Source organism: Zingiber officinale, chromosome 3A, assembly GCF_018446385.1.
Source record: "Zingiber officinale cultivar Zhangliang chromosome 3A, Zo_v1.1, whole genome shotgun sequence".
NCBI classification, from domain to species: domain Eukaryota; kingdom Viridiplantae; phylum Streptophyta; class Magnoliopsida; order Zingiberales; family Zingiberaceae; genus Zingiber; species Zingiber officinale.
Genome location: NC_055990.1, coordinates 104,943,481 through 105,015,569, shown reverse-complemented (window position 1 = coordinate 105,015,569; position 72,089 = coordinate 104,943,481). Strand labels below are relative to the sequence as shown.

Below are 72,089 nucleotides of genomic sequence, written 5' to 3'. Positions count from 1 at the left end.
GTAGATAATGTATTTGAATTTTGAAATTAAAATAACTAATACTTTGATTGAAATTAATTAGTCTTTAGAAAACAAAGATTTTTCAAATAATTTTGAAATTAAGTTTTAAAATATTTTTACAATGATTTTTAAAAGATTTTTGAAATAATTTTGAAATTAAGTTTTAAAAGATTTTTTAAATGTTTTTTTTAATATTTTTCAAATAATTTTGAAATTAAGTTTTAAAAGATTTTTAAAATGTTTTTTTTGAAAGATTTTTCAAATAGTTTTGAAATTAAGTTTTAAAAGATTTTTAAAATGTTTTTAAAAGATTTTTCAAATAGTTTTGAAATTAAGTTTTAAAAGATTTTTAAAATAATTTTTGAAATTAAGTTTAAAAGATTTAAAATGTTTTTTAAAAGATTTTTCAAATAATTTTTGAAATTAAGTTTAAAAGATTTACAATGTTTTTTAAAAGATTTTTTAAATAATTTTGAAATTAAGTTTTAAAATGATTTTTAAAAGATTTTTCAAATAATTTTGAAATTAAGTTTTAAAAAAATTTTAAATGATTTTTAAAAGATTTTTCAAATAATTTTGAAATTAAGTTTTAAAAGATTTTTAAAATGATTTTTAAAATATTTTTCAAATAATTTTTGAAATTAAGTTTTAAAAGATTTTTAAAATGATTTTTAAAAGATTTTTCAAATAATTTTGAAATTAAGTTTTAAAATGATTTTTAAAAGATTTTTCAAATAATTTTGAAATTAAGTTTTAAAAGATTTTTAATTATTAATTTAATATGATTTTTAATCATTAATTTAATTTAAATTATTAATTTGATTTGAATTATTAATTAGTCATTTGATTTGATTAATTTAATTTAATCCTTAGTAATCTCACCCGATCTAAATTTCAAATCAGGGAATCCTATAATTTTGTGAGATGAATTAGGTTCAATTATAGGGTTTGATTTAACTTTGTGTTAGATTCAGGTTTAATTTTGGGCTCAACAAATAGGCATTCTTTGGATAAACTTCTGGGCTATGGTGAGTCACTTGGACATCATTAAAGTAACCTTGCTTTCGAGGTTTTCCAAATAGTTCTATCCATTAGACTTAGTATAAAACCTTGGTCTAACTAGTTATGATCCATAAAGGGTAGCTTCGGTTAGTTCCACTTAGCTAAACGCACCAGGTCGAAGTCATATCTTCATAGACATACGATGACTAAGCTTCCCCAACGTACTATCATCCAATATTTCACCAGTACCGTGAGTCAAGTTAAACCTAGCCCTTTTTTATTCTATCCTTAATTACCCTACCGAGTAGTCTACTCTTGGTTACCCTTGTCGGGTAGATTAAGTTTTGGATGTACCAGCTATTCTGGAGCCTACCCTTGGATTTTTAAGATTTTGTAAGAATATAATTTATAAATTTGATTTAAGTTTTGAATTAATCTAAATTTTGTTTAATTTAATTTAATTTAATTTTTAATTAATTTTAATTATATTCTTTTAATGGTTCATCTTTTTATTAAGACAGTTTTTCTTCTGACTCCCCCTGGATCATAGCCTCGATATGGTCTATCAAGGTAATAGACTTGATCCTTGGGGACCCAATATTGACCAAGTCCAACTTGATTGATCAGGTTGGACTTAGGTACCCATGCTTGGACTATCTTTCTATTTGATCTATTAACGAGTGATAAATATGAGTGATATTTCCTTTTAGTCTTGAATCCAAGTCCGGATCTGTTGTAAACGGCTTTTTGTTTTCCGAGAATCAAATCAAGATTCTTGGAACCCAATGTAAACCGTTCCAACATGTTCTTGAGTTCTTTAACTTGAGTTTTCAAATTGGAATTTTCTTCCTCAAGTTGTTGGACTTGGGTTAATTTCCAATTTGAGCTGGCTCAGTTAAAGGACTCGAGTTAGTCACTTCCTTAAGGGATGTTACCTCCTTTTGGAGTGACTTGACTCGGACGTTGGATTTAGCCAATTTCTTAAGCAAGTAAGGAATTAAGTTTTCCGAATCATTTAGGTTAATACTAGACATTATAGAACTTACAGTGGGTTTGAGACCTTCGGAGACGGATACGGATCCGTGGCTTCGCTCGGACTCAATGTCTGATTCGTTCTCGATTTTGGATTCAAACTCGGACTCAATTTTGGCAACATATGCTAGTACTGGTAGAGCGAGGAGGCTTGCTTGTTCTTCTTCATCGGATTCAGATTCGTCTGATGACTCGAACCATGTTGCCTTTAACACTTTCTTCATCTTGCTTGTACCTGCAAATGACACTACACCTTTCTCGGCTGAAGTAGTATTAGTCTGCTCAAATAATCCGTTAATTAAAACATGCTTACCTATTTTCGTATCAGAAATATCTTCGTGAAGCTCAATCAACTTCTCCCATAACTCCTTCGCACTTGAGAACTTTCCAACTCGATCAAGCTCTGAATTTGTTAGTCTGCACTGTAGGGTGTAGGTTGCTTTGGCGTTGGCCTCTACTTTCTTGATTAGGATAGGATCCCAGTTCTCGCATGGTGTTGGTTTGCCGGTTTCGTCAGTTGGTAGTTCGAATCCAGTCTTGACCATCATCCATATGTCGAACTGGGCCTGGAGAAAAGACTCCATTCGGCACTTCCAATAGCCTCTACTTTCTTGATTAGGATAGGATCCCAGTTCTCGCATGGTGTTGGTTTGCCGGTTCTATCAGTTGGTAGTTCGAATCCAGTCTTGACCATCATCTATATGTCGAACTGGGCCTGGAGAAAAGACTCCATTCGGCACTTCCAATAGCCGAAGTCTTCGCCGGAGAAGAGCGGGGGACGAGCAGTGTTGTAGCCTTCTTGATGGGCCATTTGAAAAATGGATCTTGCACACAAAGAAACAAGAAAGCTTGTTCCAAGACTTGGTCTTGGATTAGTAGTGCAGAATAAAGATAGAAATAACAATTTACAAATTTTGAGAGAAAAAATAATAAAATAATAAAAAATATTATTAAAATAATAAAAAAATTATTATTTCAAAATTTGCTAAATGTGATATTTCGTCAATCCCAATCAATTGTGAAAAGATGAAAATGAATTTTTTGAAAACAGTTTTAGAGGGAAAAATGAAAGACGTAAGGTTTTATTTTTAGCCTAAACAGACGAAAAAGTCACAAAAAATGCTCGAACAGTGGTTTCACCTATTCGAAGCGACCCCGCTCTGATACCAATTGTTGGATCGAAAGCGCTAGAGGGGGGGTTAATAGCGCTCGTGGCTATTTCGTTCATTTCGGAATCGTAAAACAATCGAGTAAATAAACGCAGCGGAATAAAATAAAAGAGCACACGCTAACACAAGTTGGTTACTTGGTTCAGAGCCTGTAGTGACTCTTACTCCAAGGCCCACGATCGTTGATCGCTTTCGGTGGGCAACAACTATAAGCTCGAAAGTTGTTATTACAAACTAAGTACAATGTAAAAGCAGTAAACAAACTTTATTCTGACAACGAAATACTAAAAGCTGAAGCTCCGGGTCGTCGGGATCTCGTTGCAGCACTTCGGGGTCATCTCGTGAGCAGCTTGTAGCAGAAAGATCGCTTGGAAGAAGTTATACTGAGCTGTTGTTCAAAGTCCCCTTATAAACAGTGCTGGAGGCGCCTCCAAGGTTGTCCGAGGCGCCTCCAACGAGCTGATTCAGCCGCGTAGATCAGCGCAGACTCCTTCTGCGCTTATCCTCCTCAAGGCGCCTTAAAGGCCAGTCCAAGGTGCCTTGAACCCCAGCTCCAAGGTGCCTTCAAGTCCATATAGGGCGTCTCTAGCGTTTCTAGACAGCTGGCTTTGGCTAGCACCCGAGGCGCCTCCAAGCCACATGGAGGCGCCTTAGATACTGTTCATCCGAGGTCTAAGTTGCTTCTTTGTTCCTGCAAATTGTGTTAGTCCAAAACACAAACCCTGCAAAACAAAGTTAGCACAGAAACAGATATGATGGATATAGCTGACAGTCATCGGACTGTCCGGGTCTGACTTCAGATTTCCAACCGAAAACCCTAGGTCGACCCGACGCCTACTGTTCCCTCTACGGGGAACGCGTCCTCACCTACTCCACTTAGGAGATTTACCTGTTGCCAGTGCGATCCTTCAGATCGACTGGACTTTTGCTCAGCGTTCGAAGCTTCCGAACTTTCTGCTGGACTTCCGCTTCCCGGCTGGTCCAGTCTTTCACCTGGTTCGCGACACCAGGACTTTCCACCTAGGGTTACCCCCCTAGGACTTTTGCCTGAAGCTCTCCGCCCGCCAAGACTTTCCGCATAGGGTTACCACCCCCTATGACCTAGGGTTACCACCCTCTAGGGTTTTCCACCTGTCTAACCGCAGCTAGGACTTTTGCCTAAGTATCACTTAGGACTTTCCTACAAGCTCCATGAACCTTATTAGATAACACCACAGCTTAACTTTGAACCCTTTGCTATAATCAAAACTCAGGTTCGATCATCTGGTGCTCACTGCACCAACAGGATCTTGATCAACGGTCCACATTAATTCAGTTTGATCTTCCTCATTTGGCCTCCAAATCAAAGCCAAATTCGATCCAGTTCGATCATAATCCATGGCTCTTTGAATTTTCTACAAAATCACATAAAATATGAAATTAAATTCCATAATTTTAGAAAATTTATATTTAAGTCCAAAATAAGTTCTACTCACAAAACATCACATAAACACAATATTAAGCATGTGAGAAGGCAAAAAATGCTAAGTCTAAGAACCAAAATAATCGATAAAAATGCTAATTATCAATGCTCTAGAAGGCCTTCTTTAAGTCTCCTACCTTCATGGCCTCCATGTCTGGTTTCGTTATCAACAACATTGATTTCATACTCAAGGAGGGGGTGGATCAACTAAAAGACTTGAAGTTGGAGGTTACTGATCCTCCTCCCAGCTTTCCTGATCATAGAAGAATATTGAAAAACCGCCCCCCTAACTTCTTTCCTCAATTTTTGTAATTCTGGAAGTGCTATGTCTTTTATAATGGTCTTATGGTGATTTTAAAACTTGGTTGGATGTCTTTTGCTTATTCTTTGGTTGGTTTCATTCTCCGGATAATGTTCCCTTCGCTCGGCCCTTCTTTTTGAGAACATTGATCGAATAATTGTATGTGTAAGTTAGGCATCCGCTCGGTCCTTCTATCGAGGTAGGGCGGACTTATTCACCCAACCCCCCCTCTTAAAGGACAGGGCGAACCTATAAGTTCATTTCTTCTCGTTCGTTCTATATACCCGGACGGAACTTTCCCATCCACTCGAGTTGTCTCACACCTCTCCTTGATTTTCCCAATCGTGCGGATATCCGTTCCTTCCATACTGACTGGATATCTTGATACACCTTTTTATTGCATTGACCTGGCTAATCTTAAGCATTCGCTCGAGCTTACCTCCAGAAGCCTGTTAAAAGGCATGCCTTCATCATCTTCGGGATCTGATATTTATTTGGGATTATTGTCCTTGGAAATGGCGCAACATAATTGCACTTCCTTTTATGTACCCTCTGCTCTACCTACACTTCCATTGGTCCTCCTTCCGTCTTAGTGCTTTCATCTTGATCTGTGAATCATCTTTCCAAGTCGTTGTTTCAGGGGTTTTAGGAGAAAAGGACAGAAAAGAGATTAAGGGTTTTTCTCTTCGTCTTCCTCCTCACGCCATTTCCCCTATCTCCATTCAATTAACAACTACACCCCTTTTCTTCGGTCCTTCGCTGACGATGGCTTCTTCTTCCTCGGCTACTGAATGATTCGCTAGCTGCTCTTCTGACGTTAGTGAGGCGGAGGTTTGTGTGCTTGGCCTGGATTATGGTTTTCCTTCGTATGTAGCCCTTTCTACTCCCGAGGATTGCCCCCCACCTTCCTCCTACAGGTAGCATCGCCATCTTTTGGGAGCAGGTTTTGGCAGGCTTTCGACTTCCCCTAGACCCTTTCTTTGTGGATGTAAGCTCCTACTTCAATGTACCCTTGAATCAACTTATTCCTCAATCCTTTTTCATCCTATCGGGCTTCATTGCTGCCTCCCAAATACTAGATTTTCCTCCCACTCCTCGCTTGTTCAGTCAATTTTTCGTTCTTCGTCAAGTAGAGAATAGTCTTTTTAAATTTCAAAGTCGTCCTAAGACCAGTTTATTCTGCCACATTCCCCCTCAAGCAGAATGGAGACAAAAGTTTTTCTTTTTACAACTTCCTTCTCCTCCCCCATACCCCATAGTCTGGCGACGGGTTCTTCCTCCTTCTCCCCCTCTGGAGACAAGGTCCATTGATCTGACATTCAACCCTTCTATGTCAAAGCTACGAGGGGTCAAGTTTAGCTTGCCTCCATTGATCGTTGAAGGCTTGTTATTTATTTTTGGAATAAGCTCCGTGGACATAGAATTGGAGGCTTCTTTCGGTCAGTTCGATACTTCTACCCATGTTGATTAATCTCTTATTATCTTTACCTTATCTTCTTAATTCTTGTTTCTCTCAGTTGATCTTATTCTTCCCGCCTTCATGTACAAACATCCGGGGCTAACTAACTGAGTTATATCCAAATTGGGCGAAGAGCTACTACGGCGGCGGCGGCTTAATCCCCGTTCTTCTTCTCTTGGACTACTTCCTTTTCATGAGACTCCTATTGAGGCTGATGAATCTTCTGAAGAAGAGAGTCCCTTTATTGTCCGACGCACGCAACATCTTACCGCGAAAAACAATCGACCTCCGATTATTATATCTGAGTTTACACAAGCCCCGATTACACATGCCGAGATTTCCTACGAGAAAGGTAAGGGACCAGCGCCCCCCAGTCGCTTTCGTCGTAACTTGGCCCCTAACATGATGCAATCCGGTTTACTGATTTCTACAGTTCCCCCAGTTGTCTCCACTCCTGAGGTAACACTGACGACATTGGAATCTCCTCAGCTTCCACTTACCCTCTCTCCTTTTCGATAGACGGTGAGGGCCAGAAGAACCCCCTATAAAAGGTCTTCTCATCTTATTTCGCAAGACACTACCGCCGAACCACCTTCTGGATCCCTTCCTCTAACCTTACCTTCCAACGTTCCTAACCCAAGCAGCTCTGTGACTCTCAACGTTGAGCCCCCACCTTCTTCTCCTGAGCCCTTACCTCCTTCCCCTGCTGGTCCCCTTTCTTCTACTCCTCCCAAACTATTGTTCCGGTAAGCCCAATGTGTGCCCTCTATGATGAGAAAAAATGTGCCCCCCCTCTGCTTACGGGATCCTTCAATTACATGACTCGATAGCTGGAGCTTGGCTGCGCGGCCAAGACTTTCTAAGAAGCAAGAGCGTTTCCAAACAGGCAGACCTTCATAATCGTCAAGCTTCTACTGTAAGTATTTTGGATATGCCTCCTTATTTTGTAACTACAGTTCTGTAATTGTGTTACTGCTTTTATTTAATTCATGGCCTTGAGTTTCCACATGGGTATCCTGGCTGCTAAGTTAGATGAAGAGAATAAAATTTTAAGGGATCAAATAAGGGCTTTGGAAGCAGCCCCTCCTTTTATTAGTGGAGAAATCAACCGATTGAAGGAAAAGATAGACTCCCAAGCTCAACAAACAATCCTTTTAGAGCAAGATTTGCAAAATCATCAACGACTGCTGAAGACTAAAGATGAGGAGAAAATGACTTTGGAGTTACAAATATAGAGCCTCTCCTCTCAATTGAGTGTTGAGGTGACCCTGAAAGATAAAGTCATTTCAGATGCCACCCTCAGGTCTACCCTTTTGACTCGATTTGAAACTTCACGTCCTCGATCTCCTGATTCAGCTCAAGAATTGACCTCTCAAAATTTTGGGATGCTGCAACTACAAGAGCAGTTGAAAGCTCAAGCCTCAGAGGCGGATTTTTTGTCTAAAGAGTTGGATCGTGTTAAGGCAGAAAGGGATCATTTTAAAGCTAAATCAGAACACCTTACCTCAGAGCTACAAGACTATAAGATAGATAAGGAAAAGCGTTGGGAGAGTCGGCGTTTAACATATCTTGCTTCTCCTGAATTTGGAGCTGAGTTTGCCGGACGCATCATTGGGACTATGACCAACTCAGTGGAAGGTATTCTTGAACAACTGCAAGAAGGAGGTTTTTTACCCCAAGAACCTCCTCCCTACTTCATAGATCTACGGCGGCTCAAAGATGGGCTACCTAAAGACCTGATCAGCCGCTTTAGATGAGGGTTGGGTGTATATATTGATTATGGGACAAAACCACTGATGTCTGTCCCCTTTGCTCAAAAACTTTGTCAATGTATTTCAGCCCTATTTGTTTACCCACTATTTTTCTAAGGTTGTAAAGCAGATTTGCTAAGATATTTTTGTAGCAAGCAAAGTATTGCACATGAACATGTGAAACAATTGAATAACATATTTTTTAAACCAAGGCTGCGTACTCAGATATTAGTGTTCACCTGTTTGATGCATCCCAATGCCTCTTTATTTTGTGTCTTCAGAACCACCCTCGTCTGAATTCCTTTCCTTGTCTTTGTTTTTCTTCATGGAGATCTAGTTGACTACTTTACTAGGTCTTTAATTGGTCATAACAAAGCATAGGATGCAGGCTCGCCCTTTTCTTTGAAGATTTAAAATTCCCGGCTCTTCATAAGAAAACCCGATCAACTATGATAGAGCGTAGGAAGCACGCTCGAATTTTTTAAAGGTTTAAAGTCTCCGGTTCTCCCTAAGGAGACTCGACCAGTCACTCCATAGGGTCCCCGATCGACTATGACAGAGCGGAGGATGCATGCTCGAATTGTTTAAAGGTTTAAAGTCTCCGGTTCCCCCTAAGAAAGTCCGATCGGTCACTCCATAGGGTCCCCGATCGACTATGATAGAGCGGAGGATGCACGCTCGAATCGTTTAAAGGTTTAAAGCCTCCGATTCCCCCTAAGAAAGCCCGACCGGTCACTCCATAGGGTCCCCGATTGACTATGACAGAGCAAAGGATGCACGCTCGAATTGTTTAAAGGTTTAAAGTCTCCGGTTCCCCCTAAAAAAGCCCGACCGGTCACTCCATAGGGTCCCCGATCGACTATGACAGAGCGGAGGATTCAAGCTCGAATTGTTTAAAGGTTTAAAGTCTCCGGTTCCCCCTAAGAAAGCCCGACAGGTCACTCCATAGGGTCCCCGATTGACTATGACAGAGCGGAGGATGCACACTCGAATTGTTTAAAGGTTTAAAGTCTTTGGTTCCCCCTGAGAAAGCCCGACCGATCACTCCATAGGATCCCCGATTGACTATGACAGAGTGGAGGATGCACACTTGAATTGTTTAAAGATTTAAAGTCTTCGGTTCCCCCTAAGAAAGTCCGACCGGTCACTGCATAGGGTCCCCGATCGACTATGATAGAGCACAGGATGCACGCTCGAATTGTTTAAAGGTTTAAAGTCTCCGGTTCCCCCTAAGAAAGCCCGATCGGTCACTCCATAGGGTCCCCGATCGACTATGATAGAGCAGAGGATGCACGCTCGAATTGTTTAAAGGTTTAAAGTCTCCGGTTCCCCCTAAGAAAGCCCGACCAGTCACTCCATAGGGTCCCCGATCGACTATGACAGAGCAGAGGATGCACGCTCGAATTGTTTAAAGGTGTAAAGTCTCCGGTTCTCCCTAAGAAAGTCTGACCGGTCACTCCATAGGGTCCCCGATCGACTATGACAGAGCGGAGGATGCACGCTCGAATTGTTTAAAGGTTTAAAGTCTCTGGTTCCCCCTAAGAAAGTCCGACCGGTCACTCTATAGGGTCCCCAATCGACTATGACAGAGCGGAGGATGCACGCTCGAATTGTTTAAAGATTTAAAGTCTCTGGTTCCCCCTAAGAAAGCCTGACCGGTCACTCCATAGGGTCCTCGATCAACTATGATAGAGCAGAGGAAGCACGCTCGATGGTGAAAGCCATGTATACTCATTAGTGTGGGCATAACTTGCTTATAGAACCAATGTCTGCAGTTTTTCATTGCTTTTAAATCAGATGAAATGCATTGTATGAATTACAAGCACACTTGTTACACTCTGTACGATTGTAAGTAATTAGCACTTCAAGGTCTATCTAGATTTCTCTCTTCTGCATCTTGGAGATAACAAAAACCTGAGGTAAGTCTCTGTATAACCTTGTATGGTCCTCCCCATTAAGGGGCCAATTTACTGACATCTCCCACAGGTTTGATGCGTTTCCATACTAAGTCCCCTACTTGAAAAAATTGAGGGATGATCCTTTTGTTATAATTTTGCCTCATGCGTTGTCTGTATGATATAAGACGAGTAGGTGTTTTGTCTCTAGCTTCTTCTATCAAATCTAGTTCCATAAGACGTCAATCAGTATTATCTTCTTCATTGTATAACCTTCTTCTATCTAATTCTACTCCTATTTCAATGGGAACTATTGCTTCCCCACCATATACTAACTGAAAGGGAGTAATCCCTGTAGCTTCTCGAGGAGTGGTGCGGTACGCCCATAGAACACTGGGTAACTCATCCACCTAATTACCACCAACATGATCTAACTTGGTTTTGAGGCCTCTGATGATCTCCTTGTTAGTTACCTCTGCTTGACCATTACTCTGTGGATATGTCACAAAGGTGAAAGCCTGTGTAATGTCGTATCCTGCACACTATTCTTCAATCTTTTTCCCCTGAAATTATCTACCATTATCAGAGATCAATTTACGAGGGATACCAAATCTGCAGATAATACTTTGCCATAGAAACTTGATAACCGTGTTTTCAGTAATTCTCGCTAGTGGTTCTGCCTCTACCCATTTGGAGAAGTAATCCACAGCTACTAATAAGAACTTTCTCTATGTGGTTGCTAGAGGGAAGGGTCCTACAATGTCCATGCCCCACTGATCAAAGGGGCCAGAAACCATAGAGGTTCTCAACAGTTGAGTAGGATGATGTGGAATATTTTGATGCTTCTGACAAGATATGCAGGTTCGCACGAGTTGAGCTGCATCTTCCTGTAAGGTGGGCCAAAAATATCCGACTAGTAATATTCTGCGAGCTAGAGATCTTCCCCCAGCATGACTACCACATGAACCCTGATGAACTTCTTGTAGAATGTAGGGTATATCTTCTGTTCCAATACTTTTAAGCAAGGGATTAGAAAAGACCCTCTTGTACAGATGGTCTCCTATCAGAGTGTAATGAGTAAGCCTTCTTTTTAAAGACCCTGGCTTGCTCTACATCTGCAGGAAGGATGCCTTGTTGCAAGAATAATATGATGGGTGCGCACCAATCTCCTTGTATCTCCGCATTGGCTACTCTCTCAATACAAGATACTAAAATTGTCTGTTCTACTGGTTTATCTAGATTCCAAGGTATCACAGCTGATGCGAGTTTTGCCAATTCATCAGCTACTTGATTTTCTGATCGGGGTATCTTTTGTATATTAACTTCTTGGAATGAAGCTATTAGCTTATCAAAGGCTTCTTCATATAACTTGAGTCGATCATTATTAATTTCAAACTTGCCCATCAACTGTTGTGCTGCTAATTGAGAATCAGAGTAAATATGTACCCATGAAGCCCCTACATGCCGAGCAGCTTGCAACCTATCTATTAATGCTTCATATTCGGCTTCATTATTAGTGGCTCTATAATTTAGGCGAACGGAAAGTTGGATTCGATCCTCCTTAGGAGATATGAGAAGAATTCCAATCCCACTACCCTGCCTGGTGGAGGATCCATCCACATAAGTCTTCCAAATCCCTTCCTCCTTCGGACCTTGTACTTCTGCCATAAAATCTACCAATGCTTGTGCTTTGATGGCTGATCGAGGCTGATATTGTATGTCATATTCACTGAGTTCAGTTGTCCATTTGATCAAACGACCCGATGCCTCAAGATTAAGAAGCACGCGACCAAGAGTACTGTTGGTCAATACTATGATGGTGTGTGATAGGAAGTAAGGGCATAATCTTCTAGCTGTTAACACTAATGCATAAGCTAACTTCTCAAGCGTAGTATATCTACACTCGGCTCCTTTTAATAAGTGGCTTGAAAAATATATAAGTTGTTGTTCCTTGCCCTCCTGCCTTACCAATATTGAGCCTACAGCATGCTCATTCGCAGAGAGATAGACCCACAAAGTCTCTCCTACCACAGGCTTAGCTAGGACAGGCAAGGTAGACAAGTAGTCCTTCAATTCTTGAAAAGTCTTATTACATTCTTCATCCCATTGAAACTTATTGGCCTTCCGGAGTATCTTGAAGAAGTGAAAACTCTGGTCTACCGAGCGAGAGATGAAACGGGATAAGGTCGTAATTCTGCTGGTCAACCTTTGGGCTTCTTTTATGTTGCGCAGTGGCCCCATGTCCTGGATCACCTTGACTTTACCGGGATTGGCCTCTATTCCCCACTCTGTGACCATATAGCCCCAAAACTTGCCACTTTTGGCTCCAAACAAGCATTTGCAAGGGTTCAGCTTGAGGCCATATTGTCTCAGTGTTCTGCAAGTCTCTTCTATATCCCTGCATAAATTATTAGACTAAAGAGATTTAATCAATATGTCATCCACATAAATTTTCATATTTCTTCCAATATGCTTTCTGAAGACCTTATTCATGAGTCTTTGATATGTTGTCCCTGCATTTTTTAGTCCGAAAGGCATAACATTATAACAATAGGTACCTTCAGAGGTTATGAAACTAACATTTTCCTAATCCTCTTTAGCGAGGGGGACTTGATGATAGCCTTGATAGGCGTCCAATATACAAATATATTCACACCCGGTGGTAGAGTCCATCACTTGGTCTATGCGAGGAAGGGGATAATAATCTTTTGGACAAGCTTTGTTAAGGTCTCGGAAATCAATGCATACCCGCCACTTGTTCCCGGGTTTAGAAACTAGGACCACATTAGCCAGCCAACTAGGGAATTGCACCTCCCTAATGTAACCCGCCTCCATCAGCTTATTTATTTCTTCTTTAATAATCTGATTTTGGTCAGCTCCAAAGTCTCTTTTCTTCTGTTTCACGAGTTGAGAATCAGGGTAGACATGCAATGAATGCTCCATTACCAGAGGAGATATGCCTGTGACTTCCTTGGGCGTCCATGCAAATACATCACTATTTCGAACGATACATTGTGCCAACTCAGTTTTGAGAAGAAGATCCAGATCGGCCGCTATATAGGTTATGGCTTCTGGTCGTCCAGCTTGTATCTGTATTTCTTCCTTCTCATCATACACCAAGTCGGGCGATCTTTCTTCAACAGTATTAACTTCCATTCTCTGCATTTTATGGACTGCATTAGCTTCCGTCCGGACAATCTCTACATAACATTTTTGTACTAATAACTGATCTCCACGAACTTCTCCCACCTGATCATCAATAGGGAACTTTACCTTATGACAGAACGTAAAAATGGCTGCCCTAAATTCATTTAAGGCAGGTCGACCCAATATGACATTATACGTAGAAGGTGCATCTACTACCATAAAATAAGATCTTCTAGTTCTCATTAAAGGCTCCTCTCCCAAAGAGATGGCAAGCTTTATCTGACCAAGCGGTTGGACTTCATTACCAGTAAATCTGTAGAGAGGAGTCATCATGGGTTGAAGTTCACTGGGGTCTATTTGTAATTGATCGAAGGCTGCCTTGAATATAATGTTGACAGAACTGCCTGTATCGATGAAGGTGCGAGAAATATTGTAATTAGCTATAACAGCTTTGATTATTAGTGCGTCATCGTAAGGTACTTCCACTCCCTCTAAGTTTTTAGGACCAAAACTAATTTATGGTCCGGCCGCCTTTTCAGTACCACACCCTACAGCATGTATCTACAACCGTCAAACGTGTGACTTCCTCGCCCGGTTCGAATCGCTGTCAGTAGAACTGCCCGTGATCATATTTATATTACCTCGCGGGGCGTTGTTCCGATTTTCTTCCTGGCGGACGGTGATCATTTTCGAGCTACCTTGGTTCGAGTGTCCGAGAAGGGTCGCCCGGTATTTGCACTATACCTTACTAAGGCTCGACCACCCGATACTCAATCACGGGCGGGCTATTCCGCCTTTGGTAGGTCGGTCGATTAGGAGATCATTGGTGATATCTGCCCTCATTCATTCGCTGATTTTTCAGGGCAAAACAATTCTCAGTGGAGTGGGTACCTGACATGTGATATGTACACCATCTTCAGGGGGCTTCTTGCGGCATTTGTACGTGTTGTACTGCATGAGGTATTTGCTCAGGCTGTCGATGTGGTGGGGGAACTGCGCGTGGTCCTCGTGGGGAGTGTACAGGAACAGGGGTTCTATCATTAATTGTTAGCGGAGCAGGGGCAATAGTTTTCTTCTTTCGAGCTGCTTGTGCTTCTTCCACATTGATGAATTCCGTGGCTCGATCAATTAATAAATCAAAATTTATAAGTGGATTACGTACTAGGTTCTTGAAAAAATCATTATCATTGAGCCCCTGAGAGAAGGCACTCATCAAGATTTCCATGGTAGCATTAAGAACATCTACTGCTACTTGATTAAATTTTTTGATATAGGCCCTGATGCTTTCCTTAGGCCCTTGTTTGATGGAAAACAAACTCCACGGGGTCTTGTGATATCTCCGATTACTGAAAAAATGATGCAGAAAAGTTTTTCGAAAATCTTTAAAACGCTTGATAGAATTTTTGGGTAGTCTTTTAAACCACCTCTGGGCTGCTCCTCCAAGAGTAGTAAGAAACATACGACATTTGACCCCATCTGTAAATTGCTGCAACAAGGCTGTACTTTCAAATTTGGAAAGGTGATCTTCCGGATCAGTGGTCCCAGAATATTCCCCGATGTTCAAAGTCTGATAGCGTTTGGGTAAGGGATCTTCAAGGACTCTACGAGAAAATGGGGTAACAATTCTTTCCGAAGAACTGTCGCTAGTTATCGCTTTTCCTTTGCGCTTTTCCTTCATGGGTACATCATCTGAAGACTCCTGAAGCACAGGTTTTTGTCCTCCTTGATCCATTGGAGCATGGAAGAATGTTAGGAGATGACGAGTGGGTGAAACGGGGGATGGGGTTATATAAGCAAATTCTTCTTCCTCCACACCTTTGTTTCTCCGTCGATCTGTGGTGGAAATTGCTAGATTCATCGTTACTGGCAACGTACCCTTAGCATTCACTTGTTGCTGTTATTGTTGCAATGCTTTTTAGACGCTGGAGTTGATGAGCAACTCCAGATCTTCCCGAGTCATAGTGATGGTATTGGTTTTTCCAGCGCCCTCCATCACGAAGTCTCAGATTCAGGTGAAGATTTCCCACAGACGGCGCCAAATTTGATCCTGTCTAAGAGCTTGCGAGATGAAGCACTGGGCGGCTAGGGGTGATGGCGAATTCTGATATCGGTGAACCAGAGAAGATCTGAGAAAACCACAGCAGACCTCACTTGTGCTTGGAGATAAGATAACCTATCCGAGAAAATCAAAGTGGATCTTATGAATAATACCTCCCAAAAGAGAACGCCGGTGAGAGGACTCCCAAGATCAGCAGAAATCCGACGATTCGATGAATGAAGTGATCCCATGATCCTGCACACAATAAGACTTACCGACAAAGCGTTAGTGACCTAAGACCGGGGTAGGAATCCCTAGCTAGGCCCTCCGATGCTCAAGTTAGTTTTCGGCGAGAAGAGGAAATAATCTGGAAGAAGATGAAAATTAGGGTTTGAGTTATGTCCTGATGATCACTTACCTTGCCAGTGGAGAGGATTCCCCTTTTTATACCACCTCACTTGACCTCAACAGTCAAGAGATGGACCCCGGTTTGTTGAAGTTGGTTATGAGATGACGTAAGCACCACTTGTGAAAATAGTTTAAGGAATATTTATCGTACCCCAGATGTACCTTCTTTGTCGTTTAGCAAACCTGTATAAGCTTCTAGAAGACATTTCCCGCCAAATTAGTTAAGCCCTCATATAATGACAAAGTATTTCTGTATGATTTATATATGCCAGAGTTTGTGAGAAGTCAAATGGTGCGAGACTCGGTCGGTCTCTTTCGCTCGCTCGGTCTTCATCCTTCGAGCACACTGTGCCTTGTCTGCTATGGGGCCATATGCTTCTTCTGCTCGACCGGCTGTTCTTGCTCGGTCTGTCTCGGCTGGCCGAACTTAGATACGCCGTCGGTCTTTTTCGCTCGGTCGATCTTACCTATCGAGCATACTGTGCCTTGTCTGCTATGGGGTCATATACTTCTTCCGCTCGACCAGCTGTTCTTGCTCGGTCCGTCTCGGCCGGTCGAACTTAGATACTCGGTCGGCCTTTTCCGCTCGGTCGGTCTTACCCGTCGAGCATACTGTGCCTTGTATGTTATGGGGTCATATGCTTCTTCCGCTCGACCGGCTGTTCTTGCTCGGTCTGTCTCGGCCGACCGAACTTAGATACTCGGTCGGCCTTTTCCGCTCGGTCGGTCTTACCTGTCGAGCATATACGAGCATTGTTGTTCATCTAGTCCTCTTTCCCTCTTTACTAGAAAAATAGATCCATTCTTCATAACCTGTATCAGTGATCAAAGGGGAAGAATTAACGGTTAAGTCTAGGGGAGGGTACATTTTGATTTTTTCACATTTTTTTAATTGTAAAATTTATACTTGTTACCTTATTTATTTTTGTTTTACCCTAACAACTTGGATTGCTTACATCAAAAAGGGAAAAATTGTAAGTACCCCATGGTAGTTTTGATGTAATTAACCAAGTCAGAGTTAGGTCCTGTTGTCTTTTGATGCATTGTGTCTAAGTGTATATGAACTTAGGAGCACAGGAAGTCGAGTGAAAGATGCAACTAGTGATAAGGATGACACATGAGAGAGTTGGCGGGCTTGGTGTATCTGAGGGATGAGGTGCTGCGGAAGAGTACGCTGGGGATGAGAAGGAGAAGCGCGACATTTTCGAGGGACAAGAAGTCCGAGCGGAATGTTACTCAAGAAGGCCCGAAAATGGGTTCGGGTGAGTCCTATTCCGGATGGTCAAAATCACCCAAGTAAGTAGAGTTGGAGTAGAAGACTTGAACGAAAAGTCAACTTGAAGTTGACTGTGGTCCGAGCGCCTAGACCGGTTTGGTCCAGCCGGGGCGCCTTGGCGAGGCGCCCTTATACGAAGGCAGTCCGGGCACCCGGAACCCTTCCAGGTGCCCGAACCAGAGATTTTATCCAGATCTGTTGCGATGCAATCCGCTGCGGCTTGGATAAAGTTTTATCCATGCCCAAGCGCCCAGAATCCTTCCAAGCGCCTGGATCAGGGCTATAAATACAACCCTAATCCAAGTAGTTCAAAACAACATTTGTAAACGATCTTCTTTCTGTTTAGTTCTATAATCGAGTACTTTAACTGTTGTAAGAGGCTTCTCCACCAAAAGAAGATTTGATAGTGAGCTTTTAACGTCTTGGACTAACAACCCCACTAATTGCAAACTAAGTAAAAGATCTGTCTCTTCTTTCTCTTTTTAATTAGTTTCGTTTTGTACAAGTGTTTTAATCAAGCTATATGATTGAGAAAGGTATTTCGGATTTTTATTGTGCAAGGTAATTCAGCCCCCTCTTGTCGGCCGCAAGTGACCTACACAGTCTACTCTATGTTATTCCTGCCTCGACATCACAAACATCCCCATGTCGTTCTTGACTCGGCGTCGCTAGCTCTTGGTTCAGCTTCGCCATCAACTCCAAGTCATTAGAAAAATTGTTCTCTGACTCAATGTCGTTCCTGACCTTGGATCATCCCCAACTTGATGATGTTCCTGACTCTGGATCGCCCCCGACTCGATGATGTTCCTGACTTTGGATTGTCCCCAGCTTCGTGCAAGCTCCGTATCCATACTGTTCTTGACTCCGCAAGTAAGACATGGAACCATAGTTATTTAAGGCATAAAGCGCCCAAAAGCGCATAAGTGCTGTGGGGCTTGAGGTGTTGGGCGCAAGATGAGGTGCACACCTTATCAAAGTAAGGCATTTTAGGTATAAATTTTTACAACTCAAACATATATAGGAAATTTCTATCAAAATATTTCACTAATAAAATTCAAATATTTTATAAACTATTAAATAATAATATAAATATAAAATTTACAAATATTTAAATATTAAAAATAGTTTATCTTTATAATAAAAACAAATTCAAGTTAAAGGAAAATCAAATCCGCGGACTAAAAAATTCTAAACTAATTTACAATTTGAATTTGTAAGGAATAAAATATAGCATTATTAAAATGTAATTTATGAACTAATTTACAATTTAATTCGGTAAGAAAAAAATAAATAAAATTGATAAGAAAACTTATGAGTTTAAATTTATTAGGAAAAAACATATCGTCATATCGAAATAAAAGAAGAAAAGCAATAAAGTGTAGCAAAATTTAGAATCGATGTTAATGTTGTACCAGAGAAAAGTTCACGTTTGAGAAGAAAGTGGAGGGGAGGAGAGGAAAGATTGATGCTGATTTTTTAGGGGAGAGGAAGAATTATGCAAGAGAAAATTAGTAAAATAAATTTATCAGGGACTGAGAGCATCTCCAATGCTCTATTTTCAACAGGTTTATAAAATTAAAAAAACTTAAAAAAAAAACTTTAATCATTGTGAATTGTGAGGTTTAAGGTTTTTAGTATAAGAGCATTGCAAAAAACCAAACCTGCTTTTTCCTCGGAGCCTATCATTAATGTAAAATATTGTCGCATGTTTAACCTTTTAAAACAATTTTAAAATAAATTATTTTACCAGTAAATTATTTTAGCAATATAGTTAATTTTATAAAGTATTTTATTATAATATTTTATTTCTAGTTAGTAATAATTTCTTTCTTTTATATAAATATAAATTTTCAATCGAATTTTTAACAAATTATTATTTTAAAAATAAGTATAAAAAATATAAATGATTATAATTAAATTAAAATTCATAAGTTAATTAAATGTTAAATGAAAATTATAAATTTAATTAAATTAAAAATCATAAATTAATTAATATATTAATTAGAAATTATAAATAAATTAAATCAAAGATCATAATTAATTAAAATATTAAATGAAAATTATATAGGGATATTAAATAATAAATAAAAATATATGATTTATAATGTATGACCTAAAAAAAACTTGTATTGAGATTTTTTTTAATTGCGGTGAGTAGTAAATTTTTATATTGTTGATGTGACATATTGAGAATTACAAAAAACCTCATCTAGAAGTTTAATCCTTAGAGATGTCTTAAGGAGGTTGATGTTCATTTTCTAAGGAAGAGGAAAAATCAAGTAAGAAAAATATGTTGCATGCATTGCAAATCAATGCAACCTAATAAATTCAAAGAGGATGTAAAGGTATGAATTGAACTTGAAAAAATTTAAAACTTTAATGAAGCGAGGAAAATCATACCTTAAGCACGTCTTAACCTCTCAAAGGTGTGTGCTTCATTCAAGTACCACACTTGGGTCATTGCCTAGGCACAAATGGTGTGCTTGGTTGTGTCTTTAGCCTAGGCACATCTAGGCGCACACTTTTCACGACCATGCGTGGCACTGTTGTCCACGGAAGATATGAACAAGGTAGCAGTTTTTTTTTAGAGAATATGGGAAAATATAGCCATTTATTTCAGAAAATGAGGGTAATATAGCGGGAATCTCGGAACACGTGGTGAACATGAGGGCACAACTACAAACCTATAAAAGGTCGCCTTATCCCGCAGGCACAGATACGTGCTCACACATCTAGACTTATAGAAACTCTAAATTATAGTTCTCCTTTGTTCTCCCCTATCAGTGACTTACTTAAGCATTAAAGTGACTGTACTAAGAAACCCCCGACTGCCATTCTAGACTTCGACCAATCCCTTTACTAATCCATGTTGTTCCTTGGTGATCGACAATAAAGTCAACATCAATGACAATTCATCGATGACTCATTCACCAATGGTCTCAGGCAAAATCATCAATAAAATATCATTTTATAGTTTCTTATTTTTTTTCTTCGGATGTAAGGATATGAAGGGACTGATAAATAATTTCTTCTCTAGATGAAATAGTATTCTTTAACTTCTTTTTTATTTTCGGATAAGTAAGAGTGATTAGATATTGTTTACTCGAATGGATGAGACACATGCTTCTACTTAATTTTGATCGATTTGTTGGAATTGTTTGGTCTACCTCTTTTGATTGAATGACTTGGTTAGAGGGTAAATAGACGACCCCCAAGTTTTACAGATTCTTTCTAATAACACAAATTAAAAATGTAGGTCTTAAATTGATCATGTAGAAGTGAAGATTAAACAAATAGTTTGAATGTGAAGATGTAATTGAAAATGAAGTTCTTAAGTGGTTGAGTTTAATTAGATTGTTTTGATTTATTTGATAAATATATAATTACAATCCAAAAATATTAGGTAACATTGTCGTCCTTTATCGTTGGTTGGATCTTCTCCGTTAGATATTGTCTTCCTTAATTGTTGATAAGATTTTTTCCATTTGACATTTTCTTTGTTTGACAGGTGTAAAATCTTAAAATTGTCATATATCAAGCTCGTACAGTTTGATAACTCATCATATGTGGTTGAGTTGGTGTGTACCAAACAATTCAAATGTCTATGGCTAGTGTTCTCTTTAAGGGGTGAGGAACACTAAGCGGAAGTGAATGCAATTAGAGAAGGTGAGTCTTATGGTTTATAGGCATTGTGCAAGATGGACTAGGTCTGGAGGATCATGTGGCATATGGAGTAAGCTTAGAGAGTTCAGTGCATTCAATTAGGGTTGTAAATAAGTCAAATCGAGTTAAATTTCATGATGTTCAAGATTATTTAATAAATATCTAAACCGATCCAAGCCAATCTAAGCCTAAAATGAATCAAATTATTGAAATGATTATTCAAGTTTAACTTGATTCAAGTTTAATTTGAATTTGGTTCATTTGAATGTTACCAAGTTCTCAAATCAAATTTATTTGATTATTTGAAATTTTTACATTTTAAGTTTATTTAGTTAGTTATTGAGTTTCATAATATAAATTTATTTATTCATTTTAAAATTTTATTTGTTTGTTTAGTATGTTGATAAAAGTTTTGTTGATAATTATTGTTTATGAATATTGTTCAAGATTATTTATTTAGTTGAACGAATTATTCAAATATATTCATTTAATTAATCTTATATATATTTAATAAATATAAATAAATTATTATCAATCCGAATACTAAATTTATTCACGTTTGATTCATTTAGCTACATTCAATGAACTAACAAAAGCTTAAAGAATATTAATTTGTTTATTTTTTATGCTCAATAAATATTTTTTAATGGACAATTTAGGAGTATTATTTTTTTTTTATATCAGGAGTAAGTTTAAAATTTGTCAAATTTGAGGGAGTAGGCTGATAATTTCCCTCGATAGGCAGTCAATCGACTAGTAGTAGCAGCTCGGCGAAGCAGCTGTTCCTGTTCCCTGATCCAGTCACTTCAGCCCGCTTCCCTACCGACCCTCCTCGTGCCCATCCGCCCCGACTCCCCTTCCCACCTCGCGAGCTCCCTCGCCTCGTCGCCAGCTCGAAGACGGAGAGCTCGCCTCGTCTGCTCTGCCTCCCTTATCGTGCCCTAACCCTCGAATCCAGGCGGGGTGGTTCCTCAGAGGTGGCGTCGCGGCGATGGACATGGAGACGGAGCCGCGGGCGAAACCCTTGTCCTACAAGATCAAAGCCATGTCCCGCGAGTCGCCGTCGCAGAAAGCGTCCAACGTCCTCGACCCTGACCTCCGCACTCACTGGTCCACCGGCACCAACACAAAGGAGTGGATCCTCCTCGAGCTCGACGTACTCATCCCATACCCTTTCCTCGCCCCACTTTTTCTCGCTATTATGTGTTCTGCCATTCTATTGCAATTATCCTATATGATTGTTCCATTGTCTGCTCAGTCATATAACTCGAAATAGTTGAGACTAATGTGTCTTGTTGATGCTGTATTTATTTAATTGCCTACTTATCAATTTGGTTAAAACCCATCAAATGTTTGTTTGTTCTTCACATTTATGCACCATTTTTAATGATGTAAAGTCATGAGCCCACTTCTTAGAGAAACAAAATGGCTTTGCTGGATACTGATTACTAAGAGGAAGACTGGCTTAATAAGTATCCAACCAGATATTAAACAGGAAACCCAGCAGGAAAAAGAAAAGAGGGTAAAATGAAAGATAGCACAAATCATTCATGAGATCATAATGAAGAATTCAATCTCAATATTGGATTTCTTAACACTGTCAACATTATTACATATTATGAGGAATCTCTTCAGCATCAGCACGATCAGATCATGTTGGACAGTTATACATGCCTAAATTAATGCCTGCAGCTTGTGTCAATTTAGTACATCCGAAGATTAAATTTTATGAAACAGAAAAGAAGTAATAGAGATGCAGACTGTAAAAGTTATTCTGACTTAAGCATAGATGCCCAAAGACTTTAAACCCATTGAAGATGATCATTCAGTTAATATTATTGAAGCATGGTCAATTTAGATATATGTGCTTATCTTGTCTTTTTCTTGTTTTATCAGTTGTTCAACATATTCCTAACAATGTTTTCTAAATCAACAAAATCAATTGGGACACCAGTTTAGGGGTTTTCTGATCTTACTGGATTGATTTTGAAAATGCGAAAGACAAAAAATTTCTAAAAAAATGGGAAATCGGGTCAACTAACCAGTGTCACTTGGTTTTGGTTGGTTTTCATCTGATTAAGATAAAATTAAGTGGGAAGGAGACCTTTTCCAATTTTCATATTAATTTGGTTCATCTTGTCCAGTTTAAGACAAATACTATTTCTAAATAGTTCCAGTCTTAGTCTTTTAGATTAAATATCCTTACTTTGGATTCACCTCTCCAACCCTCCACCTCTCTGCCCATCCACCCCTCCATTAGTATTAATGGCAGAGGGGTGACAAGTGACAACACTTATGAAAGTGTGGAGTTAAAATGAACATAGTGACTAAGGGAGCATTTTGATAACACTTATGAAAGTGTGGAGGCTAAAATTAGAATAGTAAAACTACATGGTTTGAAAAAGAAAATCTAAGTCTGGGTGTAAGAATAAATTTCTCTTGGTCTAAACAAGCAACATAGACTTTTCTTTTTAATGAAATACACAAATATTCAGTTTTGCTCAACAAAAATTTATATTTTCTATTCATGTTATAGCCTTTTTTGGTTTCTATGCAGGAAGCTTGCTTACTGTCCCAGATAAGGATCTATAATAAGTCTGTGCTTGAGTGGGAGATCACTGTTGGGTTGCGCTTTAAGGTCTGAACTTATTGATGGTACCATGCACTGTTGGATTGTGAAAGTTCTTGTGTTATATCCAGGACTTTTCTCATAAATTTCCATCCTCATAGCAACTCTCAATTTTGTATATCTATTGATTCTGCTAGTAATTACTTGAAAGACAAGCTGCTGAGGTGATGGCTTCTTATTTTGTAGTTATCTACTGAAAATATAGAAGCTACACTAATGTTCTGTTTAATTTTTTATCTGATTTGATCCCTCTTTTTTTCTCCAAATAGTTAAATTATTGGTAGTGAGCTAAACTTTGTCTAAACCTATAAAGATATTCTTAACTCTATTATTCATACATTTAGATCATTAATGGTAAGTGATGTGAGGCACCTTCACCACTTAAGTGATATAGCTTTGCATAGAGTTTAATGGAGAATAAGATCCATGACCCTAGATAGCTAGGACAAACATGACTTGACGATGATGACCACAACAATAATGGCCGATGGATTAGCTTGATGTTTTTGTCCTTGTGTTTTTTTTTTCTTTCTTGATTATTAACCTAGTGTATCATAGTAGAAAAATCATTTTTTCTCTTTTTCTGGTGAACTTGGTAGCACTGAGCTATTGCCCACTTTCACTGACATGTCCTACGGTGAAATCTAACTCCAATATAAGAAGCTTCCTGGCAGGTTTTCCATCCCGAAATTGCTTCACACTGTACATGAGTTCATGTAAAGAACTGAATCAATTCAACTAAAAAACATCTTGTTATTGAGAATATATATATAATCCATTTAAAGCAAGGTTCACCTATAGCCTGCTTATATTTCCCCTAGCTTTGTGTGCATTTTGATTCACAATCTTAAAAGCTTGCCAGAAGGTGCATCTTGTCTGATCTTTCCACACAAATGATCACCCCTCACCTTCACCAGAGCTGGTTGTTACAAGCCCACCAGCTTTCGCTAATTCATCCTCAAACTGTGCATCCTCAAGCCCATCAGCTTTCCAAATACTCAACAACATGTGATATTGTTTGCTTTAGCCGACATCCCATATTATCTACTGCATGGTTTTATCCCATGGTGAAATCTAAGCCCAAGTTGAGGATATCACCTATCCTAAATTTGCTTTGTATTGAGCTGTTGGAATTACGAGGCATCACCATACTTTTAGGCGTAAGGCTACCTAGTACCTACTGCTATCTAGCGGTAGAAACATAATATATATGGGTCTATTTATAATTGTTAATATCTAGTCTTGACATTACTATAATCATTTAATAATGCTACTTATAAGATTAATATCGTCTCACATCTTGTTGAATCAATACACCACTATATGAACTTTTATTACAATTATTTAATTGAAACATGTATTAAAAGAGAAATTTCATTGATAGTGCAATTACAACTCAGATGTCCATACAATATTATATGCTCTAGGACATCCTCACCAATACGAGCATGCGTAATGTACAGAGTTCTTATGGAGAATTGGGCTATAGTTCCACGGAAAGGTGTCCTGTTATTGAGAATACGCATTTAATCTATTTAAAGCAAATTACATGCATGGCTCCAGTCATATTTTTGATATTTAGTGTGTTTTTTATGGTTCGTTCCTGCCTCCAATGTCCCAAAAATCTGCCAAGAGTCAATCCTTGTGTAATTTCTCTATTCTGACGATCACTCCCTGCTTTCCTTAGACTAGGTCATTGCAATATCTGTGCTTAATGGGTTGGCATAGTGCAAGATGCATATTATTTGGGAGCATAAATTGCATATTAGGATAGTGGATCAAATGATGACTTAATGGGTTGGCATAGTGCAAGATGCATATTATTTGGGAGCATAAATTTTATGTTAGGATAGTGGACCAGGTGATGTATTCTTTTATCAATAGTCAGAATAATTTGAGCGAAGAAAGTTTTAAATATTCTTTGAAGGTTACAAGATGTTTCAATATTAGAATGACAGATATATTGGATTTTGTACCAGACTATGGCACCTTGGCGTTCTTCGTTACTTGAATTTGCAAGCTTATTAACATGCAAATTTAATGTTTCCGACCTTGTTATTAATTAATTCCATCTACAGGCTTATTCACAAGAAAATATAACACATGTTTGTTAACTTATCTAACTCAATGCAGCTGCCTCTGGAGTTACTATATGTTTCTTAAGTTCTGTCTTATGACATACTCCACCTATCTCTTGCATGCTGCTCCTGCTTACTCCATCTATTTCTTACATGATGATCCTGCTTTCAATTTGTGAGCCTCTAATGAGCAGTACTGCATTTCAATGGGCATCTTATATGTTATAATGCTAGTACATGCCTTTAACCATGCATAAGTTGAAAATTCATTCATGTAACAAACATGTTTCTAAAAGAAGTATAGGCTCTTGCATAATATAGATGGCAATCAGTGAAGTTAACTTTGGATGGGTTAGTGCAATTTTTCTTTTGAGCTTTATGCTATTTCAGGATGGTTATGAACTTTATGCATTTCTAACTTGGTTCTAAATTGCCAATTATGCTTGTCTTAACATGCTATATAAAATTTAGTCTGATTCTTCTCAGCCTGACACATTTTTAAAAGTTCGTCCACGTTGTGAAGCTCCAAGAAGAGAGATGATATATCCGATGAACCATACACCATGTCGTTATGTGAGGATATCTTGTTTGCGAGGAAACCCAATAGCTATATTTTTTATCCAGGTATCCCCAACTCTTCAATTATCTTAGTCATTTCAGTGTAGTGTTAGCTAAATTATAGTGCTGCCTGAACAGAAAAAGGTTATTTAGGATTAAAATTGAATACCTTTCTTGGTCAAAATATCCAAATGATTAAATTACATAAGGTACATTTCCTGCTGTGCTTCCTTTGAAATCATGTCAGGACTGTGCGCATATAATTACTATTTATCAAGTCATCTATAGAATATTTTAAGTTTCCTAGCACAATATTCAGAAATTAGATTTGAATGCTTTCATCCAATTTTCATATTTTCCTTAGTCTTCTGATTATAACATATGATGTTTGACTTATTGTTCTAGCTAGTAGGAGTGACCGTCACTGGACTAGAACCAGAGTTTCAACCTATAGCTAATTACTTGCTACCAAATATTGTATCACATAAGCATGATTGTCAGGATATCCATCTTCAGGTAAATTTATGAATATTATCTTCTTTTCATTTCTGTCTATGTTTCATGCTCTTCTTTTGTGTGAAATTGTGATTCTATATGGTTGATAGCTGCTTCAAGATGTGGCAAAGCATCTGTTGTTTTTTCTTCCTCAACTTGAGGTACATTTGTGGCTCTTTCCTTGGTGTTCTACTTTGTGTGTGTTCATGCTTTCTTAGGCTTTTCATCTTTCAAGGTAATGGCTATTTCTTCTGTTACTTTTGCAGACAGATCTTACCAATTTCTCTGATGCTGCAGAGACTAGCATACGTTTTTTTGCAATGCTTGCTGGTCCATTTTATCCAATTCTCCATCTTTCTAGTGAAAGGTAAAACTTCAAGTATTACCTGCCAATTATCTATGGCGAGTAGTTCCAACAAGGCACTTTTTTTTTCTTTTTATTTGTTATTATTATTAGATGTCAACTTGAATTTGTACTTTGACTTGCAAATTGATGTCAACTTAAGATGCGTGCTGTAACACCCCAATTTAGTCTTACATGGTGATATACATTCTAATATAGGATTTGTATAAGCTTAGATAACTTAGCTATCAATAACTTGGGTTTGAGCACTTTGAATCGGTAATTAGGCCTAACAAGTAATTTGGCCAGGTCTCTTGTCTAAGGTGCATAACTATTGGCATCCAAGTGAACCTAATCCAAGGCATGGTGAGGCATTGAAAAGGGCTTCATATGTGATGGTGGGCTTCCTATGTGATGGTGGAGCTACCATCGGACCACACGTGACGATTTGGGATGATTCTGAATTGTTAGTTGAGAGTATAAGTCTTGATAGGGGCGACAACTTTCAAGTTGTAACATCCCAATTGAGTCCCAAATGGTGAGTTGTGGTCTAATAGAGGAGATTTGTAAGCTTAGTAGTACCTACTATTAAATTGAGCTTAAGCATTTTGGGCCAATGGTTGAGCCTAATAAGTTAATAAACTAGTTCTCTCATCTAAGTGGATCATCACAATTTTTATGAAATTCAACCTAATTTAAGGTATGGTGAGGCCTTGGAAAGGGCGTCCTCTATGATGGTGGAGCTACCATTAGGTCTAACATGCTAACAAATTAGGGTTGGTGTGAAGTCAAAGTTTTGACTTAACAGGGACATCAAGCTTTAAAGTGAAAATTATAACATCCAAATTTAGTTCCACATAGTGAGCTATGGGCTAACAGAGTAAATTTATAAGTTTAGATGAGGTAGCTACTATTAATTTGCACTTCAGGATTTTGCACCTGGTTGGGTTAGTGGTTGAGTTAGGTCAATATTTGTATGGGTCGTGACTAAAAGTGTCAAAATGGGCCAACTAGGTTGGGCTAGGTTGACCCTTTTTTATGATGCGCCGAGTTGTGCCCAGCTTAACCTGTGACTCAAGGCCAGTTGGCCAATTTGGGTCGGGCTCGTACTTTTTTTTAAAAAGATAAAATAATAAAAAAATTAAAATATTTTTAAAAAAAACTAAAAATAGAAAAATATATAAAAATATAAAAATCATAAAAATATTTTTTTTAAAAAAATTCAATGTTTTTTATATAATTTTTACAGATATTTCTAATTTTTTGATTTTATCTTATTTTCTTTTTATTCTTTTTATATTTTTAATTATCTGGGTCAGCTTCAACACAACCCAAGACGGGGCCACACTTGGCTTGGCCCGTGGCCTGAGTTGCTCCCTCTAGGCCCAACATGCTACATCCTAAATTGAGTTGGGCTGAGTTGCTTTGGTAGCCTGACGCGATTTTCACCACTAGTCATGACCCATTTACTTGTTACGCATTGCTTCGATAAAAGAACTAACCGAATAACTTGTGAGGCTCATCAACTAACCCATAATGCTTGAGCTCAACTTAATAATAACTAACTTATCTAAGCTTATAAAATTTCTCTATTAGCTCATAACTGACCATGTGAGACTAAATTAGAGTGGTACAATAGAGGTTCTAAATAATCATAAGATGCATCACTTTTTCCCCTTCTTTTAGCACTTAACCAAGTTTTTATCAAAACTTAGTTCCATACAAAGATAAGAATTGGGGCTTATTTAGATATAAGGGGGATCTCAGTAGAGAAATTTATGAAAAAGAGTCTTTTTGCGGCAAAAATCTAAAATAGAGGTTTTTTTAAGGGTAATTACTCTAAAATAGATATTGATTGGAAATTTTATACAAATAGGCAGGGTGACATGGATGGGGTAGCATTGTTCCACCCTTCCCTGCAAGAAGATTGTGATTTTCTTATCCATACTTGTCCCACTTTATAGATCAGGTGGGATAATGCAGGATTAAACCAGGGTGGAATTTTTTCCATCCCTACTATTTGTATGTCCAGTTAAACATGATGCACGGTGTCAATTCAAATAATTATATTGTATATGTATACTATTATAAATAGTTTTTTTTCTATTGAAGGTTGAATGATTGGGCAATAAGTGTAAATGGATCAAATTAACTAGTAGGGTGCCAACCAAGACTAAGAATTCACTTCTTATATCAGTTCTAGCAATATATCTATTCTTTTCCCAAAAACTATGATAAGAAAAAGAATATAAGTTTGACTTCAAGAATGAAAATATGCATATGAGTAGTTTGACAAATCCAAAATTGGATGAAGTATGTGTATTTTCAATAAAATCGTGTTAAACTAAAGCAAGTTACCTCAAATTTGTCCTAATTATATCCTAGAGGCTCAGGTTGAATTATGCTGAGGTAAGATTTATGGATGTTTCTAGGAAGATCAAGTTTCTTAGATGCACATGATGTTATAACTTGCTTAAGAAATAATTGCAAATACTCAACTAATTGTAGCGGCTAATATTTAGTCCTTGCTTGTTATAGTTGGCAGTTTTTTTTCACACTTGTTAGTTAATGCCATTATGTTTCTTCAATGTGTTGTTTCTTGTTTAATATCCCTTTTCCATTGAACTTTATAGGAATGCTTCAACTACATTGCTTTGTTTGTCTGATTTAGATGCATCTAAAAGTAACCCATCATCTACTTTGACAGTGTCATCGAACTTTGAGGTAGGTGCATTTATTCATTTTTTAATTCGTCTCCTTGAATGAAATTCCTGCAATGCTGACCTGGTTCTGTATTTTTTTGGTTTTCTTTTTCAATATTTGTTTTTCTTCATCAGTTGCTGTACACTTGCTATTTGATCAAATATTTCTTTCAATTATTACAAATAATATGGACTATTGGAATGCTAACACAACTTACAGTAGACATGGAAGTTGCAATGTCATAGGACATCAATCTCATGAATAATCTTGATGGAAGCTCTCATTGCTGACATCATAAATTCGAAGTAACTCATTTTTCTGTCGTGTCAAAGATATTTATTATGAAAGCTGTCAGCTTATGTAGATGACTGAGTTGGATGTAATGGTAAGTGTTGCTAGTCTTAAGTGGCCTCAATGGAATAATTTAATGGGAATCTGCATGATAACATTAAAATATTTTTAGTGTAATTTTCATTGCAATTTTCTTGGTCTGTTTAGGATTACTTCTTCCTTAGAACATTTTGAGTTTATTTTTTATTTTATTTGAGTTGGAACCTTTAAAATGATACCAATCGTCTTTTGTTAATCATCTTAAGTTTTCTCTTTGTGAGATTTCGTTCTTAGATTGAATATTTCTTTGTATGATCCCAATTTTCCTATGTTAATCATCTTTTCATGATAGACCTCTTTGTGAGTGGTTGTTCTATGTGTGAGATCAGTTATTTTTGTCTATGAAATTTTTTATTCCTTTGCTACATTAAACTTACCAAATTGTATCAGATCTTTGTGTGAGATTTGATCTGCTTCTATGTTGCATCACTGGGCCTATGTCTACGTTTGAACAAACTCCTATCTTTTCATGAGTCCCATTTCTTTCATTTGCTACATCTCTGTACACAAGAAGGGGTTAAAAATCCTGCAAATAAAATACAATCTTACAATAAGCTTGTCAGGGACTTCCAATTTATAGCACTCAACAAAAGTTGCTAACATCATGCCAAATATGCCAGATATGTTGTCTAAATGATCCCAATCATGCCAGATTAGCTGCTTCTGAAATTTGGTTCAGTGGGGACTTAAGTTCTTTGCTGAAATTGCCATATTTTTAAAAAATTGATGTACTTGTTTATTTGCATATTATGAAAAAAAGTAACTTGCTACTGATCTACAAACATACACTCTCTTAACATTTTCAGGCACAACCCAGGCGATCACGCAGTCCACCCTTTCCTGAAATTGCTTCTAGCTCTATAGTGTTTCGACCTGATTCTGTCATAGCCCTGTTAAGGAAAGCTTACAAAGATTCTTATCTTGGAATTGTTTGCCGTAAAGTATACATTTGTTTTTCTCTAACATTTACGCCATAGGTAGTCCGTTGTTCTATAGTGTAAATTAGCTTTCTTGTTTCTTAGGCCGCAAAGGCAATACACAGGCTTATGGAGACAAGTAAGCTCTCAGGGGAATCAAGCTATGTTGATGACTCCGCTTTATCTTCAGTTTCTGAGGAGATTGTCAAGAGTGAAGCCAACAATCATGTTGAGCTAACTGATTACTCAACCTTGTTTGGGCCAGAACTTAAATTACCTGATGACCAATGGGATGCTTCTTACTTGAATGTGTTGGATGTTGCTGCAGTTGAAGAAGGCATTCTCCATGTCCTATTTGGATGTGCTTCACAAGTATGTGTCACGAAATTTCTATTTTTTGTAGTGTTTAACTATTTCCCCCAATTAAAGGAGCCTTACCCTATGTTCATCCAAGTGATTTCTTTCTGCAAGGAGTCTGTCTTATTTATTAAATTTTCAAGTGCTTATATCCTTTTTCTGAAAAATATTCAGCCTCTCCTATGTTGCAAATTGGCAGACAGTAATTCAAATTTTGGCCCCATTTTCCCACTGATACAAGCTCTGCTTCCAGGTGAATTCGTTATATGTCTTTCATACATTTGGGTTTGTTGCTTTCTTTCTTTAAATTAGATTTATTTTGATTGTCTTTGATCTGACAGCACTTCGCCCTCCAATCAGCAGCCCCCTTGATCAAGTTGATGACAGTTTTTCACAGTGGAAACATCCTTCTGTGCATCGTGCTCTTTCTCAGGTTCATCAATTTTGCATTTTCGTGGTATATGAAATATGGTTTTTTTTTTCCCTAAACTATCAATATCTCACTGCTAATTGTTACTGCAGATAATGATTATGTCATCATCATCAGTATATCATCCTCTTCTTCATGCTTGTGCGGGATACCTGTCTTCTTTTCTATCATCTCATGTTCGTTTGTTTCTCTCAAATTTGCATTATAAATAAAGCCATAGGTTATATGCATACTCATTTTGGCTGCTTGTCTAAGCATGTCATTTGTTTTCAAATTATTAGGCAAAAGCAGCTTGTGTGCTTATTGATCTATGTTCTGGACCTTTATCACCATGGATACCTACAATTACTGCAAAGGTTTTGTCATAGTTCCCCATCATGAGTCTCCATCTTATGTGAATCAATTTAGTTATGTAACTACTGCCCCCCCCTTTTTTCAGGTTGATCTTGCAATTGAACTCATAGAGGACCTCTTGGGTGTTATTCAGGTAAGTTCATTCTGTTAATTTCTTACCACAGCATTTTTTGTTTTTTAGTCAAATTTCTACTTGTTCGGATATGGCAATCTAGGTGTCTATGGGCCCCGACCCATGTCCAAGATGGCCTGGCCCAAGAGAAAAATAAAAATTGTAAAAATAAGAAACTTTAAAAATAGAACTAAAAAATATTTAAAATTATAAAGCTAAGAAAAATTTCTAGATTGTTTGGGTTCACATTCAATCTTTTGGTTTACTATAGGTTGCCTACTTATGCTTATTCAGGCATGAGATCTGAATGAACTTGCAACCATTATGTTGCCGCCTTCCTCAACGAAGTTTGATTTCGAGAGCTCTCTTTTTTGTAGTAATGCAGCTAACCAATCCTTGAGTAGATACACATTTCTATTCTCTACTTGTGTGTTTGATTCTTCTTCTCATCCAACACTCAAAGAAGACTTTGACCCTAGTGTAGATAGAAATGGCAATAGGCCGTGCTTTGCCTAGCTTAGCTTGGACTTGTGTGGGCATGAAATGGTTGAAACCCTAGCCCAACCTTGGTATTTTTTTAATATCTAATTTTTAAAGTATTTTTAAATTATGAAAATTAAAAAAATTCTACTTCTTAAAAAATATCAAAAATTGAGGAAAAAAGGGAATAAATTTATGATTGAAAAAAAATCAGAATGAGTTTTGGTTGAAAACTTAGTGTCAGATTATCTTAATCTGTACTCCAGATGACTACTAGCACATGCTTCATGCTGTCTAGGAGGAAGTGAGATGACTGATTGGTTGCTGTTACACTATGATGTCTTATGTTACATTTTCACAAAGTTAATTCGTGGACTATAGAGGAAGGTTTTTAGCACTTGAACTTTTGAGGCATAAATAATATTTCTTTGTTGAATGCCATCCAGGGGACCTAAATAGCACTTCTTGGTTCAATTATTATTGAAGGAAGCTGTCAATACTGTTTGGCAATTGTGTATGGTTCTTCTTTTTGGAAAGATTAGATTTTTACTTTGTTTATAGGTGTGTTACATATAAACTACTTTTCTGATTAATTTATAGGAATCTTGTGCATGCAAGTGGATTTGTCCTGCACCCAACTGCCATTTTTTGTGGTTGCTCTCTACCTTCTTCATAAAATTTAATCTGTTTTTTCATCTGTGTTGTTTAAACTCTGCCTTTATCTTATCACTTTGACACTTCTCAGCTTTTCCCCCAAATCATCTACCATCTGCTGAATTTTTGAAACAAATAATATTCTATTCTTCCTTCATGCACATGAAAGATTTGTAATCCTGTTTGTTTTAGCTTATTTCCATTAGACTAGTTTATTGCCATGCTTCATAGTTAGTCTGACTCTATCCTCAAATCTCCCTATCAGAATGCTCCCCAATCTATTGCTCGTGCTCGCTCTGCACTGAAGTATATCTTGTTGGCCATCTCTGGACATGTGGATGATGTGCTAGCAAAATATAAGGTTTGACTTTCTGATAAAGGGTTGATTAACAGATCAATCACAGCTTTTTAGTAGTTTCCAGTTATATTAATAATTCTTTTGGCATCTGTGTTTAGGAGCATAAACATAGGCTGCTGTTTCTTTTTGAGATGCTAGAGCCTTTCCTCTATCCTTTGATTGCTGGAAAAAGGAATACAATTTCTTTGTTAGATGCTTCTTCACATTTGGCAAAACAGGAGAACTGTTTCATTGCACTCAATATTATACGCACAGCTTTGCAAAGGCCTGCTATTCTCCCTTCAGTCGAATCTGAGTGGAGACGTGGATCGGTTGGACCAAGGTGTGTTACTTTTGTTGGTATAAACTAACTAAATCAGCTTGTCAATTACAGTTTTCTGTTTTCTTGAAGTTCATTACAACATTCTTTGTCCTTTCTATTGCAGTGTGCTTCTTTCTGTTCTGGTTCCACAGTTTCCATTACCATTAGACATTGACATTTGCAAATTTTCAAATCCCAAAGTTGCTAGTCAAGATTCTTTCTCTGTTTCTTCTCCTAGCATTTCCTGTAGTCCTGATGAGGCTAATGGAAAGAATGATGTAAATGAAGCCGCGGCAAAAAAGAATGCGTTTGAAGATGCTGACCTATTGTTTGTCCCTATTGAATTGACACAAGCTGTGTTGACAAGTACTTCCAACTATCTTGCTGAGGACAATGTGAATTTGAATTCTGATTGCAGCAATAATGAGGCAAAAAAGATATCAAAGAACAATTTTCAGTTGAATACTGGTTTCTTTGCTGATTACTTCTATTCACAGGCAGATTATCTGCAACTTGTGAATCATCAAGATTCAGTATTTCGGGCTTCAGAATTTGAACGGTTGGCATCCGACTTGTGTTCAGAGCTGAACAGAACACCAGAAAGCCATGAAGCTATAATAGATGCATTGCTCTTAGCTGCAGAGTGTCATGTCAATCCATTTTTTATGATGTCTTATGGATGTAACTCGAAACTTGTCAATGAGTTGAAAACGGTTGAATCTAGTTTAAAGGAAAACAGCGGAGTAATTGAGTTAAATAAGGGCCTGAAAAATAATGTAGATCTGGAGACCATAGCTCATCTTGAAAGGAAAAGGGACTTAACTGTTCTACAAATTTTACTCCGTGCTGCTAAACTTAATATTGAATTTTTGAATAATTTGTCACTTTCTCAACCTCAGTTAGATGATCCTCAAGATAATGAACAGGTTGTGCAAATATCAACATTGGACAGTGAATCAGTTGATGCAGTAACATTTGTTAGACAGAATCAGACAATACTATGTTGTTTTATAGTTGGACAATTGAGAAGGGAGCAACAATCATCACATGAAACCCTTCTACATAGTCTCCTCTTTCTACTTCATTCTGCAACTGAGTTATCTTGTCCTCCTGAGGTTGTAATTGACATCATACTGCACTCAGCTGAAAAACTTAATCTAGAAGTTACATCTTTGTACATGCAAGTGAACACCGGAAATAGAGTGACCGAAACAGAAAAGTTGCACAGATTGCAAAGGCGTTGGACCCTTCTTCAAAAATTGGTGATAGCATCTTCTGGCAATGGGGAGATGGATCACATTTGTGGAGTCCATAGTGGTTTTATGTACAGAAGTTTAGTCCCACCTTTCTCGTGGACTCAGAAAATATCTAGATTTGCAAGTTCTACATTACCCCTTGCAAGATTTCTAGGATGGCTTGCGGTTTCTCGAAATGCCAAGCAATGCTTGAAGGAACACCTGTCTCTTGTCTCTGATCTTTCTGAAATTTCATCGATATTGTCAATTTTTGCCGATGAGTTGGCACTTACTGAAAATTTACAGAACAGGAAAGCTGATACAGCACTATTACATCCATTGGACACCAAAAAGCACTTGCAACTTGATAAAGATTTTGAATCCTCTAATCAGTTAGACGCTCAACTATCCTTCCAAGTACTTTTTCCTCACCTGCATATGTTCTTTCCGAACATGAGAAGCCAGTTTGGTGAGTTTGGAGAGATTATTTTGCAAGCTGTTGGGTGGCAACTCAAATGTCTTCCTTCCAGTGTCGTGCCTGATTTACTCTGCTGGTTTGCTGATTTGTGTTTGTGGCCATATCTCAAAACATTAAAAGGCCATCTTTGTGTTGCAAAAGATGCTAACTCTTTGAAAGGTTATGCTGCTAGAAATGCTAAAGCAGTTCTCCTTTATGTGCTTGAATCAATTATTGTTGAACACATGGAGGCATTAACACATGAAATGCCCAGGGTAGCTCATATATTGATGTCATTTTGTAGAGCCCCATATTGTGACGTTGCTTTTCTTGACTCTGTTCTCTCTCTATTGGGGCCACTAATTTCCTACTTTCTGCGGATAATTTGCATCAATGAGAAGCACTTGTCTGAAGCATCACTTGAAGAGGACTTTGAGTTGTCAAACTTTGAAGAACTGTTTAGCAATATTAAGTGTAGAAAGGGATCTAATGGGCTTACTGAAGAGAAGAACATTCATGGACCTTTGATGATTGTCATTTTAGGTCATCTGTTCCCTGATCTGTCCTTCAGGAGGAAAAAGGAAGTAATAGAGTCTTTGTTATTGTGGGTTGATTTTACTACTTCAGAGCCCATACCTTTTATCTATGATTATATCTGTGCTTTTCAGAAATTCATTAATAGTTGTCTAATTTTAGTAACGTTAGTTCTGAAGTCATTTGGTTTCCATCACCGAGCCAATAGTAAACAGTCAACTGAAGGGGGTCAAAAAATCAGAACTGATAATGCCTTAAATTATGAGACCGATTCACTAGAACTTCCTGATTATGATATAAACAGGTCGTCTGAAACACATGACAGTGTTGGCATTGATGCTGGTGTTGAAGTGGTCCATAGTCTCTCTGCTGATGAAGTTGAGGAATTCACGGACCTACTAGAGAAGTTCATTTCTGGGCTTTTTCCAGCTGTTGAAGCTAGTTGGAAAGTGCATCATAAGTTGGCAACAAGGATAACATTTACATCAGCCAAATGCTTATTATTGTCAAAATTCTTGTATTACTTCATTCATGACAAAAGTAGGGAAGGGGATGATGGCGGCATACATCAAACCAGTTTAAATGACCATTCATCTAAATACTGGGTGAAAGCTGTTGAAGGACTTATAGAAACTGTCTCATCAAGTCAAGCTAATCATTGTTGGCAAGTAGCACTGGTCATGCTTGATTTCCTATTCAAGTTACCTAAGAACATTAGCTTTTTCACTGTTGTCTCTCCTGTATGCGTTTTGATCAAGAAGTTCTGTTGTCATGCACCAAAAATTTCATGGCGTTTGCAGAGTGATAAATGGATTTCATATTTATTTGAAAGGGGAATTGATAATCTTAGTGGAAATGAGGCTACATTAGTGGACTTATTCTGCACATTGCTGGGTCATTCAGAACCAGAACAACGAGCTGTTGCATTGCAGCATCTTGGAAGAATTATTGGCCTGAACAACTTTAATAGTTTGATTGAACTTCCTTATTCAGTTAAACAAAGTCTGATTCAATCTCAATCGGTAGGGACTATTCCTGATTCTGTAATTTCCATTTTGGTTACACAGACATGGGATAGAGTGACTGTGGTAGCACTGTCAGACCCTTCAATGTTGTTGAGGACACATGCAATGGTTCTGTTACTAGCCTTCCTTCCTTTTGCTGAGAGAAAGCAAGTGCAATCCATTCTTGTAGCCACTGATTCCATTCTTAGAGGTGTAGGCAAAATAAACAATTCAGTGGAAACGGGTGAGTTGACAAGGCTTTCATTGCATATTCTAGCAAGTGCATGTCTTTATTCTCCTGCTGAGGACATTACTTTGGTACCTGAAACTGTTTGGAGAAACCTGGAGAAAATGGGAACGTCAAAAACAGGTTCTTAAACATTTCTTGCCTTCTGTTTGTCAACAAATGGTAAAAAGTAATAGAGAAATTAATAGTGTACACACACATGCATGTAAACATATGAATTTTAATAATCACTTAAACATGTTAGTTTCTAGGGAAAAACTAGATGAAAAACTTCAAAATTTTGGGTATCTTAGATTTTTTTTTTTAATTTTATTATTTTTTATTTTGCAGGAATGCTTAATGACTTGGAAAAAAGTTTGTGCTCAGCTTTGTGTAAGCTTAGATGTGAATCTGACGATGCGAAACTGGTAAGCTTTTTTCCTGAATCTCTTTCTTGTTTAAGTGTGATAATATATATCATATTTCAATGCTTGACTTGCTTCTTATCTTTTATATATATATATATATATATATATATATATATATATATATATATATATATATATATATATTTTCTTTCCCAAGGCTTTACAAGAACTACTGTCATCTGGCTCCACTTGGAACAAACTGCTAAATTAACTATTACTGGAGTCTATTCTTCAGGTTTTTTTTTTTTTTTTTGTATATGATATTAATCTCATTTACTTGTGATTGTTATAGCATAAGAATATTCTTCAAGTTTAATCTCATCTAAAGTTTGCTGCATTTAGTACCTAAAATATTTGGTGTCATTACTTCACCTGGAAGATTTTAACTTTTACAATATTCAATATTCTGGAGATAAGACTTTCTGGTTTTCTTAATTTTTATTTTGTCTATATTATTATTGAAATTGTGGTACTAGATTCCATGCTACCTAGTCTAGGGAACTATGGATTGATCATGTGTTCTAAATTGTGTTTAGCAATTTGAATTAAAAATCAGGTTGTTAGCTGTGAATTTAAAGTGCTAATTGGTGATTGATGCACGTGATCCTTTACAAATATTTTCTATTTACGTTACCATAACTTCATTATATTTAGCATTACATTTTGAGTGATGATTTTAAATTGCCATGGTGGTTGAATCAAAATTAAAGGGGGGTAATCCACAATAACTGAAAAGGCTTGTGATTAGAAGTTAGGGTGTATGTGTCTAATATTTTTTGACAAGTGTATGATTTCTCAAAGACAATCTGCTACTAAATAGTTACTGGTATACCAAATAAGGTGATGTTGAATTATTGGTGAATCCAGCATCCTTGATCATGGTGATGCCATCACCTATATAAAACACAACACTGATGGGGCCTAGCATGAGACCATGAACAGGTTTATTTTATTAGATCAGTCTATTTTTAAAAAGTTCAATGATTTTTTATTTTATAACGTTTAAGTCTTTTAAGAAACCAAAGTTGGGTCATGGAATGATCCTTTAAACTTGACTTCTACTACAATGCCACAATGCTAAAATCATGAGCATCAGTGGATCACAAAATAGGATTCCCCATTCTACTTGAGCTGGTACTAGGTGCCCATGCAGCAAAGAATATGCACTCGATACAGGCATGATTTCATAACAATTTTCTAGTGTTGTGTCCTAACACTATGTATAGATCAAATGCCGGGTCCGGAAAATATGGACTGAAGTTTTAGATCATGTGATACCACTACATGTATGTATGTCAGTATAAATGCATGAAACAGCTATTAATCAACTGATAAACAAACATCATAAATCAGATGTATAAGAAGATTAATCTGTCATTCACGTATACCAATTATAATATTCAATTCATAATGTTGTCAGATGATTAATGTAAAACTTATATCTAAAATGTATCAGATTCCAACATAATGAACAATAATTCTAATCAAGATATGTGCCACACCTTCACATGACTGCAAAGTACGAATATTCAATACAACATGGTAAGTCAAATAGAGGAATGAAAATAGGAATTAGAACAAACCAACAAAAGATGCAATAGGATAAATAGAGGTTCTTTGCAGGTTTGGTATTATAACAATCAATTTAAGTCGAACATATGGACTTACCATGATTTGATCATTTGGACATGGTTAAGTCTAACATAGCTCAACCACTAAATCTTAGACCAGGTTTACATGTTCATAATCTGCCCCGTAGACAAAACTTGAATTGCCCCTCTATAGTTTCTTTTTTCTTTAGCTTATTTGCATTTCATCAACATCCTTATCAACCAACATTTTACATGCAACACCACTTGTGCACTGCATGTGCTTAATAACATCATATCATTTCTACATAGAACATTTGATTTTGACACTATTAACAACTACAATGTAACCATACTAAGTGTACAACAGAGGAACTAGACATGAATTTTAGACAAATTTGCTTGCTTTTGAACCTGTAAGATCAGATCAAATCAAATCAACAATCGAACACAAATATCAAATTTAACTCCAAATCTAATCATCTTAGTGAAATCATGAAACTGCGACCACAAGTTTATCCAAGCTACAAATTTATCCAAGAATTCTGTATTAATTTCGACCTCATTGTTCATTCAACAATCTAGAATGTTCCACCAAAAGTTGACAAATAATTCTAGTTGTCTATTTGTTCCACCAAAAGGAGTAAGGACACTGGACTGGAAATCACCATTCATCAATTGATGATACAAGGATTAAGAAATCGATAATCAAATCCGCAAAAATACATCATCACGGATTTTAAATTCATTGATTTATAAGGCAAACGAGATTCAGAAATAGGAGCACTAATAATAATGAATCCATGATTGAAGAAGAGGATAAATATATCCTACAAATTGGATACATTCCACCAAATCAAATATCAGTCAATACCAAACTTAAAACTAATGTAAAATATGGACAGATCACTTGACTCTGCAACTTAACTCATAACCCAAGCAATTCCAATACATTTGCCTTAGGTTAATATCTAGAAAATCAGCTCCCATTCATTTTATCTCCTAAAAAATCATTGGTGCGCCCTCCCTTGATTTCACTTCAATACATACAATATAGCCATTCTCCTTCACTATGAACATGTATTTTTCAGTTTTCACACATGTACGATGATAATGTCATAGCTCAAAAATGTAAATTAAAAACTTCTGCAGTCAACAGATGACACTAATCGAAATCAAATGGCAATCTCAATTTCTAGAAGAGGTAGTTATAGATTCTAAATTAGATGTAATATTTCCAGCTTTCCAATTTACAATTTAATCTCCTCAAATCAGCTTTGTGCTGTCGCTAGAAAAAATGTGTCACCATTCGCACCTCTGAATTACACTCCATGGCAAAAACCTATTTAACGGCAATTCAAACATCAACATAATATTTGAATCATGATTAATCATTTGGAAAAGGAAAATTAAATGTGTTTCTTGCTTCCAAGGATTTCCATAAGTGGTGATCATTCTGAACTTAATCAATCGATAGGACAACTTGAAACTTCGATACCACACAGTAGCACGTGATTCTTCCAAATTAAATTACATGCATTACAGTTTCTATGGATAAAGTTTATTGAAACCCTTCAAGAGATCCCATCCGCTGTTCATGCCTCCCCATGCATCCTTGACATTGCTGAACGTTCCTTAAGTTTAATGATTAATAAATATCTACATATGTATTAAAAGTTATCTAGTTCATAATTTGATGTTGACAATTATATTTTTATAGGTGCATATAATTTAATATCTACTAGATAATGGGAATATGAGAGTGCTGGATGGTATTTTGATCCATTTAATCCAGATGTCTTCCTGACCAACAATAAACATTTAATTATTATTTTGTCTTTCAGATATGGTCCATATGGGACATTTTTATCCTTTGTAAACATTTAATATGAGGATCCCTGTCCAGAAAGAATTAATATATTTAATTGTCTAGGCTATTCTGTCATTCATTTAACTCTGTTTTGAATCTGAAATAACTATTAATTGTTTGCTTCAACTGTTGCTCCTAGCCAATATACATAGATTTACAATGGCATCTGTTTCCTGTTAAAACTGTCTGCTCTCATTGGTTAGTAACATCATTCTTTTACTTGGTCTTGTTCTCTGACATTATGTTGGATCAATGATAAGGTTTATGTACTGTTAAATGTTTACTTAGGAATTTTCTAACGTAGGAATATTCTTTTAATAGGTGCTATCATCTCTGACTTCCATCCAATCCTACTTTGACTTTTTCTCGGAGAGAGTTGTTCTGCAGGCTCAGGTAAAACGTGATTTAGCATTACTGTTTTTCTTTTTTGATGCATGTAAGGTTAATTTAGTTTTGAGAAAATCTTCAGGAACTTGAAGAAGCTGAAATTGAAGTAGAGCTTCTTAAAAAAGTAGCAGCATCTGAGGATGCATCTGCCTCTCAGCTAGAAGTTGACACATCACAAACTAGTAAATTTTTATATTTTATTGAGCCTTATCAATTAGTTTTCTTTGTGAATGTCTATGAATTTCTTCTTTTTTGACAGCTGAGAAGGAGAATAATCGTCTTCAACAAATTAAGGATGAAATTAGATCATTGTAAGTTGAAATATGCAATGAAGAATTATTGCTTTTTGACTGAAACTTAAAGATGGCTCTATGCATCAGTTGATTCACCTTTCCTCTTTCTGTTATGTTTTGTAGATACATGCCTAGATTCGTGACATTATTTTAATGAAGTAGTGAGCATTTGGATTCCACATTAAAAAACATATTTTTATGTAAAAATAACATAAAAATGATCTAAGCAAGTCTGTCCATCATGCCTTGTCTTTCTAAGAATTTTGACAATGATTACCCAGCGTAAGCAAATGCCTCTTCAACATTAGGACAGCACATGCCTTACATGGTTTGTGCACAAGGTGTCCTCGCTCATGCTTCACACTTCTGATTGCTTATTCCTGTAGAGGCTGTGCTCCCACTTCTCATTGCTCATACATGTTTGATTGCTTGTGAATTTTCTAATTTCTAACTATTTTATTGATTAGGAATTACAGATTTTGCCACAAGATTCATATTACAATAAGCAATAAACATGGAAATATTTTTTTTTACTTGTCCTCTTTTCTTTACATCTTGTTAGGCATATTTTACTAGTTCATAGTATCAAAATCCATTTAAATTCTGGCCTTTTCTCTTTCTTTTCTTGCAATGCCCCATCCCTTGAATTCATAATGATTTTGGCATTGAAAATTTGACAAAGAAGGTACTTTGTGAGATGATAAATTTTCTTTCGACATTTGTTGTATACTACTTAATTTCATGATTAAATCATTTTATTATGTTTGTTAAATTATCCTGGTTCAATCTTTGATTAACTTTTCCTGTTTTGTAAGAGAGAGGGCTAAAATTAGAGAAGAAGTGGTAGCCCGCAGACAAAAAAAGCTTCTAATGAGACATACTCGCCAAAAACGCTTAGAAGAGGCAGCTTTGAGGGAAATGGAACTTCTTCAAGAACTTGACAGGTGCAATTTTTCGATTTTTTCCCCATGAGGTTTGATATGGTGCTCAGTGTTTTTTTGTGTAACTCAGAGAGAGGAACAGCGAAGTGGAGCGGGATGTTGAGAGACAGCGGGAGTTGGAGCTTGAACGTGCAAGAACTAGGGAATTACAATACAATCTTGATATGGAAAAGGAAAGGCAGATACAGGTATTTAAAGGACTTTTTCTATTTGTAAAATTCATTTAGTAAGCACTTTGCCCGCCCAATAATAAAAAAGCTGTAATTGTATTAAACATTTAAATTAAATAAATTAAATAAATTTAATTTTAGGATTGGGAATGATTAATTAATTATTAATTTAGCTTTTGCTCACAGTGGCTTAATCAATTAATTTACCTTTGCCTCACAGACAACTTTTCTTCTAAATGCCATAGTGCATTTGCAATGTAACAATGACAAAGATGCTGTGAACATCTTGCTCGGCTTTCACCTTGAGAGCCACTAATGAAGATGAAGAGAACACCTTCAACTTCCTTCTCGAGAATGCCCCAAAACACACATCGACACTGTCCTATTTGTTTCCTATCTCTCTGTCTATGCACAAAACCGAATCACCTCTTCCTCTCAAAATCTCAAAATCAAGGGTAAAACTCCATCTACTCCTTTTCTGTCACCACCACAATGCCACAATGACACCACATGTTTTGTTCGAGTGTTACTGGCTGGTCAGAAAAGATTCCTGAGTGGGAATCAGAGGTCTGTTCAATTTTTCAGATGGAATCAGATCAACATTGACTGATCCTCCATCTCGATCTATTCTTCCAACCATAATTCAAACTAAGGAATGCATTTACAGAAAACATTAAACACAGAAATTGTGCTTTATCACATAACTTTTGTATCAGTACTGTAGGTCAGGGTTGTTAGTTTGAAAGATACATGACCATGGGTGGAATTAGGGTAGAGCATGCGCCCTACCCTAATTTTTAGAACCTGAAGGAATAAATAAAACAAAGGGGGTTCCATTTTGAAATTTCAAAATTTAGAGAGTTTTCTACAAAATAAGAATAAAGGATTGAACTCCTCTTTGCCACCCATGATGTTCCAGTCTTCTCCCAATTTCCATGCTGGCCTCTCCTCTACCTGGTTTCACCTCCTCTCAAGCAACCTTCCGTCTCTAGTCATCAGTGTGAATCCTACTTGACTTTTTTGTTTTTGGTGATCAACATCACCAGCCTTCATCAGTGCATCAATAGCTTTCTGGTATTGCTCCCTCTTCAGCACTAGCATTCACTACTGCCCATTGTCAGCATGCAATAACCACCTCTGGTTCCACCTGTACATCAGCTACATCACCTTGGACTGCCCATTGATCAAACTCTGACCTCTCCCAGTCAACATTCCAAGTTTGTCACCAAAGATATTGTATTGGGTCGAGTTATTAGTGTTAGTTGATATGCTTGCTTGTCTAGGCTTATGTTGTTTAAATCTTTTACTATCCTGAGTTAAATGCAACCACCATATGTTTTTTAGATTTATTTGCAATTATTGATGAAATCACAAAAATATAATTGCTAATCCGGCATGACCTGCACCTTAGATATTTGTAATTGCAATAACCAACTGTTTTGGCACTTCTATAAATTTTTTTTAATCTGTTAGAAATTAATTTTTAAATTGCCTAAAGAAGTCTAATATGAGTTCATATATGACATGAACATATAGGATTGTGTCATGTCCATGGATCAAAATTTCGTTCCGTGCTGCCTGGCACAGACGAAATTTACCGTTCTGCTCGACGCACGAAACCGGCATCGTGAGCCACTTTGTTTCGTGCATCGCTGCGTTCGTCACAACGGCGACAGTGAGGACGCGGGTGTCGTCTGCCGACTAAGCGAAACCGGCAAATCACGCGGGCGCGTCTCAAGCAGCAGGGAGGCCTCGTCGGACGCTTCCGATGCTGATGGAGGCGTCGCCGGACACCTCCGGTGCCTTCGCCGGACGCCTCCAGTGCTGTCGCCGGACGCCTCTGGTGCCGTCGGAGGCGTCCGCGGTGCTTTCAGCGTCGCGGGTGATGGCGTCTGTGGGGCATCGCGATGTGATGGCGGAGTTGAAAGCATCGCGGGACGCTTTCGGCCCTGCTGGAAGCATCGCTGGGCGCTTCTGGCGCCGCCGGAGGCGTCGTCTAATGCCTACAGCGCCGTCGGGGGCGTGCAGGGGCACGCGGGTGTCGCGGGGCGCGCGGGCAAGGGGAGCGGGGTTACTGCGCAAAACTAATATTACATATTAATAAATTAAACAATTCTCATTCCCAAGTATGATGTTTTAAAGAGATTTTTATAAACCCTAATTAAATTATCCTAGTAAAATATAAAAAATATATTTAAAATTTTAAAAAAATAATAAATTTTATTAAATAATATTCCGAAATTGTTTTTTATGTTTTAAATTTTATTAAAAAATTTAAAAAATCTAAAAAAATTATAAAAATTGTAATAAATCAAATTTATATTCTGATTAAATATATATTATTTAAATTATTAATTAATTAAATAAATAGTTAATTTATATAATTATTATATATAAAATAGTATTTTATATTAATTTATATAATTATGATTATTTAATCTAGACATTAGAGAATTATAAAGGTTATGTATCAATTTTAATTCGAGTCATTGATAGATTAATTTTCTTTAAAGAAAATTATATTTAATTATTTTTTTTAACAATATTAAGTTGTTTAATAATGAGGAATTTATATAAAATTAATATACAGCTTATTTTTAAATTATACATCATAAATATATTTATCTAATAATTACTATATATAAATAAAAAAATACTGAAACTGTATCGGCACGACACGATACGATACCGAAATTGTATCGTTTCGGTCTGGGACCGAAACCTCGGCACGGGTCGAGATTTTATACCATGGTCATGTCCTTCAAAAGATGGTAAAATTCAAAATTTTATCCCACTGATTCAACAGAAGTTATCTTTGATTTCCTGAGAAGACAATAGTTTCTTGAAAAGAAAGTTATATTTATTATCTTATATATATGTATATATATCTACATATATGTATGTGTGTGTGCCCTTTTATGGGCACTTAGTGTTAAATTTATTTATTTTAGGAATTTATGCTTTAGGCTTTATAGGGTTTAGTGTTTAGGCTAAAGGAAGTGATTTTTTTTCAAAAAATTAAAACTAGGCTCCCGTGGGGTGTCCATGGCTAAGCAGGATAACGAAACTAACTCTCTCTCTCTCTCTCTCATATCTATCAAAAGCCAAAAAAAAAAATCATGAAAGTAATATAATTTTTTTACTTGCACTCATGCAACCCATATATATAATAATAATAATATAAACATTTTTTATCATATCTATCTAGAAAGTTGTTAGGGTTTGTTTGTTTCAAATAACATTTGTTAGCTCTACTGAAATTCTATGACAAAGACTATTAATTTAGATTCATAAATCTTACCTTATGATAAAATTTGTAAAAACTTGCCTATGGATAGCAAAGCTTCTAAAATTTAAATAGATTCTCTATCCATTTCTATAAAGGTTGCATCTGCTTTAGTTTTCTTTTTTTTTTTAAAAAAAATATGTTCTCTACTTCTACTCGATTCAGATTAGTTACATTTTTGTTTCCATTTCTTTGCTTGATAGATTAAATTCTTTATCATATAATACAATGCATTACGGTGATAGTTTCTATGCATAAATTATATATGCCATTTTGAAAGTTTTTTGTTACATTTATTTTATGTGCTATGGGAAGGGGAGCCTTGGCGCAACGGTAAAGTTGTTGCCATGTGACCAAAAGGTCACGGGTTTGAATCCTGGAAGCAGCCTCTTGCAAAAAGTAGGGTAAGACTGCGTACAATGAATCCTTCCCCGGGACCCCGCATGGCGGAGCTTCGTGCACCGGGCTGTCCTTATTTTATGTGCTATGCAAGTTTAGGTCTTGGTTACACCACTGTGCAAGGTGACGTAGTTGTTTCTGAATGTCTTTGCTAACAATCCTTTATTTTGGTAATGCAAAGCTGTTAATCAAGCTCTTGCATAAGCTACCCAGCAACGATCGAAACATTTTGACTAGTTGCTGTGCTCAACTAAGGTACCAATGCCATACAAGTACGATAATCAACGGGTAACATGACCAAAGATTAACCTTTATTTGGAAAATTTCTTTGTTATATAGCTTGCTATACCATACAAGAAGTTTAAACAAATGGCTCATAAGTTAGCTAATTTAGCAAAATTTTTAATAATTTTTTAATGAATGGATCAATTTAAATAAACTTAACATTTTTCAACTTGATCAACATCTGATCCAATCATTGGGGCAACAAATCTCAAATTGGACAGAGTCAGAGTCCTGATGATCAACCCCTAACTAAACTCTAATTCATCCGTATTAATCCCAATTGCTCTTTAATTCCCATAATTCACATCTCTAATCCCTCAACTTATGGACTACAGATTAATTTGCCATGTCCATCAAATTAATATTAAAATTTATATTTGGCATGTCCCATATGCATCATGCATGTCTTAAAAGGTGCTAAATTTTGACTTTTTTTTTATGAGACCAAGTGTTCCCACATTGAAACAAACCACATGTCAGACTCGGATGTGTGACCCATGCCCAATACTCATATTCGAGTCCAACTAACAAAGGTTTTTTTAGTGAATAAAAATAAAATCAGCTAGTGTAGGAGATCAAAATGTTCAATTTTTTGACAAAGGCCTGACATTACGAGCAGGAAGGAAAATGATGTCATAAGCAATAATCCAGGATATAGCATTTTGTTGAACACGTCATAGTTACTAGGCAATCCAGTTACTTCTTATCTAAAGATCTGTTGGTAAGTTATTGAGATCTGACAAATACTGATCTTTTTAAATTATACAATATATAGAGAATATTGAAAATCAGATAAAAACATAGCTCTGTATTTTTTATCATCCTTTTCGCCAAAATATATGATTGGTTAATAATCTTTGTACATGTTTGAACTGATTGGAGGCACCATGCAAATTGCATTAACATTTAGAATCCTGCTTCTTGTTAGCTTCTGCTCAAGTTAGACAATTTGTGATCCTTTTCTCCCATGTAACTTGCATCGTTAAGGCATATTCGTCGCAACTATTTGGGGTTGCATCTCAAAGTCATATTTGTCCCAATTACTTGGGTTGCTTCCCGTCTGACTTGTGAAAAGAGTAAATACTATAGCGACAGCTTAATAAGTTTCATTTCTTTGAACTTTTTTTTTTCTTTATATAGAAAGAGATTCAAAGGGAACTGGAGCAGGTCGAGTCTGGTGTTCGTCCTTCCCGTAGAGAATTTTCATCTAATCCGAACAGGTAGTCTTTTGGTCCCTATACTTGTTTGCATGTTCAATTTTAGATTACTTTCTGCTGTCGTTACAAGATGAAATGCAAATCATATATGCAACCATTTAATGTATTCATATAATTATAGATAAGCGAAATGCAAATTCAGCTCAGATATATGATTATAGAACACAAAGAACTTTAAAATATAATGTGATATATTGTGAGCAATTGATTTTCTTTGACTAGAATATAAAATCAGCCATCACCGACATGTATACAAAGACTGATGATCAGGCTTATGCTTTTTATGAATCGCATAAACATATTCATTAAATGCTGTTTCTCTGTTGTTATTATGCATTTTCTTGGCTTTTGCCAATTTCTCATGCATGGTGGTTTGCAGTCGGTCTAGGGAAAGATATCGTGACAGAGACGATGGCAGATCTAGACAAGAAGCAAACATAAAATCCAGCAACAGAGGCCATGATGGTGGAACTTCCCAGACAACATTAGCAGTCTCTGCTGGAGCACCTTCAGGACCAACTGTAGTTCTCACCGGATCTCGAATATATACAGGTCAACCTCCGACAATTTTGCAGTCGAGGGATCGCTCATCAGAACGTGCCCCAAGTTACGAAGACAGCATTGAGGGGAACAGGGATTCAGGTGATACAAGCAGCATTGGTGACTCTGAGCTAGGCTTGGCCTTTGATGGATCACCTGGTGGCTTTGGCTCAGCTCCCAGACACGGATCACGAGGGAGCAAGTCAAGGTCGATTGTCGAACGGAGAGAACGGGACGGAAGGAGAGAAGGAAAGTGGGAAAGAAAACACTCTTGAATCCTCAACTTAGGAATTTCAATCAGGCCTTGCACAGTAAATACCCGAGGGAAGGATAAATGCCCAAGTTGCAGATTCCACATGCCCTGTGAAATCAGCACCTCACGACGATCCCTAATCTTGTGGCGGCATCATAACAGCTATTTTTTCGATCCTTCTCTTGTTTCAATGGCAAATATATGCTCATGTTCCTTCTGGAAATTCATGTAATTCCAAAACTTTTGGCATTCTGTCTTCTAGGATTTGCTTTTACCAAATTTTCTGAAGCACTAACCAAATATTAGAATCAGAAAAAGGAAGGAAAGATGAACTGTCATTAGTAAAATTAACATTGTTCGCTGAGTCATCTCACAGGAATACACAGCTCTAAACAAGAAGGCAAACTGACAAGTTTATGAGCTTTTTCTTGGTTTGATTGTCGATTTAAGATCATTATGTTCTTATAGCTCAAGTACAATGTTAGACCATTTGGATAGCTAATTCTAGATGTTGCTCGCATAAACGCTTTGTTATTATAAAGTTTTAGGAAGATAATATTTTAATGTCTATGTAGAAAAAAATACTATCTAATGTTAACATTCCCTCTTCTTTGGATTCTTTAGATTTGAGTATAGTTTATACATATTTAAAAATTAACCTCGAAAATATTTATTTTATTTGAGATTTAAATTTTAGTTGTACCATTGCTTTTTTGAGTGTTTACCAAATGCACTGCCAATGATGATATTTTCCCTTTTTAATGTATAATTAGAATTTTGAAAGGGAGCTTTACGTAATGATTAAATTATTGTCGGTGTGTTTTCATGATCTTGGATTTAAGTGATGAAAATAGACTTTTGCAATACAGATTTTACAATAAAGAGTTTTTTTTTAGGGGATTTTGCATTGATTAAATAGTCTTTTCTAATATCTACATTGATTCGTTTTCGGGATCTCGTATTTATGGATAGAGCTGTCAATTTAAATTATGCAGGCACGGGTCGGTCTAAGGTGAATTTGGATTGACTGTGAATTGAGAAAAAAATATTTTTTAAAAAAAATAAAAATTATGGTGAGTTTGATCCGTCTAGTCTAATCTGTAATTGAAATTGAAATTTTTTTAAGTTTTAATTTTTATATATTTTGGCTTGCTTAAGCCACAATGGATTGGATTGTGTATTTTTTAATTCGCTATGATGACGACCGATCAGCTCTATTTACGTGAGTTTGGGCAGCCCGGTCCTTTCGGGGTGGTGCGATGATTAAGATATAGAGTGTTATCATATAAAGTCGGGGTCGAAATTCGGTGTGATCGAGCATAACCTCTCTCATATCTTGACCATTTGCACTAATGACTAATAGTCATCTGTGATTTATCTCTTCCGTGTTGACCTAGGAATGAGTTGACGGAGACGTTGAGGGCGAACGAATCACCTTTTGTCACGTGAGTTTGGGCAGCCCTTTAATATATTAAAAATCTTTTCCTGCCATGCGTCTCCTCGTATGCCGTCCATTTTCCTCCCATACTCCTCCCTAAAGTAAACACTCCCTGCCGTCGCCACGCGTCGCTACCTCCGCCGTCCATTTACCTTAGTCCGCTTCCGTTCACGTGGGGCCTTTTCTTTCTCCCCTCCCCAGTTGCTCTTTCGCCGGTGCCGTGAATCCACCTATATAAACACCACCCATCACCTCCAAGCTCGGATCAAGTGTTCTCCCATGTTGCCCTCGTGATAGATCTCGTCGCCTCCTTTCCCTTCGCGCTTCCCTCGCTCGCCCTCTCATGGCAATGGCAATAACTCCCCCGCCGGCGCTCCGCCTTCGCCAGTCGGCTAGCCATGGACCCTTCCGCCTCTTCCCTCCTCGCCCTTCGCGTTCACTCGTGGCGAGGGCCCATGGCTCCATCCCCATGCCACTGTGTCGACGTCTGATAACCCTAAACCAATACCTTCCGGCATCCGCAATTCCACGCCTGCGATCGTCGCCGCTCTCCGCCACCTCGGCTGACGACGTCCATCCGGTCGATAAGGTAATGAATGGGTTATTACACGCCTTGCTGGAATTTCAAAAGAAGATTCGATTGTTTGTTGTCCAGGGATCCAACTACCAGGAATGGGACTCCTTGACGTCCAGGTTCGCGGGAGCTGCGAACATCCCCTTCCTCCTCCTACAACTTCCCCAGATCATCCTAAACGCCCGCAATCTTCTCTCGGGCAACAACGCCGCCCTTTTTGCCGTGCCTTGGCTCGTAGGTGTCTCTTTGGGGAAAACTGATTTGCTTAGACTGAACTAGCGTAAAGATTGGAATTTGGAATTGTATGTTGTAGGGTATGCTTACTGGATTGCTGGGCAACCTGTCGCTAGTGTCCTATTTCGTGGAGAAGAAGGAGACAGAAGCAGTCATCGTCCAGACGCTGGGTGTCGTCTCGACGTATGTAGTGATAGCACAGCTAACCATGGCCCAGGCGATGCCACTGCCGCAATTTGCGGTGACGACGATTGTTGTGGCTTTAGGGCTCGTTGTGAACTTTTTGAATTACTTTGGTTGGGTTGATGGTGCTATCTGGAATCTCTGGGAGGATTTCATTACCATTGGTGGACTAGCTGTACTCCCTCAGGTGGGACTCTCCATTTTTTCCCCTATTCTGGTGCTCAGTCAGTTGGTGATTGGACGTCTTCATTCCTATGCATCTAATCATTGGATACTATCATAGGTTATGTGGTCTACGTTTGTCCCATTTGTCCCCAGCAGCATCCTTCCAGGAGTCATTTCCTTCACTCTGGCAGCTGCAACTGTCATTTTGGTGAGCTATGTTCCTTAACTAATGACATTTTTTTTGAACATGTTAGTGCTCGGGAGGTAGCCTCCCATCAGAGTTAGAGTTTTCATGATCTTATGATTAACCGATGGGAAGCTGAATTTGCCAAAATACATTGCTGGTAGAAAAGCTACCACTTTAATAATTGAATTTGGAAGAGAAATAATGTCTTTTAATTAACTTGAGTTGGAATGCGAGAAACATCAAGTGGATTTTTTTTCCTCAACGAAAGGGAAATGTGGTATGGGGTTTGAAACAAAAATGTCAAGTGAAAATATGTGCTAAAAGATCTCAACTTGGGAGAAGTAGACAAGAGGATGTTATTAGGATGAAGTAGGTTTAGGTAGACTATTTTGTTCAAAATTTCAATGGTGGGACACAAACAATGTAGCTGATGCCAAATAGATAGGACTCAGGGTTCACTCCTGCATTTTGTTCAATTGTTTCCAAAATCCCTCCTTGTTTAAATCAGTCCATTTTTCCTATCCAAGGTTCAAACCACATTGATCTGAGTTATTAGACACTCTAAGATGGCCTAGAATAGATGCAACAAATTATTCTCCAAGTGGTTGAACCAACACACTAAATTTTGATTTCAACATTGATTTTAACATAATGATCGAAGTTAAACCTCAACTACTATACCACAAGACCCACAAAATCAAGTCAGTTTTTTTTCTTTCTTTAAGTGTAGCTTTGCAATTGGACCATCCATATTTTTAGGCTTTTGGTCCCTGAGGATTCTCAAAACAATATGCACATCCAATTTAGAGTAGGATTTTTCGCTACATGATTTAGTTTCTTAATGATATCAGAATCATCATAATACGAATCAGGTTTGCTTTTTAGTTGAAAATTTCAGATGGGAGGTCTTTGGTATCAATTTTGGGTCAGTGAAACATGCAATTAACTTTGTTGATTCTCATTGTGTAATTTCCACTCAAATGCTCAAGTTGTTGATGCCCCCTTCGACAGATGCCTTGGTATAGCGTCATCCATGAAGGGAGTCTCAAAGTGGTTGAGATGTGCATACCCCATCAACTTTCCTTCAATGATCAAAGTAGGGCTCAGTTTTCAAAGAATCATAAATGTGAAAAGCAAGAAAAAAAGACAAGGATCTGTAGGGAGCCCTTTTTTAGCTTTTCTCCATTGGAATTTTATCTTTCCATATCCCTTTCTATTAAGGCTATTACTGGCATAAATAATTCTTCTTATGAACCGAAGTCACATAGAGCTCCCTTTATCATATGAAGGGTATCCTACATAATTACCAAGTGTTTGACAGATATCAAGTTATAATGTCATGACTTGCCCAGATGAGAGAACCAACCTATTAACTAGTGAGGCACTACCATGGTCCAAAATGCTTAACCCTAGTTAATAGTGTTCCACTTATCTAAGTTTATAAATCCTCTTTGTTAATCCATAATTATCCATGTGAAACTAATCTAGTATGTAATCTCTCCCACTTAAGGCTTAATGTTCTCATCAAGGAGAAAGTCCAACTCATAGCCTATAATCAACATGTGAGGAGTAATGACAGGCTCTGCTATTCCATAGATAACCTTTTCTATTAGGTTCTCTCTGGTAGTAGTTATCACAACTCGCCCAAATAACAGAACCCATTCACTAGTCTGAGTATTCATTAGCTCAAAATACTTAAGCTAATTAATAATAGATTCATTTAAGCTTATAAAAACTCTCTTTACTAGTCCATAATTCTCTATGCAGGCTAAAACTAGGATGTCATGAATAATGAGTATACAAATTCATGTGGAACATGAATAGACTATGTGTAACACTCATTCAACTCATTTTGTGGTGTAAGTTCCAAATATATACAGTACTTAGTAATTTTATGCGGTAATGTTAATCATGTTCACTGTTATCATTGTTATTGTAGCACTGCATGAAAACATGTGTGGCACTCCTATTTTGATGTGTATTTTGATTCTGTTCTGCATGATTTATGCCCGTGTTGCATATGAAATTATTTTGATTTTCACATATTCTATCTAGATCCCTATCAGTAGACTTGGTAAATCTTTGAGGCATAGTTCATATGATTTCATGGTACTATAGCATTTCTATCCTTGCGTTGTCGGTAGGGCAAACATGGTGCTTTCGTCCTCATGAATGGTGATGTGTAATTGTGTACATGAATGCATTTTCTTTTATTGTACCACCGTTATAGCTATTATTCTGGTGGTATGTCATGCCTGGATCGACAACCATTTGGTGGCCAATAGATTTGACTCTTGCCTTTTTCTGAAAGAAGTTCCTTTCTGGAAATCACAACTGAAAATATGTTGGGTAGTCTTGAAGTTTGCCTTTTCCCCAAGTAGAACTTGATCTTCTACACAATGGTCAAACTTGTCCAGTTCTTGTTCCGGTTCATCTTACCTAGGGACTTGGATGTAAATCAGTAATGGGTAACTGATACCCCTGGTAACCCCAGATACCCGCATGATGCACCAAATACTACTTGTTCAAAAGGGATTTGATGTCACATATAGATCAACCTAACCTGGATCCAACAAATGGTACATTGACCCACTTATGAGGGTGGAACAGAAGTGGGGATGTAAAAGACTCGACCAGGTGGATGGGTAATAACTTTGTTCATCATAGTAGGAGTACTAACTCTTTCTGCTAAAAATGTATTCATCAGCAGAATGCCCATAGATTCATAGAAATATATATCTTGAGATGGTCAATATGTCAGCAGAAAAAGATGAAGCCATTTGGTGCTGTTAGCAAATGCATTATATTCCCATGACTGATACCCTCTGATCAAACAAGAAACAATTTAACTAAGACACACCTACCAATATTCAAAAGTGAGTGAGAAAAAAATATGCTAGTCAATTCATATTATGTTGTTTTTTCACTTTGACAATGTTATTCTGATGCTATGGTTCAGTAAAATATAGGAAGCAATTATCAAATTACTAAAATATGTCTAAAATCTCGGAAGTTTGTTAAAGTATAATGTGCCCGTTGCTTTTACCTGATATTACTATCATTCTAGTTTTTCTCCAGCATTAGCATATGGATCATAATGCTTTCATTCTTCCAATTTATTATACTGATGAACCCTAGATGTACCTTGTCCTGTACTGATTCTTCCATTCCTTTTTTTTTAATGATAGGGCTTTATTCTTTAGTTGGACTTGAAATCATAACCCTGTGAAAGTGTATTTCTCCATTTTTCCATACATTTTACACAACTTTTCCTTCTTTTAGAGCATACCTTTTCCCCTCGTATTATTCCTACATGTATAGGCACGGATTGGCAAACTTTCCGAGAAGGCAACAAAGTTAGTAGGTTCATTGTCTGGATGGACTGCTACCCTCCTTTTCATGTGGATGCCGGTTGCACAGACGGTAATAGTAATTTACCTTAGTTGTTTATATGTTCTCCTGTTATTTTGGCCATTGTGGTTGTAGATGATTGTTCTGATTTACAGTGGACAAATTATCTCAACCCTGATAACATCAGAGGCTTATCCTCTTTCACAATGTTGCTTTCGATGATGGGAAATGGTCTGATGATTCCGCGAGCTTTGTTTATACGAGACCTTATGTGGTAGGTTTAGCTTTGAATTCCGTCGCCCAGTGAAGTATTTTGCTTGTTTTCATGATTTCATGTGATAAGTTCATCTCCCAGTGCCATTATTGTCTGAATTATTATAGGTTCACTGGTTCAATTTGGGCATCATTTCTTCAGGGTTGGGGAAACCTATTCTGCATGTATAGGTAAGCTATGCGATGACAATTTTAAACCATATCTTCGTGCGGTCGTTAACTTTAAACCTTCGGGGTTGTTCTAGTCTTAACACCATCAGCAGGGAGTTTTTCTTTGGAACAACCATTGGACTGCTTCTTTGGACAGGTATCAATCAATCTTGGCTACTTTATGTTATCGTAGATATCGCTCGGCTAATTGGAAGTATGATTCGTTTGCTTGCCGTGTGTTAGGGATGTCCCTCTGGAGAGATTCAGTGGCCTATGGATACAACAACCCTTTAAGATCCATCAAAGAGCTTGTTTTTGGATCATGATTAAAATGAAGATAGTACTTTCTTTTAGTAATCCAAGTGTTCGAGCTTCCTACTAATCTGAAAGTCCTACGAAGCCGACCTCCAGTAAAATCTACTTTACTACTTCAAGATGGTAATTCTAGAAAACCCTATATCAGATTATGCTTCTCAAATATTACCATTTATATATTTTATGCTCCTTGTTTTATTTTTTTTTCTTAATACATGTTATTTCTTCTATTCTGCCATAAATGCCAAATAAAGAATTTAGCAATTTGTTTAGTGAGTTAATTATTGTATGGTTTTTAATGCATTTATTGTGTATGTTTAAAAGTAATGAATTTATTATGTAGTTTAAAAAATGATTAAAAAATAATTAATGCGAAAGGTGTGGGATATATAATGTATGATTTGACATATTGATATATTATTAATTAATATATCAATATGGAAGAGTGATAGATCAATTAATTTTATAGCATTACGCAGGTCTTGACATATGGATATATATTATTAATTAATTAATTAATTCTTTAATAATTGATATAAATTCATCTGAATATTAGATATGTTAAAAAAAATATATATTAATAAGTCAATTAATCTCACAGTATTTAACAGAAATTTCTATCTCAAACATGGTCTAAATGATCACAAAAAAAAAAGTGGATTCCAATCAATTAAGTTTTAATTGATTTTTTATCCATTTAAAATATGGTAAAGTAATATTTTTTTTTCATCGTGCCATAAAACTTCCTTCCGTTCCGTCATCGTCATTGAACTCTTCCTAGTTAGCTTTGAGCTACCTCGTCATTTAATTTGTAGGTAGCTTCTGGGTAACTCATGATCATAAATTGGCTTGTGAATAGTTAACTCATGATCATAGGTAACTCATGATCATTTGTAGGTAGCTTCTGGGTAACTCATGATCATATTGTACTAACAATGAAATATTTTTTTGGAGTTGCTCCCTCTTTTCACAATACAGTTTCCACCACTTCATATAAGATAGTTAACCCTTTTTTGCTTCACAAACGAAGTGTTACAAAGCATCAAGCCCCAAAATACTCATATGAAACCCTACATCTTGCATCAGCCCAAAATATATTTCTTATGCGACAATCTTCATCTACGTCAATCGTATAAAAGAAATTCGAATTTCTACTTTGCATATGACAAAAGTAATTATTCAAGGCTTCTGCATCACCATACCCAAGTCTTAATCTACGTGCTTCAACCACATAATTTCTGCACGTTCTCTTATCAAATGATAAATTTTCATAGTCATCGGCTTCAACAACAAATGATTAAAAATTTTTACTCAAAGGTATTTCCGCTTGATCATTCAATTCTAATTTCCTCGTAGTTTGGGAATCTAACACTTTATTGCATCTAAAATGTCTTGACTTCTTTGGACTTAATGCATGATTGTATTCAAAATATTAATAATGAAAAATAATTCATCATTCTAAATTGTAATATTTATCCTTGCTTTGCAATCCATTTTGCTACAATGTCTAGGATAAAAGAAATTTTTAACTCTATGAATATTCTTATCATTTTTAGAGCATCCAAACGAAAATACTTTTACTGGCCATCATCTCCTTTTTTGGAACGCATTTTTGAAATACCAAAACCAAGACCTTGGACATATGATTTATAAAAATCACGAGTTTTCTCTTCAAATGAAAAATGCATCCCAACTTATGGAGTATCATTTCGTTGTGAGCTTGACAAATCACCCAACGCTGGCAAATCACTATCATTCAGTGGCACACATGATTCAATCATTTCTTCCTCCATGACAAACAATAACTGAAAGAAATTCAAAAAAAGAGAATTTTATTCGCTTATAACTCCCAATAACAACATAGTCCAGATAAATAAGTTGTCACTACATATGAAAAAAAATCATTTCTCAAATTATTCATAACTGAGAACTAAGTCCCTTACATTAACCCTTGGCATATTATAAAGACAACCATTGTGTTATCAAAAGAAAGGGCATACTACATTAACCATTGGCACACAACTGCACATAATTGGTAATTGCCAAAATTGGTAAACGATCAAAAGAAAGGCCATTGGAGAAACAATCCATCACAAACAATAACTTAATTCATTGAGACATTTTATCAAACACTTTGCTGACCTAAGTGACCAAAGCTTATTCCTACCCAATTTTAATTTCAAACAACCCAATCAAGAAAATAGGTTGATTTCACAATCTCTAAACCCATGGCCAACATTTTCAAACGACACATTACACATTCACATTTGTATGTACCACATTTTCAAACCAAGGGCTAAGAGTAATAACCTAGAGAGAAACCATATGCTTGTGATAAATGAAAACAAAATCACTTACCGTGCTTAACAAAGGGGGTGCAACAACATAGCTGAGGGTCGGATGGTCGAACGGTCGAATGGTGGAAGGCACAGACGATCAAACCAAGCTGGAACTATAAAGACGTCAGATGGGCACGAACACAATCGGAGGTTGGACGGATAGGAGAAAGGGAGGCAAGGACGCAGGGCAGAAAGTAAGAGCAGAGGCCACAGGAGGGGAAGCTATGGTCGTTGGGAGGCCACGGGAGGGGAAGCTATGGTCGTCGTGAAAATGAAAAAACGGGGAAAAGGGAAAAGGGTCGTTTGGAAAAGGGAGAAAGGGAGAAAGAAAGGAGGAAGAAAGAAATCTATTGGAAGAAGAAAAGAGAAAAATATGCGGAAAGAAAGAAAGATGGACAGAAAGAAAGAAGGAAATCAGCCAGCCAACTATGTTTACGTGGATATCCACATCATTCATGTTCCCATTTCACAAAGGTAAATCTGCTACCTTAGTGGCCCCTCTAATGTTGGCCCCATGGATATGGAGAAAGGTACATACAGGTACACAGGTCATATGTGCATGATGAGATAAACCCTAGATCATCAGTTTAGGCTCCCATTTCACGGAAATAGGTACATATATATAAAAATCGGTTTGAGAGGTAAAACTCTCAAACCGCATGTCAAAACCATACAAGCATCAAGAGTTTAATCCTCAACAACTGAGGTAAATTTCACAATCAGCCCTCTCTCTTGTCACAAGACTAACACCACATGAGCACACAACACCTAGGCTACGTTTGGTTGGGTGTAATGTAATTGAGCTTGTAATGTAATCAAATTTGTAATGTAATATAATGTAATTCTGATTACATTATTACGTTTGATAATGTAATGTATGTAATATTTGATTACAAGGATGATTACATTCTTTTGTTTGGTGTCCATTATTTGTTATAGGGAATGTAATTCGTATTATTATAAAATGACAAAAATATCCTACGACCTCTACCGGTGGGTGCTACATCTTTGTCGGAGTTTGCGGTCGCCGCCGTCGTCGGCCGCCGTCGCCGGTCGTCAGCCGCCGCCGGCCGGTCGCTGCCGACCGGTCGTTGGCCGCCGGCGGCGGCGGGCGGCGGCGGGCGGCGGCGGGCGAAGATGGGCGGCGACAGATTTCATCACTGCCGCCGCCGCCGCCGCCGCCGCCGCCGCCGCCGCCGCCGCCGCCGCCGCCGCCGCCGTCGCCTCCGCCGCCGCCACCATCAGGCGGCGGCCGCCGCGGAGGCGGCAGGGAAACATAAGCAGCGGCCGCCCAAGTTGAAGAGGCCTTCGACGTCCACAGCAAGGATCACCATGGCCACCAAAACCAGAGGAAGGAAAACAGCCACCGTCACCGCCGCCAGTAGGCCGCCGGCGGCGGCGGGCGACGATAGGCGGCGACAGATTAGGGGTATATTTGACATTTAAATTTTTGTTAAACGATGACCTTGTAATGTAATCGGATTACAATGTGTTTGTTTTGTAATCCAGATTACAAAACTTCATTACATTTTGTAATCCAGATTACATTACATTATAAGTTAAAAATGAAACCAAACAAATTAATCAGCCTTGTAATGTAATCTAGATTACATTACAAGACAGATTACCCCCTATCAAACACAACCCTAATGTGGTGGACACACAACACACTTGCATGCAATCAAAAACAAATCACACATGACATTACACGTTCTTAAGCTCACAATTGGACTTTGCATTCATACTTTCATCAAGGAAGCTACTAAAACGTATAAAATCAAACTCCTTGTAGTTACCAAGCCATTCACAGATGCAAGCTAAAGCCACATGCAAAATTCAGACAGCAAGCCAAAGCCTTAAATACAAGTCAAATCCAGATGCAATCTTCGGACAGCAAGCACAGTGAGCTCCAAAACAGCAACATTGTCAAGGTAGCATCTGTTTCCTTCATGTTCAGTCACATTACACCTTCAACATCATCCAACAACAACCTTCAACCTGCAAATGATGAGCTCTAAGGAGGTTTCAAGTCCACAAACTGGTGGATATATATTTGGACCTTCCGAAATAGTCAATCCACATCTGGTGCAATGTCTTGGTACCGACACCTATTTCTACCTTCCCACATATAATAGATTGAGCTAGAGATGGTTAGATGTTGGGCCTTCATCTTTCTACCACCACCCATATAGTGTCTCCCAAAAATTTGATGCAACTCTTCAAAGGATTTAAAGTTGTGCTTGATTTCCAACCATCACCTTGCACCAAAGTTCATAAGTCATCGGACATTCGAAGAAAACGTATTGATTTAATTCTTCTTGTTGTTGACACATGACACAATCCTTGTTTGGCTCATACTCCATTTTATCCTTGGTCCTCAACCTCCCATGATCTAGCATCCATAGTGTGAAGCGATGTTTTGGTATGATTTTCAGCTTCCAAACTATAGATTTTCATGCAACTTCCCGCCTCCTTGGCATGAAGAAATTGTATGTATTTTTAATTTCCTATCCCATCAAACCAATCCATCATCCTCATATTTGCACTTCCGACTCCATTTGAGGTTCTCAAGATCTTGTTCCGAATTTCTACAAACCTCTTGATCAAAGGGGAGTCCGAATATTTACTTTCCCATGCCCAAAAATTTGCCCCTTTCATATAATGATGGTGTATCCACTTAATCCATAGAGAATCTGTTTTGGACTTGATATCCCATAAGATTTTGCTCAACAATGACTTATTCCATGCAAGTAGATCTCTAATGTCATATCTCCCATCTTGCTTTGGGAGACAAATTTTTGACATCTCATAATATTTTGCTCAACAATGACTCATTCCATGCAAGTAGATCTCTAAGGCTATATCCCTCATCTTGCTTTGGTAGACAAATTTTTGACCAAGATATAGGAGGGAATTTGGAGGACCAAACAATCATACAACAAATAGGTTTAATCTTATCTACGACTCCACTAGGAATTGAAAGCATTGATAGCCAAAGCATTCTATATCTTGTAGAACCGTACTGACCAATTCCAATCTTCCGTCATATGACAAGATATGCTTGGGCCAAGCATTTATCTTCCTTTTAATAGCATCTAAGAGCGGCCCATAATTAGCGATCCTCAATTTTTCCACCACTAATAGAATACTCACATATCGGAAGGAGAAAGAATCTTCTTGAAAACCCAAAAGATCAAGAATTTGGGCCTTCACTCTTGCCTCTACATCGACCATGTAAATCTGCATTTTTTTGTGGATTTGCCTTTAGTCCCGAAGTCTTTCCAAAGAAATCCAAGCAATCAACTAAATATTGTATAGAAGATGTATCCACTCGGCAAAATAACATAAGATCATCCGCATAAACAAGGTGTGTGATGCCCACCTCCTTGCACATAGGGCTGAAGTGGAAGGATGACAAAATGGAGGTGACTTTGAGTTTTCTTGATAACACCTCAATACATAATCCAAACAGTGAGGGAGAAAGGGGATCCCCTTGTCTAAGTCCTCTTTGTCCACTGAAGAAATCATAAACTCCACCATTAAGAGAGATTGAGTAAGAGACCGTTGTTACATATTCCTTGATCCAATTGCAATATTGTTGGGGAAAACCAAAACCAACGAGTGTTGACATAAGGAAATCCCAATCTACCATGTCAAAAGCTTTTTTTAAAGCAACTTTGATCATGCATCTGGGAGAAGTCCTTTTCCTTGCATATTTTCGGAGCAATTCTTGGGTCAAATATATGTTGTCACCTATGGAACACACCTTTATGAACGCTACTTGAGCCGGATCCGATAAGAAATCAATAACTTCCAATAACCGAGCAGCAAGTATTTTCGAAATAACTTTGTAGAATACATTGTAGCATGAAATTAGTCTATAGTCCGCTACCGCTACTGCATGATCTCCTTTCGACACAAGTGAGATTAAGGAGTGGTTCCATTGCTTTAGTAGCTTGCTATTTTGAAAAAAATTCCTGCATAACTGCAATAAAATCATTACCAATAATATCCCAAGATGAGGTAAATAATTTCAAACCGTAGTCATTCAAACCCGGGGCTTTTCCACATCCAATACCATGTAAAGCAGCTTTTATTTCTTCTAGCATGACCGACTTGCTTAGATTCTCAGTTTGCCCCAAGGTTAGCTTCCTTCCGGTGATTTCATTACTATCCAAAAATCTGCACACCTCTTTTTGACCAAGTAAGCCATGAAAGTAGTTATCAAATTCCTCCGCTGCTTCACCTATACTTGTGATTTGATCCCCATTTCGTTTCTTGAGTGTGATGATTGCATTTATCTTGTTATTTCTCTTCACCACATTATGGAAAAACTTTATGCATTTATCCACACTCTTCAAGTATACATTCTTGGCCCTTTGTTGATAGAATTGTCTTTCTGCTTCGGCTAATAGATTTGCTTTCTTCCTTATGTGAGTGTACTCTATAGGAGTTGAGCCACTATCTAGAATGCCTCTTTGGACCTCCTCTAATTCTTCTTTTGCTCTTTTTGCCTTCTCCGAGATGTGTCCAAAGTTATTCTTGTTTAGCTCCCTTAAGCACCTTTTCAAGCGGAACATCTTTGCCTTGAGAACATATTGAGCATTTCCTTGTATAGGGGCTGCCCATGAGTCCTTCACAATCTTCTCAAAGTCTTCATGCAATGCCCACATGTTAATAAATTTAAATGCTCTATTTGGAGGTCGCTCTTTAGACAATGTGTGCACAATAGTACATGAATGGTTCGAGAGACAACCCGGTGCCATAAACTCCGTGTATGCATCAAAATCTATCATCAACCAAAAAGAATTAACCAAAGCTCTATCTAGCTAGTAAGAAACGTTACCATTAGATTATGTAAAGTGACATCCAATGGAACAGAAATCCACCAACCCACAAGCTTGTGTAAAAGTCTACATATCTCTCATCTCATGATTTGTGATCGGAGAACCACCTTTCTTTTCATCAATAGACAAGAATGAGTTGAAATCACCCATAACCATCCAAGCATCAGTAATATTATCTCTCAAATCTGCAAGTGCCTCCCATAAAGGTCTTCTTGTGACAATTGAATGAAGCTCATAGACAAAAGTTACAAAGAAGCTCTTACTAGAAATACGACATCGAATATGACAATGTATATATTGATTGGTAGTCATAACAATATTCAAATCAACCTTATGCAAATTCCAAAGAAGTAGTGTGTGACTATGATTAGAAATATTGAAATTATGTGCATGCCCTATACCTGAGAATCTCCTTTGTAATATAGAACTTAGTGACTCTTCTTTGAGTTTTGTTTCCATCAATGTCATGATTTGAATGTCTTTTTGCTGAAGGAGATGTTGCACCCATCCATGCTTTAGGGGCTTGTGAAAGCCCCTAATATCCCAAGAGGCAACATTCATTTTTTACCATTGCGGGTTGCTCGCACCCGTAGCCTTGTACCAATTGTAGGGGCAGGAGTACTACTTCCCGTATCCCCACTTGCAGATGATGTAGAAGTGGGCAATGAGGAAGATGATGCCTCCGATACCGTATGAATAGTCTCACTTGCTGCCCCATCTTCTTGTGATGCAGTGGAGGAGGAAATAGAGGAGGTTGAGCTCCCTTCACTTGAAAGTGTTGGTTGTTGGACTACTTTTGATGGCTGCCCTTGCTCGGTTTCTCTAGGTACCTTTCATTTGTTTTCACCTCTTGAGAGGGTTGTTGTTGTGGCATTCGATCCTCTCCTTGGTGATCTTCATTCTCACAATTGGGAGGAATTATATCCACCAGTATAGGGATATTCACAACGATAATTACAAGCTCTTATTGATCACCTGACATCTCAACATTTGGTCCTTGTTGCATTGACAGTCATTGTTGTCTTGTACGATTTCTATACCTCGATCTTGTCCTCCCACGACCTCTAGTTGATTGAGATCTTGGTCTCCCATATCCTTGCACATTTTGATCAGTTTGGGGGTTGTTTTGTTGCTGCCCAGGTGTAGACTTTTCACGGTAATTCTCCGATCGATGACCTAATTTATTAAATGTTTGGAAAAAGTCCGGAATCATTTCATATATGATTTTCAAATCCACTTGAACACCAGTAGGGAGAGTGATGGGGACTTCACGAACACGTTCACCGATAGCCAGAATCTCCACCATAAGCATTGCATACTCCAATCGTTCCCTTGTCCTAGTTATAATTGTCGGTGTACAATGGATTGCCAACTTCCGATCCAATCTTGCTTAGCACAAGTTGACTCCAACAATCTGGTGGGAGGCCATGAATTTGTATCCACGCCGGCACAAACCGTCCATCTTCATCAAATAGAAAACACTTGGGTATTATCTTCAAGAATATCGGAACACCGAAGGCAAAGTAAGGTCCTCCTTGAAGAATTCTTTGACGGTCTTCTTCTTTATCAATCTTATATACCACCTAACCACTCTTGTGTAGGAAGAATTTGTGAGGGGTCTTCCATTGAGAACCAATGTATCAGACTCCATCTCTGCCCGGATGATGCCCCATGAAACATCCAACTAGACAAAACCCCATTGCATCCTCCATATTGTCTATGTATTCAAAACGGAAGGCTAACATTTCTCCTTTTGCTTCGTACTAATTTAGGTTGATAACAAGCTTAATTTTGCGATTGTTTTTGAAAAGCTCATCCCAATCTTGCTTCTTTGGTGGCAGATCAGTCCTCGCATCATTCACAGCATCATTTCTTCGGTCTGGTAGAGTGTTAGGCGTCGGAGCTTGTTGTTCTTCCACCTCTGACAAGGTCTCCACCTCCTCCACCGGTGGTGGTGGTGATGGTGTAGGGCTTCCTTAGGCGTGTGGTGGCTGAGGAGAAGTCCCTACATGTCGTGGGGTAGCCACCTCATCAGATTCCTTAGTCACATCAACATGATCATCCAACTCAGCAATGCCCAATTTATCCATTTGTCCACTTGTGCTTGCCACATAGGATGCTTTATTTGCTACCTCATCTTTATCTGCCACCTCCCTAAGCCCCTTTTGACCAGAGTGTCTCTTGCTCTTCCCCTTTCCTTTAGCCATGAAGAAGAGGAGACCAGCTGTACCTTGGAAATGCTTCATCACCCAAGTTGGCCAATGAGAGCCCTTGGCATTTGTTGTTTTTGACCAAACCTTAGGTGAGTTGGCAGCCTCCAAACCTCCCCCAACCACTTGGCAGCACAAGAGTGGAGGGGAGGGCCGACCTTGGTTGGAGAAGATGGTCGGAGCAGGAGCAGTTCGCCGGAGATGCAAAAATATGTCGTATGACATTAGAGTGAAGGAAAATCAACTATAGGGACACTTACCTTGCTGTTTTAGCCTCAAAACATCCACAAGAAAGTCCTCCACAGGTTGTGGAAGACACCCACAGTGAGAACGAGCCCTCATCCTACCGGTGAGGAGGAAGGAAACCTCCTCCAATCATGATGGAGGGATGTCCACGCAAAGAAACCATCGGAGCACCAAGAATACTAGAGAGAAGTTGGAGCTTCTCTCACTAAAACCTCCCAGCCCTCCACTAGAGCTCTTTCACGATTTAGGTTCTCATTAAAAGATATAAAAGAGAATTACCAGAATTGACCAGATCAAATCACCAAATCAAATCAAATCAAATCAAATCAGTATTTGAATTATTCTAATAATTCTGTTATAATTATTAGAATAATTCTCAGAATTATTTTTAAAATAATCCTGTTATTTAATAATTGGTTAATTGACCAAGTACTTTTTAAACATTATATATTGTATTGTCCTTAGGCAAATATTAATGAACAATAAATTTTATTACTCTCATATTATTTCTTGCTCTCTCCCTATTCTTCTTCTTACATGGTATCAGAACCATCTCTTTTTATCTTCCCTCAACTTCTTGAGGCGGAGATCCAATAAATGACGAACATTTTTTAATTTTTTTTCCTCAAACCTCTTATTCTTTCCTACATATTTTAATTTTCTTGTTCTTCTTTGTTTTCTTCCGCCGCCAACCCTTTTGTTTATCTTTCCTCTTCCTTAATCTCTGTGTTTCTCTTCCACAAAAAAAAAGTTTCCTTAACGATTATGTCTCTGTAGTTTTTCTTCACAGCCGTCAACCACAAGGTAGAAGTTCTTTCTTGTGATGTCGTCCAACAGTTGTCGCTGGACAAGTTATTTTTACTTTAGATGTCAAATACTCAACGACATCAAAGAGGCCAAAAGTAAAGTTCAGACCAATATCAGATTTGTCACATCGTTGGTCATATTGAAAATATATGTCCTAAAAGACTTGATTGGTCTCGGGTAAAATGTAAACTTTGTCTCGAAAATAGACATTTTGATATTCAATATCCTAGTCCATTTGACTTAAATTTCATTGGTGGTTTAACAACTTCAAGACAACCATCTATTTCACAAGTATATCCTAAAGTCCTCTCATCTGTGTCTACTTGTGGTAAAATCTTAGAGTTTTCATCTACTGATTGGTATATTGACACTGCAGCAACTCATCATGTCACATCAGATTATAATATCCTTACAAACGTAATGTCATATTATGGCTCAAATACGGTTCAAGTAGGCGATGACTCAGGTTTGCAAATTGCTAATATTGGAGATGCATATGTTCATTTATCTAATCGAACTTTTCACATGCGCAATGTCTTTCATGTTCCATCTATCACTAAAAATTTACTTTCTACACGTCAGTTTTGTTTTGATAACAATATCATTTTTGAGTTTCATCATAATCATTATCTTATAAAGGATAGAGGAACAAATACTATTGTGTTTTATGGGAGAATCAAAAATGACCTCTACTATCTTCATAGTTCTTCAATCAAAGCTTCTATTGGTGAACGCCCAAATAAACAAGCTTAGCATGCTAGACTTGGTTATCCTTCCCTTTGTATTGTTCAGTCAATCATTAATAGGTATGGTTTACCTACTTCCATTACCTCCTCTTCATCTCATTCATGTAGGACCTGTATGGAATCTAAAAGTCATAAACTACCTTTCTCTTCATCTGATCATGTTTCTAATTTTCCACTTGAGATAATCCATTATGATGTTTGAGGCCCTGTACCTATTTTGTCTAATCAAAGTTTCCAATATTATGTTACATTCATTGATCATTTTAGTAAATATACTTGGTTTTATCCTATGAGAAGAAAATCTGATTTATTTGATATATTCTGTAATTTTCAAATTCAAGTTGAACGATATTTTAATCGTAAAATACTCTCTTTTCATTCTGATTGGGAAGACGAATATCAAGCTCTCCATCGTCATCTTGTCTCTTATGGAATTGTTCATCGAGTTTCTTGTCCTCACACTTCAGAACAAAATGACTCTGTTGAGAGAAAACATAGACATATAGTTGAAACTGTTGGAGCAATCCCAATGGTTCGTGGGGCCATGTGTTTTGGTGTTTGAGTAAATGGTTTAAGTTAGGTTCACCCTTGTTATTTGATATGTGTATGTGAGTGTGCAGATATGCAGGATACACATGTGACTCAGGTTGATGGCTTCGGGTCTGGTGAAGGATGGAGCATCCGAGGGACTGTGGACAAGGCAGCTAGGACAAGGGTCGAGGGAAGCGACTTCGGGGTATACGCGAAGGATGACATTGGGGACGAGCCACGGGCTTGAATGCATCCAAGGGACGAGAGCCAAAGGAAGTAGGCTTGAAGGCAAGAGGTCAAGGCTGCAAAGAAGCGTCAAGTGAGTCAAAAGGGTGAGGGTACGAGTGCATGAGAGATTATACTCGGAGTAAAATCCTAATTTTAGGGTGTACTGCAGCATTACTGTAGCAGCACTGTAGCGTACTGTAGCAGTCGACTGCATGTTTTATCAGTCGACTGTGCAGTCGACTGGGAGCGAACAGAATGCTTCTGTTCGTTCACTTAGTGTGGAGCAGTCTACTGTTAGTTGTAGCAGTCGACTTAGTGTAGAGCAGTCTACTTTTTATGCTGTGTTGTGTGTGCTTGTTAGTATGCATGTTAGGTAGACTAGCATAGGCAAAATTCCTCACTTTAAATAACTAAGTGGGAGAGAGATTTATTTTTAAATAAATTTCACGGTCTACATTACTGGTTTATAAGTGATGCAACAAGCTTGCGCGTTGGCTCTGAGTGCCTTCCTCCATATCGGATGAGCTTGTTTACGGATCATTAGTTTAAACTTCTATTTTGGATGACTATAGGAAGTTAATTAAGAGCGTGTGATCTTCCCCATCGGAAGTGGCACAATCTTATTAATGGACTTAGTGTCAAGTAATGGTATACACTTAGGCACATTTAATAGTATCCTCCCCATCGGAGTCACTGCTATTATTTGTGTGACCGAAGTAAACCAACTATTAATTTGTCAAATAAATAGGTTGACAAGATAATAAAATTAAAACTCCCTCTTACAAATGTTTGATTTTGTATACGTCCACACTATCGTGGCATACAAAATTCACGGTGTTTGAGGTAATTTTATTTGTTATAAAGATTTATTGACAAGATAATTAATGGGTAAACCCCTCCTCTTACAAATGTTTAATTTTGTATAAGTCCACACTATCGTGGCATGCAAAATTCACGATGTTTGAGATGTTGGTGAATTTAAATAATATTTTTTGAGGAATCAATGTTATTTTAAATTCAAAAGGTTTTGACCAAATATTTGATCAAAGACAGATCAACTATTAATTTTATTCGTCATAAAGTAAAGTTGACGAGATAATAAAATTAATGGATAAAATCTCCTTTTTGATTTTGTATACGACCACACTATCGTGGCATATAAAATTCATAGGGATTTTTAAGAATTGATCTTGACCAAATATTTTTGTGATTCTTAGGATTTAAAATGTTTGTCAATCCCCTAATTGTTATACTATAGAAAAGACTTAGTAGTCCCAATTGTAATGATTGGAAATAGGACTTGGACATTAAGGTAGACTGTCTTCTTAGAACTAAGAACAATTTAGGTGTATTTAATTCATTAGTTGAAACATGTCTAGTGGTGTTATCTACCAGAACCTGGAGTGTAGATACAGATGCCATTAATCATGTCTGCAATTCATTGTAGGGTTCCAGGAAACCCGACAACTAAATGAAAATAAAAAACACCGTCCACATGGGCACTACTACAAAAGTAGCAGCTGTTGCAGTGGGAGAGGTTTATTCTCTAATAGGAATAAAATTTGGATTATTAGAAATTGTCTTTACATACTAAGTTTAGAAAGAATCTGATTTCAGTTTCTAAACTATTATAGAATAGATATTGTGTCTATTTTGATAACAAAGTTGTTATCAAGAAAAATAGGGAAGTTATCTATTCTGGTATGTTGGTTAACAATTTATAATCCAATAACTCCCACGATGCAACAAATAGAAATTAGTAACACATCTTCTAACTTAAGAGAAAGCAACCTTCGAAAATGAACCAATTATATCTTTGACATCTAAGGCTAGGTTATATTAACTTAAGTAGGATTCATTGGTAGCTGATGAAATTTTGGGTTCATTAGTAGTGGAAATCTTTCTAACCTACGAGTCTTATTTGGAAGGAAAATAACCAAGGAGCTTTTAAGTCTAAGGGGTATGGAGCCAAAGATATATAGGAATTGGTTCATTCTGATTTGTGTGATCCTATGACTATCCAGACAAAAAGTATTTTCAAATATCTCGTCTATTTTATAGACAACTATTTGAGATACGGATACATTTACTTGATGTGTCGTAAGTCTAAGTGCTTTGATTAGTTCAAAGAGTACGAGGCTGATGTGGAGAAACGTTAAAGTAAACGTATCAAGACACTACGGTGAGATCGTAGTGGCAAGTACCTTTTTGGGAGAATTTAGGAGTCACTTATCAGAAGTAGGGATTCAATCCCAACTAACAACACCTGGTATACCCCAACAGAATGGTGTAGAAAAAGGAAGGTATTGTTAGTGAGAGCCCTAGAGCCAATTATGTGATGGTTACTTTTTGGACTCTTTGTATCATATTCTTGTACATATATTTCTGATATATAAATAAAGGCATTGTGATTATTATACTTGTGTGTATTTGTGCTATATAAATAAGTATAATAATGTCCTAGGGTAGTAGGTTCATATCTATATCAATCGATTAGTTAAATCGATAGTGAGATGATATAGAGAACACTACACTTAATTATTCCTAGTCAAGTATTAACATAGAAGGACAATGTTAATGCATTGAGACTAGCATGTAGGGCAACATGATGACTTGATCTCACAAGTCATGGATATGAGATATCAAGTTGACACATGGGTATACATTGGAGAATGTATACTGAATGACCCGCCATGAGAAAGTATCATGGATCGTTATATGAGTGTCATATACTTTCTCAAGTGACTATTAGTATGACTTCTAGTCCTTAGATCTGAAGTCACCATGGTTCCTTACATAAGGAGTTATGTACTTTGGTTTCGTCAAACGTCACCCGTAACTGGGTGGACTATAAAGGCGATTACTGGGTATGTAACAAATTATGCGGAGGGATGTGAGTGATGTAGATGGGATCTATCCCTCCTATATGACGGGAGTGACATCATGATTCTTGATAGAGTGAGATCACTAAGTGCATGGCCATGCCCAAATAAGGCAATATGTGATATTGTGCTTATTTGATTTTAGTGAGTCTACTTGGAGTTCAAGACACTTAGATTGATTGGAGGATGACACGGTCTATGCCTCATATAAGATCAATCTAGATATCAAGGATAGAAGGAAAATGTCACATATTGTGAGAGTCACAATTATTAGTCATATTGGTGATGTTGGATCTCAACATTCTTGTAACTTGGGTAGTAATGATGTGTTGCTAGATACCTCTCATTGCTTATGTCCCTAATTGGATTTAGGGACATTGCCAACGTTGACAAGAACCTATAGAGTCACACACATAGAGCAATAGATGGAGACTAGTTCATATGATGAACCAAGAGGAAAGATGAAGTCAAGTTTGACTTGGCTAAATATGGAAAGTCTATAAAAGGCAAGTTTGACTTGACCTAAATCCACAAGTTTGACTTGACTATGAGTTAGACTCAAGTATGATCCAAATGTTGGATAAATCAATTAAGGGAGTTAATTTGGTCATGTTTGACTTTGGCCAAATTAGGAAGGTTGAAAGTCAATATTGACTTGACTTGGATGCCACCACATTTGATGAGGTGGCATGGGAGAACCAATGGGGATGCTACACATCACCATGCCACCTCATGCTTGCCACCTCATGGGAGGTTACCCATGAGTGGCCGGCCACATTAAGGGGGCAATTAAGAGCATTAATTGCCCACTTAATGACATTTATGTGGCCGGCCACATGATATTGTGGATTGATTGAATTTTTGAATTCAATTTTTTGATTCTTCTTCTTCCTTGGTGCTCTCGGCAACTTCTCCCTCTCTTCCTCCTCTTCTTGGCCGAAAACCACATAGGTGCTAGCACACCTTGTTTCGGTCATCTTCTCCACCTAATTGCTTGTGTGGACACATATAGAGGGGCTCTACTTTGTGCCCTCTAGATCCAACTTCAACCTTAGTCGAGCGGGATAAGCGAAGGGCACGCATCAAAGGTAGTTTTTTTTTAAACTATAGATCTAGGAGTAGATCTAACATATTCGGGTATTAAGCATGATATAAATACGTGGAATTTTTCGAATCGGATTTTTCTTTGCACGAGATCCTTGGCTAGGGTGTTTCGGGGTTTCCGCGACGCGAAAAGCGGTTTTCGTGGCCCGAAAAATTCTAACAGGTATAAGACTCTTATGGAAATAAGTAGATTAATGATGAGTTATTTAGAAAATTACCAAATTCATTTTAAGGATATACTCTGGAAATGGAAGTGAACATAGTACCTTCCAAAGTCAGAATTCTCTACTCATATAGAATTGCTGAATAGGCGTAAGCCTATTTTGAAGCATATTCGGATTCGGGTAGTCCAGCACATATGCTGAAGAGAGACAATGATAAGTTGGACAGGAATTCACTTGTT

General features: G+C 37.5%; 2 protein-coding genes across 11 annotated transcripts; both read left to right on the top strand.

The window, feature by feature from the left end:
• Positions 1-21,367: 21,367 nt before the first annotated feature.
• LOC122052225 lies at positions 21,368-49,240 on the top strand. Of its 9 annotated transcripts, none has more exons than XM_042613649.1 (25): positions 21,368-21,759; positions 23,161-23,241; positions 25,797-25,934; positions 26,274-26,384; positions 26,474-26,524; positions 26,630-26,730; positions 29,340-29,430; positions 30,606-30,740; positions 30,822-31,088; positions 31,248-31,326; positions 31,415-31,506; positions 31,596-31,679; positions 31,785-31,859; positions 31,943-31,990; positions 33,369-33,464; positions 33,560-33,783; positions 33,887-37,362; positions 37,570-37,646; positions 41,427-41,498; positions 41,575-41,674; positions 41,752-41,803; positions 42,601-42,729; positions 42,797-42,914; positions 48,007-48,086; positions 48,463-49,240. In XM_042613649.1, exons 1-25 carry the CDS (start codon positions 21,595-21,597, stop codon positions 48,896-48,898), a joined length of 6,378 nt encoding a protein of 2,125 aa, XP_042469583.1. In that variant the 5' UTR covers positions 21,368-21,594; the 3' UTR covers positions 48,899-49,240. The 9 variants fall into 9 exon arrangements, with proteins under 9 accessions (XP_042469583.1, XP_042469582.1, XP_042469587.1 ...); XM_042613648.1 differs by having other exon boundaries at positions 25,782-25,934; XM_042613653.1 differs by having other exon boundaries at positions 21,699-21,759; positions 25,834-25,934; positions 26,278-26,384.
• Positions 49,241-50,515: 1,275 nt separating this feature from the next.
• Positions 50,516-56,022, top strand: LOC122052224 (maltose excess protein 1-like, chloroplastic). Of its 2 annotated transcripts, none has more exons than XM_042613646.1 (9): positions 50,516-50,903; positions 50,949-51,122; positions 51,202-51,492; positions 51,589-51,678; positions 54,979-55,080; positions 55,164-55,282; positions 55,390-55,452; positions 55,527-55,588; positions 55,675-56,022. In XM_042613646.1, exons 1-9 carry the CDS (start codon positions 50,658-50,660, stop codon positions 55,755-55,757), a joined length of 1,230 nt encoding a protein of 409 aa, XP_042469580.1. In that variant the 5' UTR covers positions 50,516-50,657; the 3' UTR covers positions 55,758-56,022. The 2 variants fall into 2 exon arrangements, with proteins under 2 accessions (XP_042469580.1, XP_042469581.1); XM_042613647.1 differs by having other exon boundaries at positions 50,520-50,903; positions 50,970-51,122.
• Positions 56,023-72,089: the final 16,067 nt, after the last annotated feature.

Bases quoted from the DNA above. Each gene is read 5' to 3' on its own strand.
- LOC122052224 (XM_042613646.1), top strand. From the start codon at position 50,658: ATGGCAATGGCAATAACTCCCCCGCCGGCGCTCCGCCTTCGCCAGTCG. The intron at 51,123-51,201 runs GTAGGTGTCTCT...TGTATGTTGTAG, and splicing joins TTTTTGCCGTGCCTTGGCTC to GGTATGCTTACTGGATTGCT. The intron at 55,589-55,674 runs GTATCAATCAAT...GCCGTGTGTTAG, and splicing joins TGGACTGCTTCTTTGGACAG to GGATGTCCCTCTGGAGAGAT.
- LOC122052225 (XM_042613648.1), top strand. From the start codon at position 21,595: ATGGACATGGAGACGGAGCCGCGGGCGAAACCCTTGTCCTACAAGATC. The intron at 21,760-23,160 runs GTACTCATCCCA...GTTTCTATGCAG, and splicing joins GGATCCTCCTCGAGCTCGAC to GAAGCTTGCTTACTGTCCCA. The intron at 31,860-31,942 runs GTTTTGTCATAG...CCCTTTTTTCAG, and splicing joins TACCTACAATTACTGCAAAG to GTTGATCTTGCAATTGAACT.